The sequence below is a fragment of the Bombyx mandarina genome, chromosome 02, assembly GCF_030267445.1.
Source record: "Bombyx mandarina strain Sakado chromosome 02, ASM3026744v2".
Lineage (NCBI taxonomy): Eukaryota > Metazoa > Arthropoda > Insecta > Lepidoptera > Bombycidae > Bombyx > Bombyx mandarina.
Genome location: NC_143209.1, coordinates 5,292,206 through 5,353,153, shown reverse-complemented (window position 1 = coordinate 5,353,153; position 60,948 = coordinate 5,292,206). Strand labels below are relative to the sequence as shown.

At 39.1% G+C, this 60,948-nt stretch overlaps 1 long non-coding RNA gene across 1 annotated transcript; it reads right to left on the bottom strand.

Moving 5' to 3' along the window:
• Positions 1–2,405: 2,405 nt before the first annotated feature.
• Positions 2,406–38,475, bottom strand: LOC149503411 (uncharacterized). Its single transcript, XR_016324301.1, has 3 exons — positions 37,370–38,475; positions 14,700–14,731; positions 2,406–2,587 (listed from the first exon to the last, which is right to left on the bottom strand). It is a non-coding gene; the product is annotated as an uncharacterized LOC149503411 (long non-coding RNA).
• Positions 38,476–60,948: the final 22,473 nt, after the last annotated feature.

The window sequence follows — 60,948 nt, the reverse complement described above, 5'->3', positions numbered from 1 at the left end:
TGACACCAGCCTAACTTCTTTTTTTTATTGCCTTTTTAGGCAGACGAGCATACGGCCCACCTGATGGTGAGTGGTTACCGTCGCCCATGGACTTCAGCAATGCCAGGGGCAGAGCCAAGCCGCTGTATGCCGTTGAGTACTCTCCAAAAGCCTCGTTTGAAGTACAAGTATAATGCTCTGAGGAATTGTTCGAGATGATCGCCCGCCACCGGAGTAGAGTTCATCCATACTACCTGGAGCCACTGCGGTCATCCACAGTGCGCTTCCAGAGGTCCTTTTTGCCACGTACCATCCGGCTTTAGAATGATCTCCCCTTCACGGTGCTTCCCGAGCGCTACGACATGTCCTTCTTCAAACGAGGCTTGTGGAGAGCAGTTCACGGTTGGCCCTATCCCTGGCATTGCTGAAGTCCATGGGCGACGGTAACCAATCACCATTAGGTTAGCCGTATGCTCGTCTGCCTACAAGGGCAATAAACAAAAAGCTTTTTTTCAAATTTTAAAGTGTAAATTGCTCTCCTGTAAATTTGCGTAATGTCGCTTAAGCCAAATAACTGTTGCAAACAGGATCGAAATATTACTGTGGATTGAGAATGACTTTTTCACTGGTGGTAGGACCTATTGTGAGTCCGCACGGGTAGGTACCACCGCCCCGCCTATTTCTCCCGTGAAGCAGTAATGCGTTTCGGTTTGAAGGGTGGGGTAGCCGTTGTAACTATACTGAGACCTTAGAACTTATATCTCAAGGTGGGTGGCGCATTGACGTTGTAGATGTCTATGGGCTCCAGTAACCACTTAACACCAGGTGGGCTGTGAGCTCGTCCACCCATCTAAGAAATAAAAAATAAAAAAAAAACTTCATAGTGGTGGTTACGAAATAATAATTACCTAAGTAAAACAAAAGACAGATTTTTTGGAGAATTTATTTCGCATTAAAAACATACACTTTTACAATGATTTTATTTCTAGTTTTTTTTTCAACAAAATCCATTCATAATACAATTATTTTTAAAGGAGCAATGAAAAGTCCTTGGAGCATGTCCCTCCTTTAATTACCGAAAAACACAGCATCACAGATTCACAACTACACTAATATCAAATAACTTATTACTGGTGGTAGGACCTGTTGTGAGTCCGCACGGGTAGGTACCACCGCCCTGCCTATTTCTGCCGCAGTAATGCGTTTCGGTTTGAAGGGCGGGGCAGCCGTTGTAACTGTACTGAGACCTTACAACTTATGTCTCAAGGTGGGTGGCGCATTTACGTTGTAGATGTCTATGGGCTCCAGTAACCACTTAACACCAGGTGGGCTGTGAGCTCGTCCACCCATCTAAGCAATAAAAAAAATAAAAATAAAATAACGTTACACTACACATAAAGTAAAATATAAAAACCAAAAAAAGAGTATTTATTAAAATCTGAAACATAGATCAATTCAAAATTTAAACAAAACAAAAGTTAGCCCCGAGAAAAACAACAACTGACAATAAAATTACCTTAAACTAAATTATGATATAATAGTCAATAAAATGTATTTATATATAACTAATAATTTATACATAATTAATACATTAACCGCAGTATAGTTTACATTTAGTGAATAGTCTTATATTTACCCTCACCTACCCTAGAGTTGCGAATGTGCAGTTGACTCGGGGCACCTTAGATAAAAATATCGTATTAGTAAATCTTGCCACACGTTTAACTGTGATATAGTCTTCTCGCATTGTAACTGTATAATTTCAAAACTTAATAATTTTACAGCAGAGTCTTTTAAAGGTATAACATGTAATATTTTTAATATTAAACATATTTGCAACATTTTTTTTTTGTTTTTACCTGTTACATTATCTGTCTTTTAAAGTAAGATAAAATTATGTATTAATTTTGTTAATAGTAGTCAAAATTTAGGTAAACTAAAAAAAAAATAATGTAAAACTAAACTATGCTCTTTTGACATTATTTATGAGAAAAATACTGGTGATACCAAATGCTTACGCATTTTAACTCAATTTCGAATATTTTTGGAAATTGTACACTTTTAATATGAATAGGCGAATATGTCATTTGAGTGCCGCTGGCCTACTACGCATAGTAGGAAATTAGGAATAATACTTTTTTAAATTGATTTTTCTTATGTCACTGAGCGCTGATGTCCTCCACGACGACTTAGTACACGGCGTGCCCTTATCAGTTCTCCGTCCAGTAGTTGTAAATACACAGGGCCTGAAGAATGACAAGGGCACGTCACTGCACATTAATCTAGAAGCTTCCCAGTTTCGAAAACGTATTACAGCGTTGTCCCTTTTCTAATAGTTCAGTTCCAATTTTCAATCATAGATGGCAGCACGTTGCTATTCAATCTCGTACATCGTAAGATTATGTTTTACGGCACTTATTTTACGATGCAAGAGACGACTGTTTGACTTGTTTCCTGTTTTTTAGTGTTCTTCGTAAATCTAGAAGAAATTATCTGTGAAACAATGAGATTGAAATTCAATTACGTAAGCAGAAAGGGTATTTTTTATTTATATTATTTTACATTAAAACTCGTTCTTGATTGTTCTTGACCTCCTTCTTCATTTTACCTGAAACAAGATAAGAAAAAACGATATTAAATGCATATTCCACTTAATTGACGGGTGGTAGATTCTGCGAAGCACTGCTCTTGCTAGAGTTAATGTTAGCAACGTCGTCAGGTTTGAGACCCGTGAGCACGTTAAGGATAAGCTAAAATAGCCTCTAAGACTATTAGCATAGGTAGGGGAAAAAATTAAATACAAACATAGCACTGCGTCCAAGTCGTCGTAGCCTACAGGATAAGACGCCCGGTACACAAATAATTTTTAATGGTTATTTAAAAAAGTTATTAATTTATTACAAACATGAGCGCGCTAAGACACCACAATGCATACCTACATAATATAATCAAAATGCTCATAGTCGATATTCCGACGCACTCTATACGCTTCAACAGAGACGATTTTTCGACGGTTCGTGCTAATAGGCTTAATATTTACAATTAAAACAAAGTTTCTTGACCTCTTAAGTAGGTACCGTCAGCACGAGAATTCGATATGTGTGTTCTTTTTCGGATTATTTCTCGAGACGTCATTAAGTACAGCTGTCGTCGGCGACCGTACTTGCTCCGGCGACCCGAAGGGATGTCGTTTATATTTCACGTCTGAGCAACCGTGAACATTCGGAGACGTATTTCGATCGAACGATACTATCGGTTTTTTTTTTGTTTTTTTGTGATCGACTCGCGATCGACTTCTCGTAATAGGGGAAGTTTCACGATGTGTTTATATTTCGTCTTTCTAGCCGACTATTAAAAAAGGAGGTTAATATGTTCGAGTGTATTATGTTTTTAATGATTGGAAATTTTTTTGTAAGCTTTTAGTATCACGAATGAAATTTGATATTTTTTATCGTTCTGGTTTTTTGATAATCTAAATTTTACTTGTAAATGTTTGTGATTATAAAATACAAATGATACTTATTGAACTTTTTTTTTTCTTCTTTTCCTACCTAAGCTGAGAGCCTTGAGAGGCTATATCAGCGTAACATTAATTAGTAGGTGAGCTCACGGGGCTCGAACCTGACGACGTTGCTAACACGAACCCTAGCAGGAGCCGTGCTTCGCAGATTCTACCACCGGATCGGAAACGCGACCCACTGAGGAGATCCGGCGAGAAACTCAGTGGGCTGTGTCTGAGGGTTAATTCACTCGTAAAACCAAAAACGGATGAAGTAAAAGAAACGTCAAAGAAAGAGATCGATTAGTCTCTCCATATGACTCCTTGTAGTGGATGTACTACTGAAGATATGACCCGAGGGAGTGACGTCAGGCGGCCACTAGACCCTATGCGGCACCGGTCTCGTCATATCCGTCGCTTGCCTGGCTCAATTAATTAATTAACCCACAGACACAGCCCACTGAGTTTCTTGGACTTGGCAGGATCTTGTCAGTGGGTCGCGATTCCGATCCGGTAGTAGATTCTGCGAAGCACTTTTATTATTATTTTTGGAACGAATTTCCTTATGTGACGATGCAGAGGGGTACTCTAACCGGGAAAAAACGTCCGTAACGTAAGATTTTTGTTAGTAATGCACACAGTGTACGACTTAGCTTTGTAATAACATCCAAAAAATAATATATTTTTTATTATTCATTGACCACGATCTCAGAGCGTTCGTTTGCGCAATACACTAATTCTTATGCAAACAACCGTGAATGAAGTGTACCACGATAAGTTCGCAAATCGCACGTTACCGAATGACCGTGGGTTGTTGCGAAACCTCCAGTTTTATTTTCTTTATACCTCGAATGGAACTTAAAATTAAAATGTATATAATATGTAGTTTTATTTTATGTGGGTGGACGAGCTGACGGCCCACCTTGTTAACCCACGGTGTTAAGTGGTTACCGGAGCCCATAGACATTTACAACGTAAATTCCACCCACCTCGAGACATGAGTTCTAAGGTCTATCTTTTAACAGTACAACGGCTGCCCCGGCCTTCAAACCGAAACGCGTTACTGCTTCACGCCAGAAATAGGCAAACGTCCTTCCAGCAGTAAAAGCTGCTCTTACTAGGGCTAGTGTTAGCAACGTCACCCAGTCAGAGCCCCTTGAGGTCACCCACTCGCTCTCCGGATCTAGTATAACGCCTCGAGGTTACTAGAATTGGCAGGAAAAAAAATCTGATCTAAGGGCAACAAGAAGACACATTACTTTACCCTATTTACCAAGATAACAATTAAAAAAAAAGAACTGTTAGTAATAACGAAATGAATATGCATTTGTGATTTAAATTCAATTCTTTTCTACTACCATTTGAGTCCCGTGAGCTCACCTACGCGCTCTACGGATCTAGTAAGCCCCTCGATGTTACCTACTAGAATAGGCAGAAAAAAAAATCTCTAAGGGCCTTTAGCTTTAGCCTATTTACCAACATAACAATAAAAAAAAAACTGTTGGTTAATAACAAAACAAATTCGTAATACAAATTTAATTCTTTTCTATTACTACCCACCCCCGCATTAGAAATATACCCTCATATATTCTCGACATAAGAACGTTACACTCCGATCGACAGCCCGCAAATCTAATCGACCACACATGGATTTACGGTCGCGACGCTGGCGACGTGTAATCGAGCAGAGACCCAGGACCATTATTAGTTAATACTCTGTTTTGTTGTTTTTTGTGTGTTTTCTACATACTCTGCACGGAACAGCATTGGAATATGTATTACTTAGTTTTTTCGATATATTGTTTTTATGTTTGAGAGATTACTGTTGGCCCGGAGACCTTTCAGTTTTACCAGGGCAGGTGGGCGTGCAAGGGCTCGGCCAGGAGGGGTGGGATTTGCTGACAGCTACCCGAGCGCCTCCAAAGGAGACCTAACAACTTAAGAGTAGCTGCTTCGCGAATGAATCTACTACCGGATCGAAATCGCGACCAACTGAGAAGATCCGGCGAGGAACTCAATGGGCAGTATCTGTGGGTTAATTTACTCGTCGAGTCCTTCGTCGCAAGCGACGGGTTCGGCGAGAACGATGACCGGTGCTTGGGGTACCTAAAAGTACCGTTAGTGGATCGGGAGGATCCGAGATGACGTGCTTTGGGCGACGTCGACTGTTTACCGTTCGGTTCGCAGGATCGGCAATGTAGTTAGAAACGCATTACTACATCGCGTGAAAATCACGACAAAACCTTTTTAAACAATAGGATGAGTATATATAGGTATAAAAATACATAGCAGCGAAATTTTAAAAAATAATTCAATTAAATCTCTTATGCATTTCTCCTAGATAGAGATTGGTTTGTTTCTAATTTCGTTTTAATCGCCAAATCATTTCAGTCTCTCTGAAGTGTTACGCCGACGGACATACAAACAGCAACGCCATTAATTAATATAATAGTTCAACTGTAACAGGTCAACGTGGAATAACACTTACGGTGACATTAAAAGGTTACGAGGGGTCATAAATATCAGCAAATGACCTCTAACGACGGTTATAGGTATTATTAGGGTTATAAAAAAAAGGAAATAACTTATTTTTTGTGTGGAGGAGTGCTCCCTGTCTCCCTGGTGGCAAAAGACCAGCGCAGTTCGAATATTATTTGGCTGGAGGACGTGGAAGATCTCGCCATCTTGAAGCTAATTCCAATGGACCATTGGAGCAGTATGTTCCCAACCAATCTTTGTTAGCATACGTGCTCATTTTTAGCTGATGCTGAATGGCCAGCGATGTCAGAGACACCAGCAGATGAGTCACAGGATAGACCAGGGACTTCCAAACTTATTTTGTCTGCTGCCCACTTTGAGAATAAATTATTTTTTAGCGCCCCCATTTTTTCACCAATAAAAACCACTATAGCGAGAGCTCAGTCGGTGTCCTTATAGATGAAATAACAAATCGCCTCCCAAGCCTTTACTCAACACCCCCCTTTTTTTTCGGTCTCTTACCGCCCCCCTTTAGGCTAGCAGCGCCAGCAGGAGGGCGTTATTCGCCCACTTTGGGAAAGACTGGGATAAACCATAAGTGTCATATGTCTGAAAGCCCATTGTTGATGAGCGCATTGATTGCAAGCCGCGGGGATGAGTTCTGCTCCGATAAAAGCTGGTATCTTATTGGTGGATATTTTTATTGCTTAGATAGGTGGACGAGCTCACCTGGTATTAAGTAGTTACCGAAGCCCATAGACATCTACAACGTAAATGCGCCACCTACCTTGAAATATAAGCCTCTAAGGTCTCAAGTATAGTTACAACGGGTACCCCGCCCTTCGAACCGAAACGCATTACTGCTTCACGGCAGAAACAGGCGGGGCGGTGGTACCTACCCGTGCGGACTCATAAATCCTACCACCAGCAAATACATCGTCGGAGCTCTCCAGTCATTGCCAATATCTTGTTTATCTCAATACCGAACTTGTGTTTGGAAGAGACTTCGCAATTATGTCCTCACATTAGACACGTCACCACACAACAGATATTTGTCGTATTCAATAACGTTACCTCGTAAGCCACAGGCGACAGTCAAATTTCAAAACGCCCAAACAAGGACCAACCTGACCGATATCTATTTGCGTTAATATCCGACACTAGAACGAGCCGCAAGGTGCGCTGACTAATGAGACCGGCTCCGCGGTTCGATTCTGTGCACGTTCTGACAAGGGTTGACGTTTATCGGTCGGTAACGTAATGGCGTATGGCGGCCGCGGCGGTTTGCTCAAACTTTGTGTGCGTAATGTTTTGTTAATATGTTCTTTGTTGTTCCCAGAACTCGGAGATAAGTCTGCGAGTTTTGGGGGAATCAGATATGCGATGCTGGGGCGTCAGTGAAGGTTTTTTTATTTATTGCATAGATGGGTGGACGAGCTCGCAGCCCAACTGGTGTTAAGTGGTTACTGGAGCCCATAGACATTTACAACGTAAATGCCGCCACTCATCTTGAGATATAAGTTCTAAAATCTCAGTATAGTTACAACGGCTGCCTTACCCTTCAAACTGAAACCGAAATAGGCAGGGCGGTGGTACCTACCCGTGCGGACTCACAAGAGGTCCTATCACCAGTAATTACGCAAATTATAAATTTTGCTGGTTTAATTTTTATTACACGAGCTTCACCGTGAAAGTCAATCGTGAACATTTGTTGAGAACGTATTTCATTAGAAAAATTGGTACCCGCTTGGGATTCGAACACCGTTCCATCGTCCATCAGTAAGTATCTATAGTCGGCATCGATGCACCACTTCGATAAAGCGGCACGACACGAGAACTCTCTCATCGTGGCCGCCGGTAACTACATTCCCGATCCTGCGGACAGGATGGGAAGCAGTCGACGTCGCCCAAAACTCGTCATTTCGGATCCTCCCGATCCACTAACGGTGCTTTTAGGTACCTCAAGCACCGGTCATCGTTCTCGTCGAACCCGTCGCTTACGAAGGGCTCTACGAATAAATTAACCCTCAGACACAGCCCACTGAGTTTCTCGCCGGATCTTCTCAGTGGGTCGCGTTTCCGATCCGGTGGTAGATTCTGCGAAGCACGGCTTTTGCTAGGGTTCGTGTTAGCAACGTCGTCAGGTTTGAGCCCCGTGAGCTCACCTACTAGTTATGGTTACGCTGAAATAGCCTCTCAAGGCTTATCAGTTTAGGTAAAAAAAAAAAGTTGCATCGGTCAACACGAATGCACCGGACGTCTTATCCTTTAGGCCACGACGACTTCTATAATTATATAAAAATTAAACGTTACTATAATATGATCATCACTGCCGATTTCTTCGAATTCTTCTCAGCGCAATTCAAGTCCATTTCTCTGTCACGTATTGAATAATTAGAACGACGAAGCATTTACAAATGAAATACGAAAAGGGTCGTAAAAGCTTTTTTTTTTGTACACTCCCGACGCGTAATTATCATTAAAAAAAAAAAAACTGACGCTGAAACATCATTAGAATGTATATTGTATTTAATGGCGACGAAAACCGTAATATTTATCGTTCGTAAATAATTTTTGACGTCACGCCCGAGAGATCGGAGACGAGATATCGCCGCCTGCATCGGTTTATGGAGTGGACGCCAGTGCCGAAGAATAATTTCAAGGGAGCTGGCTTCCCCCTACCACTGAATACTTTCTTTCTTGCTACGTGTTTATCAATACACACACTCACACACACACGCATAATGATCTTCTTAAATGATAACACCGAATGATCTCTCAACAGCATCTGTTCATGACTTAACCTAACCTAATCCTATCTTAAGAAGGAGGGAGCCTGGAGATCAGTAATACAAGTCTTTGAACCTAGTACAGACTCCAGCTCTTTCAAAGGGTTAACAAAATAAATTATAAGGTTAATTTCCCTTTGTATTTGTACTATTCCTTTAAGAGAGAAACAAATAAATTATTATTATATTAATTACTAGCTGACCCGGCAAACTTCGTAGTGCCTCAATCGATAAATAAAAGACTTAAACTCTTGTATAAAATAAACTTAAAACAAACAAAAGGAATCCGTCTGACGGGGGACACATCAAATCAAAAACAAAATTGTTATTTTTATTTAATTCCGAGAATTTTCATATTTATGTACCCTTTAAACCTTCTCTGGACTTCCAGAAATAATTCAAGACCAAAATTAGCCAAATCGGTCCAGCCGTTCTCGAGTTTTGGCGAGACTAACGAACAGCAATTCATTTTTATATGTATAGATTATCGTTGAATGTCAGAGAACCGTTTTATTGGTTAGCGTGGTATGGATATATGACGCGTAGAAAGAAGATGCATGTGACTAGGAGATGTATGGAAATGGTAGTGCAAGGTAGAGGGCGAAGAGGTCCACCGAAGAAGACATGTGTGTGAATGACGATATGAGAGAGAGGAGTGAGTGTCGAAATGACAGCTGATAGAAGAGAATGGAAGATAGAAATTAGCTGTGCTGACCCCACCTAGTGTGATAAAGTGGAGAAAAAGAGTGTCAGAGAACTCTGCCTATTTCTGCCGTGATGCAGTAATGCGTTTCGGTTTGAAGCGCGGGGAAGCCGTTGTACTGTTAAAAACTGAGACCTTATAACTTATATTTTTTTTTTTAGTGCCCTTGTAGGCAGACGACCATACGGCCCACCTGATGGTGAGTGGTTACCGTCGCCTATGGACTTCAGCAATGCCAGGGGCAGAGCCAAGCCGCTGCCTACCGCAAATCTCAAGGTGGGTGGCGGAATTTACGTTGTAGATGTCTATGGGCTCCGGTAACCACTTGACACCAGTTGGGCTGTGAGCTCGTCCACCCATCTAAGCAATAAAAAAACAATGCACCCTTAAAACCGGAATACCTACATAACTGTTCTGCAGTATCTCCCTTTTAACTTCTCACAGAAACTTAATCTGACTTTACACGTAGGTAGCAGACACATAATAAATAATATAACATTCGCATATAGGTAATATAAATAAAACACGATGTTCTCAAACATCGAATTACCGGTCAGCGCTGCCACACTAACAAACACAATTCCAAACTCAATCAACGGCCGCGCTACCAACATAACGAAAGTAACTGCGAGAATATTCTCTTGAGTGCCCCTCTCTCCGCGCCCCCCTCCCTAGACCCGCCAGGGCCGATCGTTCATTACGTCCGAAACAAAAGCAGTTACCGTGAGAGTGAATATTTTACATGCCATTCCGTCGCACGGAGATAGCAATTTAGTAATATACATCGCTCTGGGAGTGTTATGATGCCCCTAACGTTAGTTATAAACTATGCATGGGCGGAGTATCGATGCGAGCGTTTTGGGAACAGCGCCATCTGTTATCGGCACGAGGAATGTTTTTGTTTCAGCTGTTCAACGGTAGATGGCTCTTTGAAGTCATTTATTTGAAGTGACGTGGGAAATACCTTCGGAATACCTTACAAATATTTGAATATGAATTTTTAAAATGTCAATTTTAACAAAGTTTTTTAAATGAGTCGTCTCACATAAAACCAATACATACATACACAGAGCCGCTCAAATCGCAACACGCCTTGATAGCTGTGACACAAGTTCGTTATATTTCAATATCCTTCCTCCGGCGGAATATTGCAACGCTACAGCACGGCAGAAATTTAATTAAGATTACTTCCGCTACTCGACGATAGAGAGCGTTGTGCGGAATCTCATTACTAAATGCAGGGTAGACGCAAAAGACGAAACGCGGCAAACGGATTTTAGAAGGAAGACGAAAAATAATTTTTTTATTTGCTTAAATTGTAATATAAATATAGTATCTACGTGTATAAAATTTTATATCTATGTGTGTATGTACAAAAGCCGATGTGCGTATGTACTAGGTCAGTGTTTCTCAACCTTCTTTCGTTCCCGTGCCCCTTAATAAAAACTTTGCACTTCTCTCCCCTGATGACTCCATACCTACCCCTGAAAATGCGTATCATTTCTCTTAAGATCTATCGATCAGTAGGTATCTACTGAGTGATTTATTAGTTATAAGCTTCATTTAAAACTACATATTTTTAGAGGCAAAATACATTATAGAATGCTTAACTATTTTAAATTCTCAGTATTTCCGCCAGTACTAACGTAAACCCTTAGTAGAACCACGCGTACCACAGATTGAGAAACCCTGTGCTATCGGTACCAGAGAGACTGATAAACATACTTATATACGTTTTTTTAAGGGATTTTATGACCTGGTAACTAAGGCCTTTAGGTCAAGTCTTGTTTTAATTTATATTTTTATTTTTATGAAAAATTATAATATGGAGTGAAATGAAATGAGAGGAGACGAAATATAATTTCAGTAAAATAGTGGACATTTACTGAGATTTTTTCAGTGGACTTTTTGGAAGATCCCGAGAAGTTACGTCCAGCGGCTTTGTTTAATTTTCCCACATTTGCGCACTTTTACAGATATTTTAAACAGTTAATAAACCACCGTTATTACACATTTAAACCTGAAGAAACACTAAATAGACAAAATAAAACAAATCACACAACTTCACTCCTCGAGTTCCCGCCAAATAGTCTTTATATACGTTTAAATATACACATATATATAAATAAGAAACATCTAGAAAAATGACGGGACGCGGGAATCGAACCCACGACCCACGGCGCAATAGTTAGGACCGCTAACTTCTCGATGCCTCCAATGAACACTACGCTAACTCCAAATTCGTAGATTTACAGGAGGAGCGTTTAAACGAAAAAAGTTGATAAAATCTTTATTATTGCAGATATATCTATGGTTTTTCTTGTGTAACTAGCTGATTTACTCTTGCTTCGAACCCCATCAATAATGATTAATTGTAATACTTTTAACATGGTGAAGCGATTTGCATGAAAAACGAAAATTTCAAAATTTTTAGTTAGAATAGTGTTCATTGGAGGCATCGTTCTGCACCGCAGAGCCTTCACATTCCGTAAAACAATTGAGTCGTCTATTATCAAAGGTGGCAATCTGTGCATTTGGACAAAAAAAAATGTTATTGATATGTCAATACAGATTGATTTGAATATAATCGTCTCCTTCAAAGAATACGGTTCAAAACCTGCATTATTTATCTAAGATGTTGTTCCGAAGAGTTTTGTGACTGCCAATGGAATACAAAGTCAATAATTCGTTTTTCTGATTTACCAATAATTATCCAAAAGTCAGATTGCCGGCTTTGATAATAGTCGACTCAATTACAGCAATACGCGAAACGAGAAAAAAAAGATATTTTAACTAATTATAGCGTCGGATGCAAGTTAAGCGTCGCCCGAAAAGGGTTGGCGGCTAAATTACGTTCAACTTAAAGGGTTCCGTAATCACAATTAAATAGGTGTACACACGGTGTTGCCACATAATTAGAGATGGCCCGGCTCTGTTTTGCCGCACCTGCTCTGCACTGATTATACAGACCCTTAGGGCGATGCCACAGGGGATGTTCAACTTGTAAATATCAAGTGGTTGTTCCTGTTCTTTTAATGAATAAAAAATCAAATCAACAGTCGTCTGCAGCCCTGTACTGATCCCGAGCTCTTCTCGTACACAAACAGACACAGATCCGACCTACATCTAGCCTCTAGTCCTATACTGCACCACTATAGACCCAGTCCTCTGCAGCTCTGTACCGATCCCGAGCTCTTCTCGTACACAAACAGACACAGATCCGACCTACATCTAGCCTCTAGTCCTATACTGCACCACTATAGACCCAGTCCTCTGCAGCTCTGTACCGATCCCGAGCTCTTCTCGTACACAAACAGACACAGATCCGACCTACATCTAGCCTCTGTTCTATACTGCAGCACTACAGACCCAGTCCTCTGCAGCTCTGTACTGATCCCGAGCTCTTCTCGTACACAAACAGATCGTTTGGAACCTCTGGGTCTGCGGAGGGACTTCGGTTCCCTCTGTATTTTGTACAGTTTGTTCCATGGGAAGTGCTCTGAGGAATTGTTTGAGATGATACCGGCATCTCGTTTTTACCATCGCACCGCCCGCTACCGGAGTAGATTTCATCCATACTACCTGGAGCCACTGCGGTGCCACGTACCATCCGGCTATGGAATGAGCTCCCCTCCACGGTGTTTCCCGAGCGCTATGACATGTCCTTCTTCAAACGAGGCTTGTGGAGAGTATTAAACGGTAGGCAGCGGCTTGGCTCTGCCCCTGGCATTGCTGAAGTCCATGGGTGACGGTAACCACTCACACAACACCCGACCTAAATCCAGCCTCTTAATTCCGTACTCCGTGTGACCGTATCCTAACGAGTCAGTGTTAAATTATTTGTTTAGGCTCGGTTGTGCTCAGCGTTTGTGTATAGTTAAACATTTAAAAGAGTTACTCGGGTGAGGCGTCGCGACCCGGGACATCGGCAAACATATTTGGGGTGCGGTTTCATTTTAACGTCAAACGAATGGTCAAATTCCGGATGAATTTTTTTTTATGTCCTCAATGGGCAGAGGGTTTGACCAACTCTGTAATCAACATTAGCTATAGATTTATATGTCAAACTGGGCTGCAGAATTCACATATTAAAATGAACACTAAAGTTTTTACTGGTGGTAGGACCTCTTGTGAGTCCGCGCGGGTAGGTACCACCACCCCGCCTGTATCTGCCGTGAAGCAGTAATGCGTTTCGGTTTGAAGGGCGGGGCAGCCGTTGTAACTATACTGAGACTTTAAAACTTATATCTCAAGATGAGTGACGCATTTACGCTATAGATGTCTACGGGCTCAGTAACCACTTAACAACCAAGTGAGCTGTGAGCTCGTCCACCCATCTAAGCGACTATTTAAAATAACAAAAAAATCTATATTACATTTTCAAATTACCCCTCATGCATCCCGCATCACCCCTGTTTACGAAACGCATTTTAATTCAATAAAACAACCCCTATACACACTCGTATGGTTCACCCCTTATTGATAAGCAGAGCGCGGTACATTAATACGACTCCGATGTTTCTTATAATATCTTTAGTCGATAACTCACGGCTCCCACCATTTCTCTACAAACTCACACTCTACAAAACTTGCATACGTCCCGTCATGACCTATGCAAGTGTAGTGTTCGCTCACGCGGTCCGCACTAACTTGAAACCCCTTCAAACTATTCAATCCCGTTTTACGGGATAGCCGTCGGGATTCCATGGTTCGTCAGGAACGCCAACCTTCACGACGACCTGGACCCAGAGTCAATCATTAAGTATCTGCAGTCGGCGTCAATGCGCCATTTCGATAAAGCGGCACGACACGAGAACCCTCTCATCGTGGCCACCGGTAACTACATTCCCGATCCTGCGGACCGAATGGTAGACAGTCGACGTCGCCCATAACACGTCATTTCGGATCCTCCCGATCCACTAACGGTGCTTTTAGGCACCTCAAGCAACGGTCACCGTTCTCGTCGAACCCGTGGCTTGCGACGAAGGGCTCGACGAGCGAATTAACCCACAGACACAGCCCACTGAGTTTCTCGCCGGGTCTTCTCAGTGGGTCGCGTTTCCGATCCTGTGGTAGATTCTGCGAAGCACGACTCTTGCTAATTGGTATTATATCAACTATACCTCTTTTTAAGCTGGAACTCTTTAAGCCTCTAGAATTAAGCAGCTGAGTTCACCTGCATTCAATTCTCCTAGAGTGTAGTCTAGTCGCTTGCACTAATAAGGAAGATGTAATTAACTTCAATACGTACTTGAAAAAAATCCCAGATTTTTGGTCTTGTACCTGTTAACAAAAAAAAATTATGACATTTTATCTCTATGACATGTCCTGAACTTATTGGCGGGAACGCGAGCAGCGCAGTCGTGTTAATTGATTTTTGATTTATTTTGTTGTTTGCTTCTTCAGGTTCGAACATGTGATAAAAATGGCTTATTAGCCGTCTAGTATCTGTGTTAGAGTACAAGTGTGGGTAAATGACACAAAGTCGCTGGACGTGATTCCTCGGATGCTCCCGAAAAGTTCACTGAAAAGCTTTCAGTAAATACCCACTTAATCCCAATTGATTATAGTCCTTTTTATATCTTATATCCTATTTATAACCAATCACTCAATTTCGTATCATTTTTCATACAAAGAATTTTTTTAATAACTGAAGATTTTTTTTTAATTCTAGCAACAATGGCCTCGCAAGAAGCCAATTGCCATGTTCAAAAAAAAACAGAACAGTTTTATGTATTATTTTTGTTTATGTATTCACTCTAGAGAACATAATAGTATAAACTAACTCAAAACTCTCTTGTCTGGGGCTGAATAAAAAAACAATCTTCATAAGCACAATGCCTATTCTTTTTTTGCTTTACAGAAATGAAAAAAAAGAAGGTGAATGAAAGGTCACTGCACGGTATAAGGAGAACGGTATGACAGTAGCGAAGGGAGACTGAAACATCTTTATGGTGTTTATATATTGCCTAAAACTGAAAATCGATGACATATTATTTAAGTTCTTCGGTTTTTGCGAGACGCGGTCCTAATTAAGACTAATTTACTGGTTTAATCTCGCGTTTTAACCTATCTTATTTTTATATGAATATCTTTCGAATTTATTGACCAGTGTCAATAAATTCAAAAGATATTACATTTTTATTACAGTACTAGCTGACCCGGCAGACTTCGTAGTGCCTCAATCGATAAATAAAATACCTAAACTTTTGTATAAAATAAACTTAAAACAAACAAAAGGAATCGGTCCGACGGGGGACACATCAAATGAAAAACAAAATTGTTATTTCATTTAATTCCGAACATTTTCATATTTATCTACCTTTTTAACCTACTCTGGACTTCCACAAATAATACAGAATCAAAATTAGCAAAATCCGGTTCAGCCGTTCTCGAGTTTTAGCGAGACTAACGAACAGCAATTCATTTTTATATATAGAGACTAGCTGACCCGGTAAACGTTGTTTTGCCATATATAAGATTTCTAGGGAATTTTTAGTGTAGAAAAAAAAAACTAACTTATTGTAAGTGTGTAAGGATGTGGTAAATGAGTGAAAGAGGCATGTAGCGCTGTGAACGATGAGGGAATATAAAAATAACAAAACCTCATTCGACCACATAATACATCATTATAACAAAAAAAAATGTCAAAAAATAAAAATAAATGTAAGGGGTGGACAACCCTTATCACTTAGGGGTATGAAAAATAGATAGTAGCCGATTCTCAGACCTACTGAACATGCATATAAAATTTCATAAAAATCGGTCAAACCGTTTCAGAGGTGTATGGGAACTAACATTGTGACACGAGAATTTTATATATAGAGATTGTTACAGTTTACAGTTAACAGTTTAGGTTGTGGCAGCAATTTTTGGATTAAACCGATCGGCTCGTTGACTTAGGTTCGATTGTGAGAAGTTTTGTGTGATTTAGACAGTTTAATAGATCACCGATTTAATCTTTACGCATTTCGTTAATGCAAACACATAATGCTATTATTAAATTACATGAAACGCTAAATTAAAATTATTCTGAAATATGTCGAATTGTAGTAAAATGAATGATAAAAAATATATCTATATATTATTAATACGTGAAGCAAAAACTTTGTATCCCTTTTTACGAAAATTGCGCGGACTGAGGAGTATGAAATTTTCCATACTTATAGAGAATATAGAGAAGTGCACAATGCTAATATTTTTTTTAAATAATGCATAAAAGATACATTAAATCAATAAAGAAAACATTACACACACTACATACCATGTATTTGACGCACACACGCATGGCTACTATTTACTGTCAAACTTTTGTTCTTGACGTCTGTGGTCAAATTGAGAATAGATTAAATATTGTTTGTCTTTATTAATATTTTTTTATAGTGTGGCCTTGGCGAAATTTGTGGTTATAGAAGTATAAAATACAATCATAATAGTGTACAAACTTACAATTCCAATTAATTATAGTCGAATTTCGACTACTGCGGGACCTCTAGTATAATTAAATCAACTTCCTTACTGTTCCCCGTCTGATTGTAAAAAGCAACGACAAAGCGGGACTGATATCGCGAACACGGCCATTTTTAATTAACAAAAAAAAAAACTCTTATTTCAAAAATGGAACGCGCCATTCTCCTGTTTGTGCGTCGAATACATTTTTCATGGCATTTTAAGATTTTATTTATCTTTGTAGTGAAAGTTAAATTTTGATGATATATTTTTGTATATTCTTTATTGCATAACTAGCGGCCCGCCCCGGCTTCGCTTGAGAAGTAGCGCACGTGATGTAAGGAATTTTAGGTAATTTTTTTACACATCGAGTTACATTATTGGAGTTTCAATAAGGATACCTATTTTTTTTTTTTATTGCCTAGATGGATGGACGAGCTCACAGCCCACCTGATGTTAAGTGGTTACTGGAACCCATAGACATCTACAACGTAAATGCGCCAACCACCTCGAGATATAAGTTCTAAGGTCTCAGTATAGTTACAACGGCTGCCCCACCATTCGAACCGAAACGCATTACTGCTTCACGGCGGAAATAGGCGGGGTGGTGGTACCTACCCGTGTGGAAATTTTCGAAAATATAATAAATATAGCCTATGCCACCCGGGGATAGCGTAGCTTTCCAACACTGAAAGAATTTTTTAAATCGGTTCAGTAGTTCCGGAGCCTATTTAATACAAACAAACAAACAAATCTTTCCTCTTTATAATATTATTATTATTATTATTACTACATATTTGCATAATATATGGATGAGAGATGCGCTTTGCTGTTCCTTCATCTTGGAAGTCATTAATGATCTTTGGTCAACCATTTTAAAGCTGAGTGTATTTTCACATACTATTTTCAAGAATTTGTTAAAGAATTTTTGAAAAAGTGTAGCTTATAAAAAGATTTTGTCTTTTAAACTTTATTTATAAATGTTAATAACTTTTTAAAAATGTTATACGTGCGCGCGCCCAGACACGTCCATACCTACCTAATACTTATAATCAAACTGCGCAATAGTCGGTATTCCGACGCACCGCACTTTACATGCATCAGTAGAGAGTCTATCTATCGATGGTTCACGCTGAATTAATCCACAATCAAACTGTGCATTAGTCGATAGTCTGACGCTCCGCACTTTATATGCACCAATAGAGTCGATTTATCGACGGTTCTCACTCAAAGGGTTAATTACGAATTTCATTATAAAAATTTGTAGCTGCCTTGCCTGTGGAATCGGAACACCGGTGCAATGGCATCGCTCAATAAGAGTCCACCCCCTTATCCTTTAGACCACGACTATTATACACAAATACTCTATCGTTACTTCTAATTTATTATTAAGACTTAATCCGGGTGGTTCACGTTATTATGACTTTTAGCACTCGTCCACATAGCGCCGGTTGGACCGAGAGCACATCCGTCTGCCGATTTAAACAAACTAGTGGTCCCGCAGTAGTCGAAATTCGTCTATAATTAATTGGAATTGTATGTTTGTACACTATTATGATTGTATTTTATGCTTCTATAATCACAAATTTCGCCAAGGCTACACTATAAAAAATATTAACAAAGACAAACAGTATTTAATCTATTCTCAATTTGACAACAGACGTCAAGAACAAAAGTTTGACAATAAATAGTATGCATGCGTGTGTGCGTCAAATACATGGTATGTAGTGTGTGTAATGTTTTCTTTATTGATTTAATGTATCTTTTATGCATTATTTTAAAAAAAATATTAGCATTGTGCACTTCTTCTCTATATTCTCTATAAGTGTGGAAAATTTCATACTCCTCCGTCCGCGCAATTTTCGTAAAAAGGGATACAAAGTTTTTGCTTCACGTATTAATATATAGATAAAAGAATAGTACACACTATTAACATCAGATTTAGACGTGATTTATGGAAAATATTACGAAAAAGTATGAAGAAAAAAAAATTTTTGCGCTCAGCACATTATAAAGCTTCTGTCGAGTTTATTTATTCATTAAATACTTTATGCACAAAACAAAACTTGTACACAGGCGGACTTAATGCCATGGGCATTCTCTTCCAGTCGACCATAGGGTGGTGCAGAGATAATGCATGGTAGGTGCATTAACAAAAGAATAACAAACAACAAGAACAAAACAAAAAAAAAAGAACAAACTCAAAACAAAAATCTTCCTTAAAATAACATAATAACATCATAATAAAAGTTTAAGGTACGGTAAGTACATACTCATCTATAATAATAATAATTAATGCAGTTTATATATCGACTTAAGTATAATAATAAATAATAAATAAATATTTACTAACAATCACGCCACGTTAACTGGTCCCGTGATAAGTTCGTAAAGAACTTTTATTACAGGTACCAGATAACGGAAATAAATGTAAGATTTTTATTATACACATACATATATTTAATATACAGCCATAACCCTGGAAAAGACATTTATATTTATCATACAAATATCTTCCCTTGGCGGGATTCGAACCCGCGACCCCCTTGTGTAGTGACCATGTCACTTACCACTACACCAGACGGCCGTTTGTATGTCTTATACGTCTAAGTATGTCTTATACGAGGCTATAATATTAAAACACTGTACCGGCTTGTGGTACATAAGGGAGTTTCTTGTGGTAATAAAACTCGAGCACTTGATATTATTCTTATATATTTAAATGGAGATGTACAGCGTGCTTGAAGAGCGGGTAGGGAATGAACGAATGATGGTGAAATACATTAAGTTATTAAACTGTGATGCTTAGCGCCTTAGAAGGCTAGAATTTTTGACATTGCCCTAAAATAACTGAAGGCACTGGCCTGAACAAACACTAATGTATTGTTTTAATTAACAATATATTACATTTAGTGTATATTAATCTGAGCAATGTCGTTTTTAAAAATAAATAAAACTAATTTAATACTATAACGTGTGAACTCAGCATTATATAATTTTAATTCGAAAATCGAATTTGTTTAAATCGTAATCCGTAATCAGATTTTTTTTTTAATGTGGAACGTCAACGGACGTCCGAACGTTCAATTTGCGGGCAGGATGTAGCCAATAGCGCTAGTTGCTAGTTCCCGCCGTCCGCGTTGTAGGTGCGCGCCGGTCGTGTGACTGTAACCCCCGCTCGCGTACTACAAACAACACACGGTCTACAATCATGACTTTTTTTCATAATTTGAATTTTGCGCGATCATTCCAAGGAAATATATTAACTGTAGAATTTTTTTTTTTAAAACGATCTCTAATCATGTCTTTTGCGTATTTGAATTTGATGGGATTATTCGATGAATTAAATATTGTGTAAATATTAAGTTCTTTTTTTTTGTGTGAATTATATACTTATAGCACACGTGCTTGGCAACAATTTCAGGTCAATGTGTACTTTTTTTGTACTAGGTACCCGTATTTACTAATACATATTATATATTATTTTTTGTATGAAAATACCAATAAGTACCTACGACGTGCTCTAATACCGAATTTATAGCCACGATTCTAATTTCCAAACATGTTGCTAGATATCGTTGTGTATTACTGTAAGGAAGATTCGAATGCAAGTCCACACGTGCTTATAAAAAATACATTGGCGTTTGTTAAGCTATAGCATTGAAAATATAGAATAACATGTATGACAAGAAGACATGGATGCTTCACGAAGCTTATTCTACATATACATAAATCCGTTTGCACTAAAGAAAAGAAAAAAAATTTATATATAAGCCCACCCCGTCACATGACCAATCAGCGTCACTCCCGCCGAAACGCGTTCCATTTTCAAATTATATCCAACATGGCCGCGTAACGAGCTGGACAAACAGCAATTGACCCCAATTCGGTGCAAATGGAACGCGGAACAATCGTCAAAGCAAGTCCTTATTATTGTTACAAACGTCGAGACGAGTGTGTGTCATATGTAAAATACTCAGCTTTTTTTTATATGAGTGAGGTATTACTGGTGGCCCAGAGGCCTCTCCAGTTTTACCAGGGCAGGTGGGCGAGCAAGGGCTCAGTCAGGAGGGGTGGGATTTGCTAACAGCTGCCCGAGCGCCTCCGAAGGAGACCTAACAACTCAAGAGCAGCTGCTTCGCGAATGAATCTACTACCGGATCGGAATCGCGACCCGCTGAGAAGATCCTTGAGCTTACTGGTGGTAGGAGCTCTTGTGAGTCCGCACGGGTAGGTACCACCACCCCGCCTATTTCTGCCGTGAAGCGGTAATGCGTTTCGGTTTGAAGGGTGGAGTAGCCGTTGTAACTATACTGAGACCTAAGAACTTATATCTCAAGGGGGGTGGCGCATTTACGTTGTGGATGTCTATGGGCTCCAGTAACCAATTAACACCAGGTGGGCTGTGAGCTCGTCTACCCATCTAAGCAATAAAAAAAAAAAAGATCCGGCGAGAAACTCAGTGGGCTATTAGCATTATGCACTCCTACTTATATATACTCCTCCGTCCGCGCCATTTTCGTAAAAAGGGGTACAAAGTTTTTGCTTCACGTATTAATATATAGATACTAACTAGGCCGCATTGTTACCGCAAATCAGTTACACTTTCACAAATATGTCTCAGAATGGAGTGCAATTCCCACGAGTTGATGTCCACGGACTCCTATTTAGTTGAATAACATATCGTTTTCTAGATTCAATTGGCAATGTAACAAACAGTACGTATGTATGTGGCGGTTTGACTATACCGCAGAATTTTTTGTTTCCATGATTGATTGTGATATCTAAAGTATGAGACTGAGCTGTGCTCAATCGTAATAAAGACATGTTCGATTCTCCGTTTAATTCGCAATACTATATTCTTTAAATGCTCACGAGTGCTCACTAATGTCTGCCTGCCTATGTGATTGATATATATATATAGAAAACAAAAAAATAATCTTCTATCTATATATATATAAAAATGAATTGCTGTTCGTTAGTCTCGCTAAAACTCGAGAACGGCTGGATCGATTTGGCTAATTTTGGTCTTGAATTATTTGTGGGAGTCCAGAGAAGGTTTAAAAGGTGGTTAAAGGACTATGAAAATGCTCGGAATTAAATAAAAATCCCCCGTCGGACGGATTCCTTTTGTTTGTTTTAAGTTTTATTTTATACAAAAGCTTAGGTCTTTTATTTAGCGATTGAGGCACTACGAAGTCTTCCGGGTATGATATAAAAATACAAAAATTAAAACAATTCCTGATAATGGCGAGACCGTTAAAGATTAGAAGTCGTTTCCGATCCAATCTGTTGACGGCGGGAGGACGTTACGTCACGAACAGAATCTTAGATTGTTGCAACCAATTTGCCCGATAAGAATTTCGATCCTTCTGTTGTCGAAAGGTTTGCTCGTTTATCTGTTCTCAACGCAATCGTATTGTTACATAGATAACAGATAGATCGGTGGCAGCAGAGGGTCTTCGATGAGGGAGTGAACTTGCGAGCCATAGCAGGCGAAGTCATGACCACAACGTGTCGATCCACTAAACCACCCTAATTTGACATTAAGACCACTAGGCAGTTTGACTCGTATCCTGTTGGCACAAAAAAAAATGTCATCGTATATACTACTATATACTATGGCAATTTTACATTAAAACCACTAGGAGACTTTTTGGCGGGAACGCGAGGAGTGAAGTTGTGTGATTTGTTTTATTTTGTCTATTTAGTGTTTCTTCGGGTTTAAATGTGTAATAACGGTGGTTTATTAACAGTTTAATAACTGTGAAAGCGCACAAATGTGGGAAAATGAAACAAAGCCGCTGGACGTAACTTCTCGGGATCCTCCAAAAAGTCCACTAAAAAACCACCATTTTACTGAGATTATATTTCATCCCATATCATCTCATTTCGTTTAATTTCATCCCAGTTGATTAATGTCTCAAATTAATAATCTTCATTTCACTCCATAATATCATTTTTCATAAAAATATAAATATAAATTAAAATAATACATGACTTAAAGGTCTTGGTTACCAGGGCATAAAATCCCTTTAAAAAAAAAAAGACCACTAGGCAGTTTCACTCGTATCCTGTTGGCACAAAAAAAATGTCATCGTCTATACTATGGTCGAAACGAAATCCAATATTGACTGTGTAAACTGTAAAGGAAGTGTACAGCGATAAACGATAGGAAGGACTGACCCCGGCAACGCGATAACGAATAAGCATTTATTTATATTTGAAAAAAGAATCAAACGCCATGTTTGTTAATTTTATTTTTCATGTCGGCCATTTTTTTATTTATTTTACGCACCAACGTGCATTCGTTCTGAGTGTACCGAAAGGAAATACTATATGAGCATAGTAATAGTTAGTTAAATTTTGTTAATTAATTCATACAAATGCTTACTCGTATTTATAATGGATAATAAAAAAAAAAAAGAATATCTAGTTTTATTAAGGCAATAATTTGAAAAGAGAATACACGGAACACGTGCACAAAAACATATATTTGAATTATAACGAAGACATAAACCGTGAAAGAATCCTTCGCTGTTACTATGTACTTATACAAAACCGCTTATAGATTTCGATAAGATTATTTGCGTACATATAAAAAAATTTACTAATGTTCTAATTTTTTTATTCTTATTTTAAATTTTTTAATTGGGACATAGGTAGTCCCAAGTATAGTCGTTCTCCGTCATCTCGTAGTGAGGCCCGTTTATTTCTACGAATTGAATACAACAGGCACACTGTATTATCCGACGAGCATCGTTCCATATTCGAAATTTGAAATTTAAATCGCGAACTACTGGAATCGGAATCAATTCTATTTGTACCCGATAATAAGGTTTAAAATCGTAAGTAAATCGTTGAGCGAACGTCCTCAGTTTTGATATATTCTTTTTTTTTATTTAAGAATTCAAAGAAGTTTTTGAATTTTTAAATTCAATGGATCCGGCGTCCCAGTTTATATTTAGTTCGGCGTTGAATTATTTATAATTGTTTACTTAAAATGCAACCTATTTGGATAATTCAAAGGTTATTTTTTTTCTTCTCGCCCACGTGACAAGGGTGGCTATCTTAACAGCGATGCTCTGAATGCAATTATGATAAGCAAATCTAAGTTTTTTTCAACGCCATTGATTCTATCCAGGGTCCTATTATGTAAAGATATGTTTTCTTTGAATAACCCTCAAAGTATTGTTTAAAGCCAAAATAATAAAATAATAATAAATGAGGATGTTTGAAAGTAGTATTATACAAAATACCTATCTATCCTATATTCATTATTATTCATACGTTAGAAACAAAAGTGGTACATCAGTAGCAATCTTGTGAAAATTATCTATTTATTAAAGAATAAATCATAGATGACGTGGAGTGCGAATAGACTAACTTCAGCTTTGTTTCAGCTACACAGCCCTCTCTTTCGTACACGGCTTCTGTCCCTTCGTGCGACAGAGACGGCGCTATACACAAAGACGCCACAAGTTCTGCAATCCCGAAGGGAAATAAATACCAATCGTTGTTAGCTAAACCGTATTAGTTAACCTTTTATAGGTTTATTGAACTGTGGTTTAAAAAAAACTTCCATACGAACGCAGACTTTTGAGCCATGATTTCAAATTCTAGAATGATTTAAAATGGCGGCGATGCAATCATTCAATGTGGTTCGAAGGACCAACAGCCATCTCGTACATTCGTAGTGATATTTTCACAGAACATTTATACATAGGGCGTAATCGGAGCCCGTCTATTTCTTTTACGCAGCATTGACTTCAGCTTTGAATGTGACCCATAAAATGTTAACTTCGACCTCAAGTCTCAAGGTGTGAGACGGCATTCGCATTATGATGTCTACGGGCCCCTACTAGACAAAAAAGAAACAACACGCCCTCATTATTAATTCCATTACCCAATTACTACAGCAAACCTTTATAACACATTCCCGTTACCATGAGGACAAACAAACAGAAAATCGTTTTTCCTTATTTAACACACAAGCTATTCAAAGTGGTATTTGATGTTAGTAGTTTGATATTATTATTGTATAAGGCGGTGGGTCTGTTAACTAGTCTAACTAGATAGGACGTCTTGTGAGTCTGCACGGGTAGGTACCACCACCCCGCCTATTTTTGCCGTGAAGCAGTTAACTATACTGAGACCTTAGAACTCATATCTCAAGGTGGGTGGCGGCATTTACGTTATGTATGTCTATGGGTTCCAGTAACCACTTAACATCAGGTGGGCCGCGAGCTCGTCCACCCACCGAAGCAATAAAAAATATATATGCTATGTGGGTGTGGTTTTGGGGATATTTATTTATTTATCTATTTTGATGAATATTATCCCTATACAAAATAGTTGACATAAAAATCGAAGAAAATCATACTTTATCTCTCAGATCATAACGGCTGTTTGGTCCTGGCTCGCGTTCTTAGATGTTTCCGAGACTAAAAGCCAAATCCCAGAGCCTTTGAAATTATTAGATGAAATATTACGTTAACTAATTAATTTTGAACGGATTGAGAAATTACGCAATAACAGCTGTTGCCATTTTATGACGTTATTAAAACGGTCAAATTTATGATAAGCTGTGTACTGCCATGTCTGAATTGTATTTACGACAATTCAACTGTTAGAGCCCTTTACCTCGACACGAACTAGAGGAATGTGAAAAAATATTTCTGTGAAAATAATGTTTTATTTAGGCAGTTTCTATTCGATTCCTTTGCGTGTTTTTTTAAAAAACAAAATAGGTATGTACAAAAAAAAATTACTTATGTATTTTATAAAGCGTTTTCAATTTGAAACCCTTTACGAATAAAATATACCTCTCAACAACAATTGTACGCACACCAATACGTACTGTAAATCCAAAGCTTAAGCAACAAAATTGCATACTCCCTATATTATATATTTTCAAGGCACAATTTACTGCATGCATACTTGAAAAGATCAGCAGCAAATCGCTTTAAGCATTTATTTTTTCAAATACATTCCAATTTTGACATCCAATAACAGTTCTTATTACTATACGATAGAGACGATAATCATTTGAAGCGCCAACGCAGATGTGTCTTAGCAGCTGCACTTCCGAAGAATCAAATTCTTTGTTCGAAAAACAAACAATTGATCTAATATATTTATAGGAATTTGTACTTTATTGTTATAGCGTTACGCTTTTATACTTAACGACCTATACAAATTATACGAGGTATAAAAGGTCATAAGTGCCTATTGTTAGAGGCTACCTTATTTGTTAGACGCGTGCGATGATTTTTGTAGATATCCTGTACTGAAGATTTAGAAGCACATTTTATTAGTTGTCATATTACAAGGCAATTTTAACCGACTTCAAAAAAAGGAGGATGTTCTCAATCGCGACTGTAAGTACTTATTTTTATTTTTGTTACCTCATAACTTTTGACTGGATGAATCGATTTTGATGATTCTTTTTGTATTAGAAAACTGACGCTTCCCTTGTGGTCCCATTTCAACTTAGTCCAGTTCTGATAATGGTATCCATGAGAAAACCATATAAGTCTTAAATTTGCATTAAGTACGTGCGCGACAAATAGATGAATAACTCAATAACTCAATATCACACCAACCGATGATTTCGATGATTATTGTTTTTAGTGTATATTAATTAGTTTTGGATTTTTTTTTCTATTTGAAGTCGGTTTTTATTAAAGCATGTCTATTTACAATTATCTTTATTTATTCAGTATTCCCGCGTAAAATAACGGATGGCATAATTATAAAAAGCGGAAAAATTACGTATCCATTGAGAAATTAATATACATTAGTATTTGTCAACTGTTTTTTTTATGGAATGACACATTCAGATATCGGTTTTATATTTTTTTTTTATCATGTATTTATTACGTATTCGATGGTAGATAACACAATACGCTGTATCTATGTGTATGTATGTACCCTACCTATTTCTGCCGTGAAGCAGTAATATGTTTCGGTTTTAAGGGCGGGGCAGCCGTTGTAACTATACTTGAGACCTTAGAACTTATATCTCAAGGTGGGTGGCGCATTTACGTTGTGGATGTCTATGGGCTCCAGTAACCACTTAACACCAGGTGAGCTGTGAGCGCGTCCACCCATCTAAGCAATAAAAAAAAATGTATCACATTGCAGGCGGCTGACGCCCACCTGTTTCAAAGGAAAGCTTCACGGACGTGACCCCAAATGTCATTGAAATAAGGAATATTGTCGAATATCTCTGACGGCAGACTACGGTGTCAGCAAAAGACTTAAACATCGAAGTATCGCGCTAGCTTCACTCGACGGGCAATTAAAAACCGTGCAACCTAACCCATGCATCAGTTCGCTGAGTTTCTCGCCGGATCTTCTCAGCGGGTCGCGATTCCGATCCGGTAGTAGATTCATTCGGCGGCGGAGGCGTTCGGGCAGCTGTTAGCAAATCCCACTCCTCCTGACTGAGCCTTTGTTCGCTCACATGTCCTGGTGAAACTATAAAAGCGTCCGAGCCACTAGTAATCCTTCTCGACGTCGCCCAAAATAAGTCATTTCGGATCCTCCCGATCTACTAACGGTGCCTTTAGGTACCTCAAGCACCGGTCATCGTTCTCGTCGAACCCCTCGCTTGCGACGAAGGGCTCGACGAGTAAATTAACCCACAGACACAGCCCACTGAGTTTCTCGCCGGATCTCCTCAGTGGGTCGCGATTCCGATCCGGTAGTAGATTCTGCGAAGCACTGCTCTTGCTGGGGGCTAGTGTCAGCAAATTCTCTCAAGTTGGGCCGGGCGTAGCTGCAATAGCCTCTTAGGCTACCAGCTAATAACTAGGGAAAAATCCTTCGATCATAAAGAAAAAAAAATCAAAAACTAGACAATTTTTTTAGCGTCTCTGTCTACGCCGCGTCTGGGTTCAAAAACCGTCGGCTCTGACACGACGGTTCCCTATCAATCCTTATCACTGCCGTTTATCAACGTGCGAAGGTCACGCACGACTTATCAGCTACAAACGCTGCTCTCGTATTAATATTATTTCTATATTTATTCAAAAAAAGTGCAAACTGTTGCTTTTTGTTTTTTTTTTCCTACCTAAGCTGGTAGCCTAGAGCGGCTATTCCAGCGTAACCGTAACTAGTAGGTGAGCTCACGGGGCTCCAACCTGACGACGATGCTAACACGAGCCCTAGCAAGAGTCGTGCTTCGCAGAATCTACCACCGGATCGGAAACGCGACCCACTGAGAAGATCCGGCGAGAAACTCAGTGGGCTGTGTCTGAGAGTTAATTTACTCGTCGAGCCCTTCGTCGCAAGCGACGGGTTCGACGAGAACGGTAACCGGTGCTTGAAGTACCTAGAAGCACCGTTAGTGGATCGAGAGGATCCGAGATGACGTGTTTTGGGCGACGTCGACTGCTTTCCATTCTGTCCGCAGGAACGGGAATGTAGTTACCGGCGGCCACGATGAGAGGGTTCTCGTGTCGTGCCGCTTTATCGAAGTGATACTGTTGCATGTTCCACACTAAAGGCTACAGGTTCGAGTCTGGGCATATACCGGGTACAGATAGAACGGGCCTTGTGCTCGAATTTAACGAGGCTCTGGGTGCTCAGTGCTAGTTTTTTAACGTTCTCGATAGCGTAAAAGTTAACTCAAATTTGTATGCAGTTGGAACAGCGCCCCTAGCGGCAAACGCAGGCAAACTAGTTAACTTTTACGCCATCGAGAACGTTAAAAAAGTCGCACTAAGCACACTGATAAAGATGAGAAGCATGTCTTTTTTATTTCATTGACAGCAGTCCACAGACATCAGAACGCTTGACACGAAGTTTCTACCATCGTTGCTTGATTATGCCAGCTTCTAGGGATTCATACCACCACGTCACCATTCATTTTGAGCATTGGAATCGTTTATGGCGATATTGTATAAAAAGTCAATCGACACGGGTGAATACCACCACATTGTGACTCAAAACTCACGTCGCAAGGTATCTACGGGCTCCAGTTACCACTTAAAACCGAATGGACCGTAAGCTTGTTCACTCATCTAAGCAATAAGCATTCAAATCAAAATTATAACGTGGTTAGTATGAATTAGTTTCTGGGTGCATAGAGAACTTTACCATATTGCATTTTACTTAAAATATCTATATATTAATACGTGAACCAAAAACTTTGTATCCCTTTTTACGAAAATTGCGCGGACAGAGGTGTATGAAATTTTCCACACTTATAGAGAATATAGAGAAGAAGTGCACAATGCTAATATTTTTTTAAGAATAATGCATAAAAGATACATTAAATCAATAAAGAAAACATTACACACACTACATACCATGTATTAGACGCACACACGCATGCATACTATTTATTGTCAAACTTTTGTTCTTGGCGTCTGTTGTCAAATTGAGAATAGATTAAATATTGTTTGTCTTTGTTAATATTTTTTATAGTGTAGTCTTGGCGAAATTTGGTGATTATAGAAGTATAAAATACAATCATAATAGTGTACAAACTTACAATTCCAATTATAGTCGAATTTCGACTAATGCGGGACCTCTAGTAAAAATAGATTTATATATTATATTTTAACGTTGATATCACTATAGGTTCTTTCTTACATGAAACATCAAAGTTAGTGGGTTTTGGGAGTGACTGCTCCAAAAACCTAGTTCATTGAACGTAGTACATACAAGTACGTGGTCTAAGACAAAAGAGTTAGCGATTACGCGAAAATGCTTCGAAATATATAATCGACGGAAGAAAGCGGAATTATCGTAACTTGAAAAGCCCAATTTTGTACAAGAGCCATATGCGTAATATAACAAGGTACAAAGTCATTTAGTCCAAAATGTAAGTTACGACATTTCCAATCTCTCCCGCCATATGTTTGGTAGTAAACATATTGCGGACTTTAAATCGATGATGTTTTTTTTTGCTTTAAAATAATGTAAACTATGCAACAAAAATTCAATCTGGCTCCGCTTGCGTATAAAAATGACAGACCAACATGACTGCATCATTACCTAACCCTTAGACAGAACCCACTGAGTTTGCCGCCGGATTTTCTCAGTGGGTCGCGATTCCGATCCGGTTGTAGATTCAGCGGAGCACTGCTCTTGCTAGGGCTGGTGTTAGCAAATTGTTTTAGGTTGAGCCCGTGAGCTCACCTAGCCGTACGGGCGTGGCTGGAATAGCTCTTTTTTTTTTCAACCTAAGCTGATACCCTTGAGAGGCTATTTCAGCGTAACCTTAACTAGTAGATGAGCTCACGGGGCTCAAACCTGACGACGTTGCTAACACGAACCCTAGCAAGAGCCGTGCTTCGCAGAATCTACCACCGGATCGGAAACGCGATCCAGCGAGAAACTCAGTGGGCTGTGTCTAAGGGTTAATTTACTACTTACTTAAGAACGGTGACCGGTGCTTGAGGTACCTAAAAGCACCGTTAGTGGATCGGGAGGAAAAAAGCAAGATAAAGGAAACACAGACTATTTTGATTTTAACAACTTCTTTAAGTTGCCAACTTGGACCACGAATGGGCGCGGCTTGTAAACATCAAAAAGCTATTACTTAGACCACTTACCCTCAATCAGGGTTATTGTTATTAAATTAATGTTACAAGTACTTTTATTGGCGTATTCTAATGGCTCGTAGAATGAATAGATCAGCAATTTCATTATCGTTGAGCTTATTACTGGTGGTAGGACCTCATGTGGGTCCGCACGGGTAGGTACCACCACCCCGCCTATTTCTGCCGTGAAGCAGTAATGCGTTTCGGCTTGAAGGGTGGGGCAGCCGTTGTAACTATACTGAGACCTTAGAACTTATATCTCAAGGTGGGTGACGCATTTACGTTGTAAATGTCTATGGGCTTCAGTAACCAATTAACGCCAAGTGGGCTGTGAGCTCGTCCACCCATCTAAGTGAGTGAACCCGATGAAGATTTTAAAACATTTCGGCCGTTGATAAAAGCTATACTACCTACCAAAAATATTTTTTATCAAATCTACACTATTTTTTTGCCCTGGCATGTACATATCTAGACAGGCCAGTACCCCGGTTTCATTCGTGCAATCCAAAGGCGATATTACCAACGTTTGGGAGGTGGTCAGAAAAATTAAATGTCAAGGCATGATCGACGCTTTCGGGGGGTGCGTCTGCGTAAAATACAACTTAACAACAATGGTCCCGGATGTAGTTTTACATCTGCCGAGATCCTAGTTGACGACAAAACGCGTATGTTACTGTGACTATGATTTGGGATCAAGGATTTCGGACAAAAAAAATTTTTTTATTTTATTTTTTGCTTATAAGTTAGGTTCTAAGTATCAGTTTTACAGTACAGTTCAAACCGAAACGCATTACAGATTCACGGCAGAAAGAGTCGAGGTGGTGGTGTCTAGCTCTGGGGGTGGTAGCCAGTGATGAAAATTTATCGTTAATATTAGAAATAAATTTCACCGGATTTTGATATTAAATGGATTGAGCTATGATGGCTTGTTTTTTTTTGGCCAACGTTGGCGTCAAATTATAAACCGTGTGAGCTATGTTGGCTTATATTACCAATGTTTGCTACCGAAGTATCTCCCGACCTATCAATAACCTAACCTCAGTTATTAGAGTTTGTTAGGAATTTAAATTAATGACATTTTTTATAATACGTAATTGTACTGATCTATTGATATCACGAGGTTAAGTATGGTCATAAACAAATTAGTATGCTACATTTATCACTTCTTTCTTTATCCTTACGTTTTTGTGGTTATTTTTCTTTTTCGCGGTGTGTAATCAAGAATGCTCAAGTTTACTTTCAACTTAAAAGTGCAATGCGATTTTTTTGTCCGGTTTTGGGTTATAATAGCGATTTGTGAAATAGGTTAACTAATATATTTATATGCATGAGCATACACTCTTCAGAGTTATAAGCGTTCAGACTTCCCGCCGGTTAGTCATCCTCTTACCAAGCAGTACTCATGCATTTCAGTTTAAGGGTTATCCGTCATAACAATTAAGGTCAAAACAATGTAATCAAATTTAAGGGATGTTGTTTATTCTGTCCGTACCCAATTATATTCAGACGTGCCGCGGGCTAATCTACCCGAATAGTGGCGAAATAATATTTATTTGGCATCTAACCCACAACTGACGTCACAGTTAAGTCTTAAATTGCGTCGAGTCAGAGACAGTGGCAACAGTCTTCTGAAAATCATATCGAGCAAGATCGAGGGACTGCTGATAGTAGCCATTGCAGCAGGCACTTGGAAGGAAAAAAAAATGTAATGATCTAAAATGTATGTAATGATATTGCGTGTTAAATTTTTTAAGTTACTAACATAGATTATAAGTAATCTATATATATAAAATGAATTGCTGTTCGTTAGTCTCGCCAAAACTCGAGAACGGCTGGACCGATTTGGCTAATTTTGGTCTTGAATTATTCGTGGAAGTCCAGAGAACGTTTAAAACGGTTAGATAAATATGAAAATGCTCGGAATTAAATAAAAATAACAATTTTGTTGTGTGTCCTTTGATGTGTCCCCCGTCGGACGGTTTCTTTTTGTTCGTTTTGAGTTTATTTTATACAAAAGTCTTTTATTTATCGATTGAGGCACTAGGAAGTCTGCCGGGTCAGCTAGTCTTAAATAATAAAATTGTCAAAATTTTGTTGCTATGCATTGACAATGGGACGGTTCGTTTAGTCTTTTTTTCATAAACCCTGACACGTTTCGACGACAAATCTTGGTCACCGCACAAACATGGCTGTACAAAAATAAACCCGCCCGAACATCTGCCCCGCACGTGTTCCTAAACCATGGGAACACATCACAATGGCCCCAATTCTATGGGGTCTTGTGCGGCTCGCGAATTTTCAGAGCAGATGTGTTCAAAATCGATTTCTACACAATTAATCTTAAAACCGTTCTCGCTTCGGACCGAGGCGAACGCCATTCGGTCCTACGGTGCGATCTGTCCCAAACTCTTAAAAGCGGGATGGGATTTAAAAAATACACAACTACCCTCCCAATTTACGATAAACTTTCTCAAAATCAATTTTTTTTATTTTTTATTGCTAAGATGGGTGGACGACCTCACAGCCCACCTGGTGTCAAGTGGTTACTGGAGCCCATAGACATCTACAACGTAAATGCGCCACCCACCTTGAGATATAAGTTCTAAGATCTCGGTATGGTTACAACGGCTGCCCCACCCTTCAAACCGAAACGCATTACTGCTTCACGGCAGAAACAGGCAGGGCGGTGGTACCCATCCGCGCGGACTCATAAGAGGCCCTACCACCAGTAAAAAATGTCCGCGTTACCCGAGATAACGTAATGATTCCAAAGATAACTCTGTCGGCACATCAAAATCTGTTCAGGGACTAAAATTTACGTTGTAATAATGAAATACACAACATTATACCCCTTTTTTGGGCGATCGCGTAAAAACTCGCACGTTTCCCCTATTTATTACGAGCTTTCTAAAAGCATGTACGATCATTAAGCTTTCCAGCAGTCTGCAAGGTTTAATACATTCACAAAATGCCTTCCGGCGTGCGTCAGAATTATGTCGGCGACAGTATGCGTCCGTAATAGTGGCTGACCGTTGTCAACGCCTTATAACAATCACTGTGGCGAATTAGTATTACCATCAGTTATTTAACACGAGCTACTCGCGCGTTTGAGACCGTACAGTGAAGCTAATTGTGGATCTGCTTAAAAAAAAAGAGGTATACCAAATAAAATCATTGGTATAATCCAGGCCTTATACAGAGGTAGTACATGACCAAGTTCTGGGAGCCCGTATTGAGATGAGAGCTGGTGTTGCGAACCGTGAAGAGCGAGATGAGAACTGCCAGCATGACCTGGTGGTGGTGGTGGTGGTGATATCAAGGAGCAAGCGCAAGACAGGGTCAAGTGGAGACAGCTTGTGACGGTCCTATGTACCAGCGGGGTATTCTAGGAATTTTTTATTGCTTAAATGGGTGGAAAAGCTCACAGGCCACCTGATGTCAAGTGGTTACTGGAGCCCCTAGAAATCTAAAACGTAAATGCGCCACCCACCTTGAGATATAAGTTCTATGGTCTCAGTATAGTTACAACGGCTGCCCGACCCTTCAAACCGAAACGCATTACTGCTTCACGGCAGAAATAGGCAGGGCGGTGGTACCTACCCGTGCGCACTCACAAGAGGTCCTACCACCAGTAAAAACAACAACCACAACAACAGTAACTTGCGCTAATAAATCATAGGTACCGGTTTGAAATTGCGCAAAATTTCACGACCAATGAATGATTTATTCGCGGCCGCGTTCCGAAGCTGCTAGTCCTGAAGAAACTATGTGGTACTAGCGCCAAGATTAAACAATACAGCATTCAGAACAAACTATCGCCAACACGACAGTGTCGAATTAACACAGAGAGCCATTTCTGAGAAACAACGACTCATACTTATTATGAAATTCAGCAACTTTTTCAACTAGAGTAATTGGATGCGACTCAAAACAGAACCACCTAGGTAGACTTATTATGCTTCAAATGCGTTTTTGTGACGATTTCTTAGTATGGTGGACTGCGGGTGCGGGAAACGGAAAATTACTACCTACCCTACATTTAGATCGGAATTGGATGCTACCACTAAAACTCGATTACAGCGATATATTTTTTTTGGTACGTCATGATAACGAATAGTTTTAACTAAATCTAATAGCGGAATTCGTAAGGATGGATATTTCGATTACTTCTTGCGTGAAAGACCATTGTGTAAAAGTGCTATGACATATCATAAACGGTAGGCAGCGGCTTGGCTCTGCCCCTGGACGGTAACCACTCACCATCAGGCCGTATGCTCGTCCGCCTATAGGGCAATATGAAAAAAAAAATTAAGCGGGAGTGAGCGGAGAAATGGTACATGAGAGAGGAGTGTGGAAAGAGACGGAACACTTCAATCTACATCTATACTAATATATAAATCTACAGTGGTTTTTACGGATGTTCCGTTATAACTACTGAATCATGCATCCGATTGACTTGAAACTTGGTATCTATGTAGAAAATACATATACTTAATGTATAGGCTAATGTTTATATGAGTGTTGGACTCCCTACACCAGTTGTGGGGACGTTAATGATGAGAATCTTTGGGGGGTGAGAAATAATAATGTTAATTTTAAATGCCCAGCGAAGCGGACGGGTACGTCTAGTTACTTCTACGACCATTCTTGGATCTGGTATTTGGTGATCTGTTGACGCAATTAGCTTACTAAAAAAAATTCAACTCGTTATCTCGTGTTTGGTGTGCTACATGAGCCTTTTTAATAACAGCTACGTTGGAAGACATGTCAGACTGTTACTGTCCATGGCATAGACAAGCGAAGACGTCCAGCCAATCTTATTACAGGACGTGTCATAAAAATCAAACTCGAAAAGCAAAAGTTGATATATATGTCAGATAGTTTTGTGTTAGGTTTTTAAGTTACTAACATAGATTATAAGTAATTCTTACTAACAAAATGTTATGTTTTTTTTAAATCTGAAATAATTAAAAACAATAATAATTACTTTTACTGATTTCCATAATTGACTGTGATTTATACCCACATCAATCCATCTGTCTATATCGAAAGCAAAGCAGCCATGAGTTACGCTTAAAGGAAACTTTTCACTGGTGGTAGGTAGGACCTCTTGGGAGTCCGCACGGGTAGGTACCATCACCCCGCCTATTTCCGCCGTGAAGCAGTAATGCGTTTCGGTTCGAAGGGTGGGGCAGCCGTTGTAACTATACTGAGACCTTAGAACTTATATCTTGAGGTGGGTGGCGCATTTACGTTGTAGATGTCTATGGGCCCCAGTAACCACTTAACATCAGGTGGGCTGTGAGCTCGTCCATCCATCTAAGCAATAAAAAAAAAGCTTACAGTCTTTGAATTTCTTTGAAGAGTGCAAGCATGTCATGACCCCCATGGTCTCAGCTGAGCGTTTAACGGCACGTGTATAATAATAATAAAATTTAAAAATCTCTTTAGAACGTGCCTAATCGCGAATCGCCGACCACGTGATTCCGTGAGCAAGCGTACCGCCGATGTGTCATGGCGATAGAGTATTATTCCGCGAATCGTTTCAATTATTATCCGATCTCATATTTTTTTCCGCCCACCCAAGGTGAAGTGATTACTCATGAGCCCATAGACATCTACAACGTAAATGCCGTCACTCACCTTGAGACATGAACTTTAAAGGGCCACATGGCACACTGCAAGCACGGCAAGCACCCCTCCAACCCAGCGATTAGCTTGTCATTTGAATTTGGCCCTTAAATCGTATGTCGTATGTTTCATAATGTTAGTATAAAAAGCTTGCTGCTTGCTACCTAACAACCCATCGTAGTGGTCTTACAGATACAATACAGTGTGCTTAGTGTGAGTTTGTCAGCTTTCTCGATAGCGTAAAAGTTAACTCAATTTTATATGCAGTTGGAACAGCGCCCCTAGCGGCAAACGTAGGCGTACGATCCCATTCCATACAAATATGAGTTAACTTTTACGCTATCGAGAACGTTAAGAAAACTCCCACTAAGCACACAGAGCCGTGCCGTTACAGTGTGCCAAGACCTTCTAAGTCTCAGTTTTAACAGTGCAACGGCTGCCCCGCCCTTCAAACCGAAACGCATTACTGCATCACGGCAGAAATGGACGGAGGGGCGGCACCTACCCGCGCTTACTCAAATCCTACAACCAGTAAATAAGTCGAAGCCTTAAGTTACCGTGAATCGTCGTGTATACGCCCAGAACGCAAATACCAAACTCCAATACCCTCCATCATTAGTATTTGATACAGGAGTAGTGGAATATTGGGAGGGGGGTAGTCCGAGATCTCAAACCTACATCTTCTGATCACTGTCCAATGTTTAGTTATTTAGTAAGGGGCGTCATAGTTTAAGTATCTTTTAGGGTAATTCTTAATTTAACTGCAAACTAGATTACAAAAAAAAAACATGTCGAGATGAAAACTTTGAGAGCGTCATTCGTGTCGAGATTGTCACAATTTTCAAACAAAGCGCACGAACAAATTTAATTAGAGTTTATTGATAAAATATTCCGAGATATTATGCTGTAAGCTATATTTGCATTGTAAACCTTGTATTATACCAAACATTGAATACTGTTTATCAAATTTATCTTTGGTCGTAAGACGAATAAAGTTATTAAACGCAGGTATCTATAAAATTATTGGTTTTTGGGTTTTACTGGTCAAACTGTAATGGCGGTTAGCACAAAATGGGAAAAGAATCAAGACTTTATAACCTATGTAGTGTAGTAACAAAAACACAAAAACCACGTGTTCTGAAATCAATTTCAATTCGAATCACCTACCTACCTATTTGGAATGATAAACGCGTTAATTGAAATTAACCACAAAACATAACGATTGACCGTAACATTAACAAGATCCATTAGCGAAATTAAAAAAAAAACAAAAAAAAAAACTTACTGTTTTCCCTCCAAATTGCGTTTCGAGCAGGAATCACGTTTACACAATATTTTCACCTGAAACACCGTTTTTACAACAACGGCTCCTCCCTTTATCCTTGACACGGCGTTCTATTTTAGATTTTACATTTTTTTCAATTTTGCAAACGCGACAGTCACTACTTCCCCTCACAGAGAACAGATTCAGACTGACAGAAATGACAGCACAGCACAGCAGCACACTCAATGAATGACTATCAAAAATAGTTTTGAAGGGGAAATAAAACGAGTTTGCATTTCAAGCGCTTTCATCGCTCTGGTGCTTGGAATTGAATTTTCGCTGTGATTTTTATTACATTTTCGTTGTGCCGGTCGCAGCAGCGTAGTGGAGAAGAATTATTATGGAAATTGTTATATTAGTTTGAGTATAAAGGTATTTGAAAAGGAGAATTTACGTTATTTTAGATATTTTATATGTGAAGTTGTGGTATTTTTCAACAATTTTTAAGTAAAAAACTAGAATTCTAGTTATTTTAATATATGCATTTTTGTCTAATATATAAATGTTATGTTATGTAATTTTAGTGGATTCCTATTTAATAACTATGCTTTATATTTTATTTGGTTTCTGTAATTGTAATAGGGCTATATAACCGAAAGCATGATTTTACTCTTTTATATTTATTGTTATTTTAAAGCGCATTAAGCGCTGCCCGTTAGCTCGTGCTTACAAAATAATGGTCGAGCCGTAAATTGACCAATGGGGGAACACTCGCGGAATCGAATTCAGAATTGAAGCGTATGACATGCTGGTAGGCGATGCATCTCAAAGTTTATTTAAGTCTTGTTCAATCTTAAGTAAATTTTTTATTTTAATCTATACTAATATATAAATCTACAGTGGTTTTTACGGATGTTCCATTATAACTACTGAAACATGCATCCGATTGACTTGAAACTTGGTATCCACGTAGAAAATACACGTACTTAATGAATAGGCTAATATTTATATGAGTGTTGGACTCCCTAATAATAATGGCAATAAATAATAATGATAGTTTTAAATGCGCAGCGAAGCGGGTGAGTACGGCTAGTTTAAATATAAAATTGGTACTGTTTTATAGTTTTTTTTTTCTTGCCCTTGTAGGCAGACGAGCATACGGCCCACCTGATGGTGAGTGGTTACCGTCGCCCATGGACTTCAGCAATGCCAGGGGCAGAGCCAAGCCGCTGCCTAGTTTGTAAGTTCCTCATTTAACACTAACGTTCACCAATCCACTTTAAATGAGACCTAGAAACTACCAACCTTGAAACAACTATGAGCACTCGCGAACCTTATTTATGTGCACAGCAGTGTTGTTTGTCGGCGTTACTTGACGGAAATTGCTAGCGGGCATTGAGTCGCTGAGGTGGAAACACTATTCTGCTTAATTTTGCGTAGAATAATGTAATGTAATACGTAATATAATGCGATTTGTGTTCATAGAGCGCGTTTCAATACGAAGTTTATATAGTAAGTAATTGTTTTTTTTTTTCTACAACAGTAACCCATATCACCGAGTTTCGGTTGGTTGGAGTTCTCCAAAATAGCAAACGTCCCAGGTGCGTAACGCTGACACGTGACAGCTCTCTTTGGGCGAAATTAATTTATAATGTCAACCACACGTCGTCTAACATTTCGTGGAACGCAAGCGAATTCCAAACAAGAGCTTCCAAGCAAAGTATTTTCAAAGATTACAAGATGAAATTTTACAAAACTCTCTTTGTTTCAATGAAAAGACGGAAATATCTCGAATATTCTCCTTACGGTGTTCTGTTAGCGTTTGTTAAAACAGGCTTTTGATGTTCGTACTCTCCAAAAAGATAACGAAACAAATCAAACTGAGATTGAGCTTTTAGTTACGTGATTATAAAGGGGCTCGTGGACCATATGCGGTAACAATGCGAGCACACTATCGAGACGTTAAATTGAAGGTTTACTTTTGTGAAATGCAGCTGTCCTGCTTTTCAAACCGACAGGCATGACTGTTACTCCACAGCAATAGTCATTAGAACCCATGTGAAGTTACTATATGTACTGCAACAACGAGTAAATAAATAAAAAATAACCAGTGAATCAGCCGTTTTAGCAGTTCACCAAAGATTTTTTTCGTATTTCACTCATCGGTCCAACGTTCCGAACTTCTAAACATAGGAACACTTTTAAACAGTCGACCGAAACAAGAAAGGGACTTTCGGAAGCCTGTGGTCACGAAAGTTTCTCGAGCTTTTTTCTGCAGCTTTCAATTTTTTTTAGTGACCAACACGTTCTTAAACGAAAAAAAAAATCTTCCAGATCTTAGTCTTAACATTTGAGGACTGTTTGAAGAGTAGCGTCTGTTTGCAATACTTTAATCTCATAATGTTGAGTTAAAAACAAGCTTTCGCTTGAAAAATAATATAGTATTATTAATTCACTAATTTATTCTTCTGTATTTGTCAAACGATTATATTTATTAACTCTTTTTTGCGAATCTTGGTGGATTCATTTAGAATGAAAACATTATTATCTCAAAGGCTACATTGATAAAATAAAAACTGAATCTAAATCTTCATGTATCAGTGATTATGGTCGAATTTCTAAAAACCATACAAACTAGCGTTATGGAATGCACCTACTGTACGTGATATGATCTAAACGCGCTATGACGTGTTCTTACTCAAACTAGGTTCGAGGAGAATTATTTGCGGTAGATAGATATTTCCATGGCATTGCTGATGTCCATAGACGACAGTGACTGCTCAACAGAAGATAAGACATACGCACATATGCCTACGCCTTCAAAAGTTAAAAAAATTGAGCTCCCAACAACTGTCCCAGGTATAATTTCAATTACATCTTGTATATTAGATTATCATTCAAAATAATTGACAGATTTTCTCTTATACATAACGAGACACGCTATATCATTACTCATTTCGAATATTATCTTATCCGGATACATTACGCATAAATTGAAATTGATAGCTCATGAAAAACCGTTAACAAAACAAAATTAACCGATGCCGTTCAAATGGAAACTTTCCTTATTTTTTCCAGCGCCCCGTCACATCGTCTCGTTGAATTTCAGCCGAGTAATGCATATACAGTGTCGGCTGGGAAGAGCGTGTCTGTAATTATACTCTCGGGTGGCATTGCTTTGAGGGGCGAGCTCTGTGCTTTGGTGAGCGGTGACGGGAGCGATTGTTTGCCAGCCGTTGTACTAATAGTTTGACCGGCATAATGTTTTAATTGAATACGCTTCACAAGTTTTGTTGTTGGTAATGCAAACCACTGTACTATTTCGATTCGATTCTCTGTCGAACTCAATCACCAATTAATCAGTTATGTGAAATTTATGTACTATCCTAAGTTTGGATATAGCTGTTCTTTTCTCGCATGTGTGTTCATATATCACAGAAAATAATCGTAGTTATGGGCTGTTGCATATCGAAAGTATTAGTTTACATTAATTTGTAATTGGAACACAATATTTGTTTGTTAACAATACAAAATCGAACCAAATAATTAGTGTATTGATCAAACTGGTCGGAGAGTAAAGGAATTCATGGATTGCTATTAGTTAACTCATCTAGTTTGAGATCATCGGATGTACCTTTATGAGTACTATTCGCAAACCGCGTTCTAAAACATTAGACAATTGAACCGTCTACTTGTAAGTCAACTTCTTATTCTGTGATAGTCTCACGGCCGTTCAGACATGATATCAATTTATATAGGATAATCTATTTGTACTATCGTAGAGCTGTAGCAGAAGCGGGCAATGATCAGGATCTACAGACCCGTGAATCCTTCCACCTCGCGTGAGACATGGAGTCGGATTCCCGTTTACGTATTACGGTTATCCCACACTTCAAACTTAAGCACGTAAAGGTTATATCGTGGTAGATATTAATACACCATACTTGCCCATGTGGTCTCTCAATACGCCTTCCTTTCAGTTTTATTTATGCACGTGTATATATGTAGTCAGTATTGCCTTCTCAATGTCAACAAGACCATTTCGAGATGCGACAACCACTATCGTAACTATATATTTTGATTAAAGCCCGCTAAGGCCGTCACTAGGCGCTGCCCTACGCTCTATATCCGAGCACGCGGGTATGATCTTTTAACGTAGCGCTTTGTTTCAGCGCAAATATTCCACAGGAGCTTTCACTAATAAGACTTTATGTGTTCCGAAATGTGTGTGTAAGTTAATTTTCAGGTTAAAACCGTCAAGTTCCAGATTAATGTCACAAATCGCGCGAAGAATGTTTGTTACACGCTCATCGTGTGTCTGATAATGGAATAATAAATCTCGACATTAAAGGCCAGAACGTCGTATGAGCATAATTTCAAAAACACCTTGAATCGGTCAGCCATTATTCAATACAATAAAGCAAGACTTTGACTTTATCTCAATGCGAGTAGTTTATGTTACGATTTCCATTGATTTTAATCATCATTGCCACGAAACCGTTCGTCCGGGGGGCCAAAAAAATTTTGAGCTTTATCTACCTTTAGACGTGTACTAGAATAAACAGTTTTATTATTTATTCTTATAAAACGTGCACCGCAAACCTTGAGTTTAATCATGTTAACAGAATGAATATATATACGCAATATCCGCATCAGAAGGGGAACGTAGAATTTCATTAAACTTAAAGTTCTGACTGTAATCCCTTCTCCTAATCTTTTAAACATAAAAGACTTCTTATTAAACATTCATCCACCGGGCTTTTTTAGTCAAAAATTAATTTAAACGACGATTAGCCGTATTTTTTGGGCGAAATGCGGAATAATCAACATTTTTTTTTAGTAATTTCGGTTTAATTAATTTATGTCTGTTTTGTATTTTTTTATTAAATTAAAACCTAATCAAATTAGAACCCTGATTATTTTTGGACATAATTCAATTAAAATATATTTTTTAAAATTTTTGTATTTAGAGCTTTATTAAAAATCTTTTTTTTTTAAACCAAAATATGAATATTTTTTAACGGGGAAAAAAATGGGAAAAAATATTATAACTCATTTGTTATCAGACCTTCCACCGCTTTTCCAGGCAACGTTAAGCAAATACATCTATTAAACAGTTACCTACAACGTAATATTAATATAAATAAAAAATAATGCGTTTCCGTTTGTTTTTAGGACGCTCTCGCCCTTCCGTACCCTTTTAGTTCGCTTAATACGTAATGTCGTTAAAAGGGTCGAATTTTGTCCGCATACATCGATGCTTTCATTAAAGGATAATTTTAAATAATTTTATTTAGCTCTGAGGAATTGTTTTAGATCATTCCTTCGTGGGCTTCTAGTACCGAAACAGAACCGCAAAGTTTGTCTTTATCACCCGGAATCGCGTGGAGCAGCTACAGGATTTTTTTTATGAATAAGGGATTATTGTTTATCCGGAGTCCAGTTTCACCAGGACAAGTGGACGAGCAAAGGCTCAGCCAGGATAGGGTGGTATTTGCTAACAGCTTTTTTTATTGCTCTTGTAGGCAGACGAGCATACGGCGTAACTGATGGTGAGTGGTTACCGTCGATAATTAACTTCAGCAAAGCCAGGGGCAGAGCCAAGCCCCTTAAGCCCTTGCATACCGTAAAAGCCGCTGCTTACCGTAAAACTGCCCGAGCGTCTCCAAAGGAGACCGAACAACTCAAGAGCAGCTGCTTCGGGAATGAATCTACTACCAGATCAGAATCGCGACCCGCTGAGAAGATCCGGCGAGAGCCTCGGCAGATTGATGGATGGGTTAAGTTAACATGGGTAGTTACAGTACGACGTCAGAGATATTACTGCCGAGCACTACGGATCCGAAGCGAAATTCCTCGCTGCAGTTTTTGTGGAGCACTATAAGATGTTCTTCTTCAAACGAGTTTTTAAAAGAGTTATTTTTAGGCAGTGGTTTGGTTATGCCCTTCACCATCATCATCAGCCCACAGTTATCCACTGCTGGACACAGGACTCTCCCAATCACACCACTGAGCCGGGTCTTCGTCAATATGGATGATTAGCTGTACCATTTAACACCATTCTCGGAAACTGTACTATTTATTTGAATTCGTATTTCCTACTACAAAAACACAAAATATAAAGCGAAATCATTGCACACAGCAACGCACCTCAAAATCCGCACCGCCATTATACCCGTACTTAGGGGCACTCAGGAACCGGACAAAAACCGGTTGCGGTCAGCCGGATTCGGTAATAACCGGATGGGAACCGGGCCGGGCCCGATAGCGCTTTGATGTCGGTTATACTTTGTTTATTTTCAATTTTGAAACTTAAAAGCTCATGATAAGAGCTTTTGTAGTCCTGTTGTTTTGCGAGTGGTTGATGTTTGATGCCACTCGTTCAGTTTCAAACAGGGTTGTTTCTGAGTATATTTTATGTGAAACCTGCTAACTTGATATGTAAGTATTGTATTATGTGTTACGAAAATATTTTCTTGATTTTTGTGCTAATGAGGGACTAAGAGTTACCTGAATAAAATGATTTAAAAAAAACATTTGTCAATAAGGCACCTATTAATAATATAGTCATGGATTTGAATTAATATTTTAATATTTAAAAAAATTGAGAAACACTGACTTAATGAACGAATGATTAATCAGTTTGTGTTTTCAGACGCAGGCAATAATTACTTCTTAGAAATTTAATCTGATGAGGTGAATAGGTATTTTTTATGTTTTTCTCATTTGCGTCTGTGTATGGTGGTTTTTTTTATTGCATTTATGGATGGACGAGCTCACAGCCCACCTGGTGTTAAGTGGTTACTGAAGCCCAAGACATCTTCAAAGTAAATGCCGCCAACCACCTTGAGATATGAGTTCTAAGGTCTCAGTATAGTTACAACGGCTGCCCCACCCTTCAAACCGAAACGCATTACTTCACGGCAGAAATAGACAGTAAATGGTATCTAACAAATTTTAACATATATTCAGAATTACTTTAGATCACATCAAACCTCTACGAAGTAATACATAGTTCCTCGTTTTTTTTGTATATTACTATGTTCTATTGGTAGTGAATTGTTCTTTTTTTTTATCCCTACCTATTATAAAAATAGCCTTGAGAGGCTATTTCAGCTTCTCCTTGACGTGTAGGTGAGCTCACGGGGCTCAAACCGGGAGTGTTGCTAACACTGGCCCTAGCAAGAGCAGTGCTTCGCAGAATCTACCACCGGATCGGAAACTCGACTTAATTTTTTTTTTTTTATTACTTAGATGAGTGGACGAGCTCACAGCCCACCTGATGTTAAGTGGTTACTGGAGCTCATAGACATCTACAACGTAAATGCGCCACCCACCTTGAGATATAATTTCTAAAGTCTCAATTATAGTTACTGAGAAGATCCGGCGAGAAACTCAGTGAAATGAATTTATCTCTACGTTGTAGCCCCAGAGCTACATACCCTCCTTCAATCGAAGCTTGAAAATGGTCGTATCCACTACGAGAACGTTGACCACTTACCATCAGGTAAGACTATGGAAATCATGAGATTTTTAATTGCTTAGAACGATTTGTAGGTATCAGAGGAGCGGACCACTATTTCTTTGCATATGCTTGGATGGAGTTAGTATAGTGATGTTTCGGGACAGCATCATAAAGTGGTCCGCGGCAGGAGACTCTGATCGCGCTTGAGAACTCGTGGGACTCTGAGTACCATTGAGAATTTGTTTTTTTAAATATCAAAAATTTTATATCACGTCCCAATATGAGAACCCTCTTGTCGTGGCCGCTGGAAACTACATACCCGATCCTGTACACCGAATGGTAAACAGTCGACGCCGCCCTAAACACGTCATTACGGATCCTCCCGATCCATTAACGGTGCTTTTAGGCACCACAAGCACCGGTCACCGTCCTCGCCGAACCCGTCGCTTGCGGCGAAGGGCTCGACGAGCGAATTAACCCATAGACACAGCCCACTGAGCTTCTCGTCAGATCTTCTCAGTGGGTCGCGTTTCCGATCCGGTGGTAGATTCTGCGAAGCACTGCTCTTGCTAGGGTCAGTGTTAGCAACACTCCGGCTTGAGCCCCGTAAGCTCAGTACACACATTAGGGTGAAGCTGAAATAGCCTATTAAGGCTATCAGAAAGAAAAAAAAATCATGTCATAGCAATATCTATTACAAATGATTATAGGCAGTACGCAATTGAAAAAGCTTAAATAGCAGACTTAAAAAAGCGGAAATATTTTTTTAGGCGGGAACGAATTCCGATATTCACTCAGCCCGCCCCTAGTCCGCTTGGCATTACAATAAAAAAATATGGCGACAATAGTTAAAAATCGGCTTGCTAAAATACTTCAAACTTTTCACCCGCCAATTAGTGTCGCTCGAAAATTCTAGAATTTTTAAATTTAAAACTTTTTATTTATTTATTCGTCTTAAATCGTCGTTCGATTAGTCGTCGCTAAATTGTTTTTTTTTATTCAAGAATTTAGTGAATGCCAGTCTGTGTGAGAATATAACCCGTACCCGCGTTAGTTTGATTCAAGTTTTTTTAATTTTTTTTTATTGCTTAGATGGGTGGACCAGCTTCACAGCCCACCTGGTGTTAAGGGGTTACTGGAGCCCATAGACATTTACAACGTAAATGCGCCACCCACCTTGAGATATAAGTTCTAAGGGTCTCAGTATAGTTAACCCTTTAAACCGAAACGCATTACTGCTTCACGGCAGAAATAGGCAGGGTGGTGGTACCTACCCGCGCGGACTCACAAGAGGTCCTACCACCAGTGATTACGCAAATTATAATTTTGCGGTTTGATTTTTAATACACGATGTTATTCCTTCATCGTTTAAGTCAATCGTGAACATTTGTTGAGTACGTATTTCATTAGAAAAATTGGTACCCGCCTCCGGGATTCGAACACCGTTGCATCGCCAGATACGAATGCACCGGACGTCTTATCGCTTAGGCCACGATGACTTCAAAACAAGTAATAAAATCTTCAAGTTAAAAACAAACTATGTAGGTGTTTCGAAATAATTTAGCCTTCCTGTATCCAGTACACCAACATAAAAAAGTTGTTATAATATAATTTTAGTTCGGTTCGAATTTACCTACAATTTTATTTTAAAATATCTTTTCTTACCATCTAGATTTTTAGCAGAGTACGTCTAAGAATTCTGTGGAGCATCGTAAAAACGTAAACGACTTCAATTGAAAAAGCAAAATTCAACCTTAATTCAATAGGCACAAAATACGATGTATTTAGTTGCAAAACGTTCGAAGTTCCTATTTATAGTTGAAATTTTAAGTGCGAGAGGAAACGTTAATTATTAACAAATGAAAACCGCCCTTTGAGCTTAGAACATAAAGTCAATTTCAAACACAGTAAGTTAATGTTGGATAATGAAATTATGAATAAGCAAAAGTCAACACTATTCTCACTTAGTTAAACCCTATATTCGTTTTTTAAGCCTCACTTTGTCGGTCTGGAATGTTGGACAACAGAATATTGAAATTCGATGTTTGAAAATGTAATTAAAACGTAAAATCCGCGGGAATTTTGTATTATCTTTGTATTTATTTAGTGAGATTTGATTCTGTTCACACCTTCAAAGTACGTAATGCGAGACCCGCTATTTAGATGTTTAATTGTTCAAAGTTAATATACTTAATTAGAGGCGTTATAGGCGGGTACCCAGTTCTATGTAGCGTTGAGTAAATTGACAAGTTGTAATTACGACTAACTTTGCTTTAACTTCGTTCTGGCGCTGAAGACGTTCAAATGTTTTTAACCTTTGTGTAAAATGAAATGTTTGACTATCCAACTCGTTACGAACGATAGTTATTGCCTTTTTTCTTCTTTATATTTATATCTACTAAGTAAAATTTGAAAATTTCATAAATTATTGTAATTTAGCGCCATCTATTAGTGATTTTTTAATCTTCCTCCTATTGTGATGAGAATATTAAAAACTAGTTAATAAGTGTATACTTACATATTTAAATTTTTAAATACCTACATTATATATCGCGCTAGTGACCTAGTTATTAAAATAAATAAAAATGTAAGTTAAATTAGATCGGTAATAAAGGCTATCCTAATCTTAATATTGTGATAAGTACGCACATTTTTCTTGTGTATTCATTTGATTAACATTAATGAATTCCACAAACTTTTTGAATTGCAATTAAATACTTTCATTCTTTTCAAAGTTCATCACACCTTCTATGAAACTTCTCAAGGCTGTAATACCATTTTAATCCCGACAGCCGCATAAAAACTCCACCGTTATCATCAAAGGCATCGACTTGACGACATAACAAGCGAACTTAAGCTACGAAACTAGAGTTTACGTTGCTAAAAACAAAATTTCTGTATCGGAGAAACCACAGAACGCTCTCGAAGCAAACACACAATGAGCAAGCAAAACTTTAATCTGTTCGCCCCAAACTGCAAGTTGGCCGTCTCGTCGTTTATATTATTTTAGCATAAATATCAAACTTGCAGCCGCGCCAAACTATGCGGACGACGGCACAGTGAATAGTTTAGAAATTTAGAACATTGCCATCTAGCGGTGAGTAGTGAGTTATTTTAACGCTAAAATTTAATGATGGCGGAGCACTCTGTAAGGAATTCGTGAAATTTTAACGATTTTAGTTTATGAATTTCAGTATTGTACGATTTTGATATTTTAGTGGCTCTCTAAGATCGTTTACGAAATGATTAGTGTTTCAAGCTGGTGGTGGCAATTTCAAAGATATAATTGGTAAGTAATGCCTGTTTTTATAGTAAAAAAATTTATCAATCGTAATATCATTTACAAATAATAATATGTTGACTAAAAGTATTTAGTACTCAACCTACGTAAAAACTGGGCGTAATTTTACAAAGAAATTCGAATGCACAGTTCATTTAACTTCATTAAAATGTGATGTCGGTTCTTCTTCTTCTTTTTTAAATATGGCAATTTGGCTTCTTGCGATGCTATTGTTGCTGTGTTAAATTTATAAAAATAGAACCGAAAAAACACTAAGTTTTGTTAAAATCGATTCACAAAGCTTCGCTCCTCTGGTTCCCGCCAAAAAGTCGTCAAATATGTTAAATCATATCTAGAGGCAAAAGGAACATAGCCCATACAGTTAAGTATTTATTTTATTAAACTCACCCATGGTCTGTTTTAAAGAAAACCTAGACCCTTTTATCTGAAAGTACAACTTGTTATAAGCCGACCAAATAATGTCTTTAAATGTCAAAAAAATAAAGGGCAAAGGGATACACACGAAGCCAGACATTACCAAAAATGTCAGTGTAACATTAAGGACGCGCTGGATTGAAACAGTCCAGACAATATTATGACTTTTAAAGTTCAAAAAATTTGGTGTTACGACTAAATACTTAAAGAAAATAAAGCCTACTGAGTTTCTCGCTGGATCTTCTCAGTGGGTCGCGTTTCCGATCCGGTGATAGATTCTGCGAAGTACTCCTCTTGCTAAGGCCAGTGTTACCAATGTCGTCAGTTTTAAGCCCCGTGAGCTCACCTACAAGTTATGGTTACCCTGAAATAGTCTCTCAAGACCATCAGGTTAGGTAAAAAGGAAAAAAAAATTGTGTCTGTATGTGGACTTTTTCGCGGGAACGCGTGGAGTGAAGTTGTGTGATTTGTGTTAGTTTGTCTACCTATTTAGTGTTTCTTCAGGTTTAAATGTGTAATAACGGCGGTTTATTAACTGTTCAATATCTGTGAAAGTTACTCTGTCTCTGTTATCTGTTACTCACTCCAACATAAATGCTTGCTCTCACTCTGCGAAACATCGTGCCACATGGCGTCGCATCGCGAGAGCATCGGTATCGCAGGATCCGACTGATGCATGACCACGACCACTCTGTCAAGAGTGTACGAATAGGAAGATCTGTGAAAGTGCACAAATGTAGGAAAATGAAACTAAGCCGCTTCTCGGGATCCTCCACAAAGTCCACTGAAAAAATCTCAGTAAATGACCACCATTTTACTGAGATTATATTTCATGCCATATCATCTCATTTCATTTCATTTAATTTCATCCCAGTTGGTTAATGTCTCAAATTAATCATCTTCATTTCATTTCACCCCATATTATCATTTTTCATTTCATTAAAAATTGAAATAAGACTTGACCTAAAGGTCTTAGTTACCAGGTCATAAAATCCCTTAAAAAAAGTTCTTAGCTGGGGTTCTCTAGTACCTACACATCTCACATAAATTTATTTAGCGTTCTCTCTGATAGATAGATAACGAGTATCGACATCGGTAATAGCTAATTAAAATGAAGCCCACGTTCTAATGGAATACGAGGAAGAATTAATTGTCAAAAGCAAAGAATAAATGAGACGAATCATTAATTTCGAGACTAGTGTTCCTAATAACAAAAAAAAAATCTAATTAAAAACCAAATGTATTTACGGAGTCGTGGATGAGTGTTTTATTGTTTGTTTGAATTTTCATTGTTCTTTGAGATCCACCACCCACTTATATTTTCTTTGTTTGTTGTTTTTTTTTTTAATTCACTCTCTCGGCCGAATCTCAAGTGGCAATAACGTAAAAATGCTAACCTAAAAATTTGAGGTGGTTTTAGAAAGTTAATATTTCGCGCGTAAAATGTTTATTTTTATTATTGTATACGTAATTGACATTGTAAATTTATTAATAATCGCGTTCACATAAATCTGAAGATCTCTATGTGCAAAGGACTATAAATGTTTTGGTGCCTTGAATCGTATAGATCAGTGCTTCCCAACCTTTTTTGTGACATGCCCCGCTGTAACATTCCTAAAATTTTATGCCCCCATACATGATTTCATACATTAAAAAATTGATTTGTTCACTTAAGAAACATGAATGATAGGTTTTAGGTAGAAATCACTATGAAATTGTTATCAGAACACAGTAAGTAACATTTCAAAACGTATGATAAAAAAATGAAATACAAATTCAAAATAATTTTAATACAGATTTTCTATATTAATTTAGAGCGATTGCCCTCCTTAGTTATCTAACAGCCCCCTTGTGGGGCGTGGGCCCTACGTTGGGAAGGACTGGTGTAGAGCGTAGAAGTGTCATATTATAACAGATTTATTAAAATTTACTCCTTGAAGTCGAAAGCTCGAATCCCCCATGCACACACACACTCACACACAAACATACACACACACACACAGTGTATTTGCTTGTTGAAGCTCGTTTGCTTTAAAATAGAACAAAAATCGAGGAATGAAAAAAGCTGTTTGATATTATGCGACATTTTACTGGTGGTAGGGCCTCTTGTGACTCCGCGCGGGTAGGTACCACCGCCCTGCCTGTTTCTGCCGTGAAGCAGTAATGCGTTTCGGTTTGAAGGGCGGGGCAGCCGTTGTAACTGTACTTGAGACCTTAGAACTTATATCTCAAAGTGGGTGGCGCATTTACGTCGTAGATGTCTATGGGCTCCAGTAACCACTTAACACCAGGTGGGCTGTGAGCTGGTCCTCCCATATAAGCAATAAAAAAAATTCGTTGAATACACGACATTTATCTGTGTAATTAAAGGTCTGTTTTATTTGACATTAGCATCAACAGTTCGATGTTTTTAATTGAACTTCAATTAAGTTTACTCCATTCAAATAGTTAAAGAAGTTTTTTATTTAGTTATGATATTTTATTCCAAGTTTTGAAACTTTAAATGGCATTCATGTAAAGTTGCAAAGATGTCGTTTAAACCGAATAGCCTTCCACCTCTCGATTTGCCTATGAAATCGATTATTTTTTAACTATGCTTAAGAAATCGATTTTTTTTACTATTACCGGACATTATCTATCTTCTATCTATATATATAAAAATGAATTGCTGTTCTTTAGTCTCGCTAAAACTCGAGAACGGCTGAACCGATTTGGCTAATTTTGGTCTTGAATTATTTGTTGAAGTCCAGAGAAGGTTTGAAAGGTAGATAAATATGAAAATGCTCGTAATTAAATAAAAATAACAAATAACAATTTTGTTTTTCCTTTGATGTGTCCCCCGTCAGACGGATTCATTTTGTTTGTTTTAACTTTATTTTATACAAAAGTTTAGGTCTTTTATTTATCGATTGAGGCCCTACGAATTCTGCGAGATCAGCTAGTACTATCAATATTTTCCATACCTTGCACCGGTTACTTTAAGCCTGCTAAATTTTTAGCGCATAAAACATTGACATTTCTAACTGCATTGTTGTAGGACCAAAAGAATTGGTGAAGCACCTGGCAAATAAAAATGGATATCTTAAAGCGGAATTTTCTTTAAGATTTTTTGCTTAATACTTTATATTCGAAAGCTTGGATGAGAATGAATGAGTCGTTCGAATATTATCTGTATTCGTTCGTTCATTGTCGCCAGCGAAAGGAAACGGAAGGTAGGGCTGGCGGAAGCTGAATTGTGAGGTCTACAATTAAAATTTCGACATGATAATACTGCTTAGACTGTGTTGCTTACTGCTTAGAATGCTGCTAAGACATTATTAACGTGGAGAAAACAAAACTAATTCTTTTTATAATAAATAAATAAAAACACTCAAGATTATCATGGGTGTGAACATTCAAATCTGCTGTAATGGAGGGTCCAGGCTTGCAAGAGCACCCTGCCTATTTCCAAAATTAAATACTCAATCATCTGATTCTTTAATTACGTCCACGATTTAAGACGACAGATAAAAAAAAATATTTATTTAATATAATTTCCGAGACAGCCCTATAGTAGGCAAAGGGACGCGCCGAACAGCCCTCAAAAGCTCAAAGGGACGCCTGTAATTTTGCCGTTTGCTTTGTGATGACAATGCAGATATTATTATATTTAGAGCTTGATGCTTACAGCTTTGTCGAATAGACAGAATAGCTGCATACTTAAATTCAAGTTGACGGAATATCAATCGAGCTTAATCTTTGTATCATTTACTGGTGGTAGGACCTCTTGTGAGTCCGCACGGGTAGGTACCACCACCCTGCCTATTTCAGTCGTGAAGCAGTAACGCGTTTCGGTTTGAAGGGCGGGGCAGCCGTTGTGAAAATAACTGAGACCTTAGAACTTATGTCTCGAGGTAAGTGGCGGCATTTACCTACGTTGTAGATGCCTATGGGCTCCGGTAACCACTTAAAACTAGATGGGCTGTAAGCTGTAGGCTGTAGGCCATCTAAGCAATATTTTTTTTATATCAATTTCCGAAATTTGCCGTGATTCGCAGTCTACGTGGTCGCTGTTGTTGTAAATTGTGATCCATATTACTCTTCATAGATTCGTTATCGCTTTTTACTAGAATACACGGCGTATGGAATATACTACCTACCTACGTTTTTAGTGAAACAAGAAAGTTCATTGAGCTTTAGAATAACTAGAATTTGTTTCCGAATGAAACATGTTATTTCGTTAGTGAAATCCATGTTTAATGATTTGGTTATAACAAACTCTCCCGTCCCGTTAGATGCTTTTGACGTAACAGACGCAACGTGACTGAACGATTTTGATACTTTTTGATTGAATTTCGTAATTAAACCCAGCTTTGGATTTTTTATTTATTGCTTAGATGGGTGGACGAGCTCACAGCCCACCTGGTGTTAAGTGGTAACTGGAGCCCATAGACATTTACAACGTAAATGCGCCACCCACCTTGAGACATAAGTTCTAAGGTTTCAGTATAGTTACAACGGCTACTCTTCAAATCGAAACGCATTACTGATTCACGGTAGAAATAGGCAGGGTGGTGGTACCGTGCGAACTCACAAGAGGTCCTACCACCAATGCACAAGTGCATTGATACAGCTGGATTGGCTGGAAGGAAATAAATCCTATTTTTTACTGTCGCTTATAGACATCAGCGATGTCTTTCCCTCTGAATGCTCTCCGCAAACCTAGTTTGGAGGATGGTGCGTGGCAAAAAGAGCTCTGGAAACACGCTGTGAATGATCTCTACTTCGGCGGATAGAGGTAAAAAGGAGAATACCATCATGCCATCATATTCTTCATCAAGGAACTGGTGGGGGATTGAAAGAAGAGCCTTCGTATATTACAGTAATGGATGTGGGGTCTATCGGAGTTCACTCTCTTTTTCTGTATCCCTATGCTGATAGCCTTGAGAGGCTATTTCAGCTTCTCCTTGACGTGTAGATGAGCTCACGGGGCTTAAACTGGAAGTGTTGCTAAAACTGGCCCTAGCAAGAGCTGTGCTTCGCAAAATCTAACACCGGATCGGAAACGTGAACCACTGAGAAGATCCAGCGAGAAACTCAGTGGGCTGTGTCTGTAGGTTAATTTACTTGTCGAACCATTTGTCGCAAGTGACGGGTTCGGCGCGGACGGTGACCGGGGGACTTGACGTGAGACACGCTTTTAAGTGAATAGACTTATTATGAGACGGAGCTTATATCAGATTTAGTGAGACGGTTAAAAAGGTCGTTAACCTCATACGCCATCTGATCAATTTTTTTGCCGGTTGAACGAGCTTTCAGCGTACCTGGTGTTAAGTGGTTATAGGAGCCTATAGACTAAGTAAATACCGTCACGCCCGTTGAGTGATGCGCTCTAAGTCTCAGGCTTTATACAGTACATCGACTACCCCACCCTTCAAACCGGAAGGCATTAGTGCTTCACGTCAGAAATAGGCATGGCGGTGGTACCATCAGTAATTACGCAAATTAATTTTTTTCTAGTTCGATTTTCATTACGCGGCTTCATTCCGTCATAGCGGAAGTCATTCGTGATGATTAGCTAAGTAAGTGTATTTCATTAGAGAATTTTGTACCCGCACGCGGGATTCGAACTACGGCACAGTTGCATCGCTCGATACGATCGCACCGGGCATCTTATCCTTTAGACCACGACGACTTCTAACTCTTATCGGCTTGAAACTATAGTTTTCATAAACAATAACCAGAACGCGTATAATAATCAATACATTGATTTTTTTCCCCCCACCTAATCTTTGGTAGTCTAAGGGGCTATTCCAATGAATGAACCAGTACGTTAGTTTACGGGCTTAACCTGAGAGAATTACTCACATTGCCTCTAGCAAGAGCAGTCCATCACCTAATCTACCACCGGATCGCAATTGCGACCCACTGAGAAGATCCAGTGAGAAACTCAGCGAGTAGGACATTTCAAGTTCCTGCAGTTTTGTGTCTCTTTGTGGCGGGTCATAATTAAATCTTTGCCTAAAGCTACTTTTACTGGTGGTAGGACCTCTTGTGAGTCCACGCGGGTAGCTACCACCACCTTACCTGTTTCTCCCGTGAAGCAGTAATGCGTTTAGGTTTGAAGGGCGGGGCAGCCGCTGTAACTATACTTGAGACCTTATAAATTATATCACAAGGTGGGTGGCGTTTTTACGTCGTAGATGTCTATGGGCTCCAGTAACCACTTAATACCAGGTGGGCTGTGAGCTCGTCCACCCATCTAAGCAATAAAAGCTTAATAGCAAAAACGTATAGGCAGTGTTCGTTTAGAATCCTAGCGCATTTTTAAATAGCTTTCCGGGAGCTCAGGAACACTGCTGGTGGAACAATCAAAGGGCCCGTATGCCCCACAATAAAGACCTTTACACGTTCGATAATAAAGTTTATTTTGGTACGTTAAACGCACCCTATGTGTTTGGCGCGTGTGTGCAAGAAAGAATGCATTAGTTATGAACGGGGTCTGGATGCTAGTGATGTGCACTGTCGATAATTTAATAAAAATATTAAACTCTAATATTCTTTTTGTTTGTGCAGTGACTTTTTTTTCTTGTCAAGCAGAGTTCCGTGATGCCTGGAATCTTCATCTTTTTCTCCCCCTTATCCCACTAGGTGGGGTCGGCACAGCTAATTTTTCTCTCATTCTCTTCTAGCACTAGCTCTCTTTATACTGGTGGTAGGACCTCTTGTGAGTCCGTACGAGTAGGTACCATCACCCTGCCTATTTCTGCCGTAAAGCAGTAATGCGTTTCGGTTTGAAGGGTGGGGCAGCCGTTGTAACTATACTGAGAACTTAGAACTTATATATCAAGGTGGGTGGCGCATTTACGTTGTAGATGTCTATGGGCTCCAGTAACCACTTAACACCAGGTGGGCTGTGAACTCTTCCACCCATCTAAGCAATAAAAAAATATATGTTAGAGCCATGACGACTTCAAAGTGGTCGTAAATGCTTGCCTGAATAAGAAACAGTTTAGCTTTCAAAGCATGTGTTTCAAGGAGGAAATACGGTGATTCTGACTGACTCATAGCTTTAGTGGGCCGGAGAAGCTTAAGGTTCTATTGCCAGAGTCAATAGACTTTAGAACGTGAACGCTAGCTTTAATATATGATATCGAAGTCCCAATTTTATAGTGTAATAACTGTGCCACTCTTTAAAGCACTTGTGTGCCTTACAATGTTTCCTTCTGTTCGCTTCTTATTCAGCTATGTGCGCTCATGTCATGCTACATAGAGACGGCCACATGTCTTACGTTAAGGGTTGAAGTGACTTGGGAATCCTATGGTTTTTTTTTTCGGGCCGTGGGCCGAACCTCCTGCGAGATCCCCGCGCCTAGGTATGTGGTGGTTGACGATCTGCAAGGCGTTGAGAGCAGACCGCGGGCCCAAGGAATTTTAGGGCCCTACCGCACTAAACGACTCCCCTGCACTCTTGCACCCGACGTCCGATCTCCGTCCAGGGTCAGAACCCGGCCAGAGTAAGGGGGTTCCCGCGGTCAACACGACAACCAGTTGGTTGGCTTAATATTACAATCAGAATACGTCCAATACACCGTACTACCTGTTGTAGATCTCATCTCATCATGTCTTATCTCGCACATTACTCAAAGAATATTCCACAAATTTTTTCGGTGCTTCCCGGAACACGCGGGTCTTTTCCCGAGAAATAAGACACTCGAATCCGTCTAACCTCATTGCGTTCATCTTAATAGATTGGTGGACCCACCCTCTTACAAGGCGCTGGAGGAGCACGGCGGACTCCATTAAAAGGGATGGCACCCCTTTTAACTCTATTAACGTCTCAACCGATGACTCAAATTTGTAAAATCATTTCTCACAATTGGTTAATGTTAAAAACGGGCTGTATGATTCTAAATTAATAGCGACAAATTCGCTGTTCATCCCATTGATAACTACTCTAATAGTATGCAGATATTATCAGTGTCTTTCTCGACAAACTTCATTAATACTGTGGCAGGCTCATCGTATAGTTAAGTACTGATAACAATGCAGTCCTAGTTTGACAAACTGTAAAAAGCAGAGATAATCGCCTCTCCGAAGACCCAAGGGCTTGGAGGTTGAATCACCAGCTCAAGACTCCATGTATTAGCTGGACCATGTACCACATTACTGGTGGTAGGACCTCTTGTGAGTTTACTCGTGGTAGGACCTCTTGTGAGTCCGCGCGGGTACTTGAGACCTTAGAACTTATATCTCAAGGTGGGTGCGCATTTACGTTGTGGATGTCTATGGGCTCCAGTAACCACTTACACCAGGTGGGCTGTGAGCTCGTCCACCCATCTAAGCAATAAAAAAAAATGTTATAATAACACCAATGCTAATTCAGACTCTGTTATTTGTCCGACCCTACGCATCGAATATATCCGTAAGATAAACAAGTCTGCACCTAATCGCCAAGTGTCGCCAGATAAGCGAATTAACGTCTACCTAACCTTCAATTTTCAAGCAATTAACCAAAGTGATGGACTTCCCGTCTGCGAAGCGGTTAAACGGCTGCCAAACCAAACGTTAAGATCAGATTTCGGTTTAATTATAACGAAATTTTCTTTGAATCTGGGCAGAAATCTTCGGTCACAACCAAGTTTTACGTTCCGGACTTTTTGTTAACTGTGTTCACTGGTGTTATTTGACGACTGGCGGCTATCTAGAATATATGACGTGGGGTACATCAGCCCCACCAATAGTAACTGCGACAGGGAGTCGATACCGGACTTTGAGTGTGTTTTACTGCTTACTGCCTTGAGGTTACCGGTCCTTAGTTACCGTCCCTCACGGATCAGCAACACAGTCAGGCCTTGGCACACCGCTGGGGAATCTTTAATCCTCGTTTAAGGACATGTCACAGGAAACATAGTAGAGTTAATTCTGGAGACCGTTGTGGGGGAAATATGATGCGTCCAGGTAGTAAGTGACAAATTCTTCGGTGGTATGCCAGTGGTGATTAATGACAATATCGTCACTCAGAAGGATGCCGAAGACCGGCAAAGTGACCCTGGCATTAGACCGAGAAAACGCTAGGAAGAAGAAGAGGGTATATGAAGTGAGACGTGTGAAAGGGATCCAAATTAATTTATCATTAGATTAATTAATAGAACTAAGTTTGGTATCGGAATAAATGATATCCTGTGAATTGGAGTACTGCTTCAAAAATTCAGCTTAAAAAGATATGATTTTTCTTACACGAAATAAGCTTGTCATGGAGGCTGCTCTTGAAGACTAACTACCAGATGGTTTAATCAAGTTAACATCAGTCATAAGAGGAATGCAGATGTATATTTCAGAACGAATCGAAAAGCATCGATAAACACCGACATCATCCCAGCACTAGTGCACAGACGAGCCCTATCGATCCAGCATCCCAGATACGACCTTTCCCATTCGAGATACCGAGTACAATGACCTTATGACCTCTATAATATATTTTTTAAATTAAGCCACCCGCGACCACTTTCTTTCGGGTTTCAATATAGGATGTATAGCATAAGAGAACTTCATTATATTAAAATGATATATATTTTTACTTATGTAGCTATTACGGAACACTAGATATATGACAGTTAGCTGAATCTCACTAGTGACATTTTCAAGGTAAGTTTTCACACATAAAATATATCATTGGTCTACTGAGCAATTTCGCCCGATCAATGAAAGATTACGGCTAGGTACCACCACCCTGTCCATTTCTGCCGTGTAGCAGTAATGCATTTCAATTTGAGGAGTGAGACACGTTGTTCTGTTAAAAGTGAGACCTTAGAACTGTTGTCTCAAGGTGGATGACGGCATTCGCGTTATAGATGGCTATGGGCTCCGGTAACCACTTAACATCAGGCGGGCCGTGAGCTCGTCCACACATCTAAGCAAAACGAAAAAGACAGATCTTCCCTTTGTCGTTACCCTGAAACTTCTGTATTTTCTGTACCAGATCTATCTTCAGACATGTCTTGAATTTCTTTTAAGAGTTTTTACATTCACATGCTCCTATCTGAGTGAGATGTTTCTGCATCATGGTTACTAGGACCACATGGAAGATAAGAGACCTTGAAAACCAGATATCGTTGACTATCTTATTAAATAAGACACCTGTATGAAAGGCTCGTATAGACAGTAACTAGATAAGAAAGAAGTCGCATGACTATAGAATAGTGGCCTAAATGATAAGACGCCCGGTGCGTTCGTATCGAGCGATGCGACCGTGCCGGGGTTCGAATCCCGCAGGCGGGTACCGATTTTTCTGAAGGAAATAATAGATTTTTAATAAGTTCTTTCGAATTACTTCCGCGATGAAGGTACAATTTCGCGTAAGTATTGAAAACCGTTGATTGATTTTTGTTTGATTATAAGTCCCACGCGGGTGGGTACCACGGTCCTGCCTATTTATGCCGCGAAGCAGTTAAGAGCCCTCGCTGTATCAACCGTGGTATAAAAAAAATTGGCCATCGAACCCATCTATTAAGGGCGATGGTATATTTGATATTTCAAATGTGCATACGTAATGTTTTAATAACGCGATCTAAGATTTTCTTTATCTAGGAACAAATAGTTTGTTTATCAGGAGCTAAAAATATGTCTGATAGCCGGTATCAGAGTCTGGTATGGGTATGGGCATCCCATACCCATAGCGCAGTAAACGTAAGCTTTCAAGTAACTTTTTTTTTTTAAAACTCCAGTCGTTACGTTAAAATGTCGAGCAGCACGACGTATTCACGGGATCAGGTAACCACTTAGCATCGGATGGGCCGTGAGCTTGTTCACCTATCTATCACCTATAGACATCGGAAATGTGAATGATCCAAATTTTGGGTCATGAGGTCTATGTCTCAAATGGCTGTTCCGTCTTTCTCAAATGTATAACGGCTGTTCCGTCATTCAAACCAGATTGCATTACATGTCATGAGGTCTATGTCTCAAATGACGTCTTAAATACTGTTCCGTCTTTCAAATCAGATTGCATTACTGCTTCACAGTTAATTTTTTTTTGTATCTCGAATATAATAGTGGCATACTGATCCTCCCTTATCTGCGCAATTCGGATGTCACAGTGGAGTGCATTCAGTAGGTCTACATGTAGAATCAATGGAAATTTATTTGCCCTATAAAAAACTCCTTAATTCCTTTGCGATTTTTTTTGGCTATTGTAGGTAGATAAGCGTACGGCCCAACTGATGGTAAATGGTTACCGTTGATCATGGATGTCAGCATTACCAAGGGGACAGTCTAATCGCTGCCTACCATCGAGTTCTCTCCGTTAGCCTCGTGTGAAGAAGGACATGTCATAAACGTTTTAATAATGATATCAATTCGTTGAAAATACAGCACTGGTAATGTAATGTAAATAATTGTTTTAGAAATAAACATTTCAAATTTTACACACGATATAGGAGCTAAAAATCTTCCCCGAAAACCGCCTTTTTTTTCTCTCGTTAGGTAGACGAGCTTACTTTCCACTTAACGTTAAGTGTATACCATAGACATCAAGAACGTGAACGGCAACCACTCAGACCGAAACGCATTACTGCTTCACGGTAGAAGCAGGCAAGACGGTGGTACCTACCCGTGCAGACTCACAAGAATATCGAATGATGATTTTGAATTTCACCTGTCATATAGTAAAATTGACGCTTCGAAATATCTATTAGTGCCGTTTTGAAGTCCACTCAACTTAACATTAGGCTGTATATAGGGTTGTCGAAAAACAACAGCTGAGCAGGGACTGCTTAAAAATAATCCACTGGTTGGCGAGCTAAATATTCTTGTAGGCGGACGAGCATACGTCCCTGATGGTGAGTGGTTACCATCGCCCATGGACTTCAGCAATGCTAGAGGCAGAGCCAAGCCGCTACCGTTAAGTACTCTCCACTAGCCTCGTTTGAAGAGTTCCAGTTAAATAATTGTCTTTATAAAGATCTTTCGTGGTCTTACTATTTATTATTGTCTCATATGTGTGTCTGGTACCCGTAACGCAAGAGACAAGTCTGGACTTAGGGTCGCCGGTACCCGATAGATGCTGTGCTGGACTATTTAAAACAATTTTGTTTGTGACCTCATCGTGTCCACCGAAGCTTGTGTCGACTAGCAAAATTAACTTACTGTTTGATAATTAACATAATTAATAAACGCCACATTACAGCATACTCTCAAAACTTTTCTTAAAATTTCCGGAATATATAAATCGTTGATTAAATTTTAAACGCGCTATTTACGCAAAAATATTTGAAGTACATACGTATATTATATACCAAGCGATGCTTGCATTAATGTCGTGATAAAAAAAATTAAATTAGAAAATAAAAAACGCGCGCCGATTCTCAAAAGCATGCGAAATTTTCGTCAGCAAAAGAATTCCGTTCGGAGCTAAAAGTTATAGGGCGAAAGTCTCAGAGA